We start from the raw sequence: 71,629 nt of genomic DNA, 5'->3' as shown, positions 1-71,629 counted from the left end.
AAAAAATTAAAAAAAAAAAAGAGGAAAACCAAGAAAAGGGTCCAAGGCTTTGAGCATCAATGGTTAGGAGGGACAAAAATTGGCTTAAAAAGCTCAAATGAGTTGCTATCCCTAACTAAATGCTTGTGGTATGAAGGTGTCAAGTAAAAAGCTTGAGATTGAGTAGTTAAAGTCATGATCCAAAGTAATAAAAGAGTACGCTTAAGAACTCTGGGCAGCACTATCTGGGAATTTAAGCAAAGCTAAATTCGAATCCAAAGGGTTCCCCCAGTTAAGTGCCTGTGGCGTTTATTTATCCGGTGGTAATACGGGAAAACAAAACACTTAGAGTCACGGCTAGGCTCAAAGGTGCAAAACACCAAAAAGAAGCTGTGTTCAAGAATCAAGAAAAGCTAAAAGAAGAGAATCAATAATATCATCCGGATTCTAGTTCCGAGGGATGTCAATATTTCTAAGCTTCAAAGGAAAGTGCGATGCCAAAACTGTTCAGAAGTAAAAAGCTAATAGTCCCATTCAATATTTGGACTTGAGCTTCATTGAAAATTCTGAGACCTATTGTGTTTTTCTCTTAAAATTGTCCTATTTGTTTTTGGTTGCTTGAGGACAAGCAACAGCTTAAATTTAGTGTTATGATGAACGGATATTTTATACCCTTTTTAGTATCATTTTCTTAGTGTTTTCAATTACATTTTAGCAAATTTTAGTATGTTTTAGTAGGTTTAGTGCAAATTCACCTTTTGGATGCTACTTTGAGTTTTTGTGTTTTTATTATAATTTTAGGTGATTTTTGGGTGAAATTGGCGAATTCTGGAAAAGGCTAAATCAGAGGCAAAGAAAGGATATCAGATGCTGTCAAATCCTGACCTCCGTGCATTCCAACGAGCATATCTTGAGCTACAAAGATCCAATTGGCGCGCTCTCAACGGCGTTGGAAAGCTAACTTCTAGAGATTTCCAAAAATATATGATAGTCTATACCTGTCTGATAAACCACTATTTTATGGTTTATCTTGTGCTCAATTGAGTGGTTTTTATCAACTCTTTATCCACTTATTCATACTATTTGCATGGTTTTACATTTGCCTTCCTAATTATGTGCTTTGATTGAAAACATGCTTCTTTGGCCTTAAGTTCCCTATGTTTAATCCTCTCTTATTACCATTAGATGCCTTGATATGTGTGTTAAGTGATTTCAGAGATTACAGGGCAGGAATGGCTCAGAGGATGGAAAGGAAGCACGCAAAAGTGGAAGGAATACAAGAAGTTGGAGAAATTGCTAAGCTGTCCAGCCTGACCTCTTCGCACTCAAACGGCTATAACTTTAGCTACAGAGGTTCAAATGATGCGGTTTCAGTTGCGTTGGAAATATAACGTCTGGGGCTTCGATTTGATATATAATTTGCTATAGCTTCCCCGAAGCCAGGCGACGCGAACGCGTCGGTCACGCGGACACGTGACCTGGCAAAAACACAACCCACGCAAACGCGTGGACGACGCCTCCGCGTCACTTTGCCGCGACCTGAACGTAACAAAAATTGCTGGGGGCGATTTTTGGGCTGTTTCTGACCCAATTTTCAGCCCAGAACACACAAATTAGAGGCCATAAAGTGGGAGAATGCATCCATTCATAAATAAGCTCACAATTCATAATTTTTAGTTTTAGATGTAGTTTTTAGAGAGAGAGGTTCTCTCCTCTCTCTTAGGATTTAGGATTAGGATTTTTCTTACTTTCAGGATTGTTTCTTTTTTATCAGGTTCAATTTTTTTTTATTTTCCCAATTTAATTTATGAACTTTTCCATGCTACATTTGATATCTTTATTAGTACAAATTGAGGTATTTCAGTTTATGAATGTTTTATTTATGAATGCTTTTAATTTAATTTAGATATTTTCTTCCTGTTGGCTTTGGTTAAGTAATTGGTAACGCTTGAGCTGTCAAATAAAGCAGTGGTTGAAATTGGGAGTTGCTCCAATAACTCTAGTCATTCCATAGGAATTGACTAGGACCTGAGGATTAAGCTAATTAATCCACTTGATTTACCTTCATAGTTAGAAGTTAACAAAGTGGGATTAAATTCCAATTCTCATCACAATTGATAAGGATAGGACTTCCAGTTCTTATACCTTGCCAAGAGTTTATTTTATTATTACTATTTTATTTTTCTTATCATTTAACATACTGGTTTCTTACTTTCAAAACCCCCAATTTACAAGACTCATAACCAATAATAAGAACATACTTCCCTGCAATTCTTTGAGAAGACGACCCGATGTTTAAATACTTCGGTTATCAATTTTAAAGGGGTTTGTTACTTGTGACAACCAAAACATTTGTAAGAAAGGAATTCTTGTCGGTCTAGAAGCTATACTTACAACGGGAATTTATTCTGAATTCTAGACCACGCAAAAGTTCCAGTCTCTTCAAAATGGCGCCGTTGCTGGGGAATTGCAAACGTGTGCCTTATTATTGGTTATTGTAAATATTTGCTTTTTGCTTGTTTATTTGTTTTTATTTTTGTTTTTATTTTTGCTTTTTCATAAATTAAGAGGTTATTGGTTTTCTATTAAAAAAGTTTTCAAAAATTTGTTCTTCGTGTTCATCTTGATCTTCAAGTTGTTCTTAGTTGTTTTCTTCGTTTTGATCTAAAAATTTTAAGTTTGGTGTCATTTTATTTTTTTTTCTCTTTCCTCATTTAATTCAAAAATATCTTTTCTCTTTATTTTAATTGAATTTTTGAAATTTGCATAAAAAAATTTTATTTTAAAATTTTTATCTTATCTTATCTTATTTCAAAAAAAATTAAATTTCAAAATTTAATTTTCAAATTCAAAATTTAAATAACCTTTTAATTTAAATTTGTTTTTATTTTCATTTTTAATTTTTATTTGCTACTATGAACTCTCACCCCTTTGGCTATGAGTCTGGTTACAATTATGTTGCAGGAAGAGGAAATTACAAGGAGAACAGGCATCAAGGTTGGAACAATCAAAGATGGGAGGAGCCACAAGGATTTGATCAACCCTCATGGCAACAACCACCTCCAATGGACTATCAACAACCGTTCTGTGATGCATATCAAGGTAATGGCTATGGTGAGCGCTCTTTTGATTATCAACAACTACCACCATATGTCTATGAACCCTCTCCTCAAAATAACTCTGGACCACCATACTCACAAGCCCCTTACCACCAAACACCACCATATGACCCTAGCCTATATCCACCATACCAACCACCTTATGAGCCAAATGAACCCTCCTATCCACCCCAAACCTCCATGGAGAAAGCACTTACCGATCTAAACTCTACTATACAAGCTCTCGTCGCCCAAATTGGACCACCAAATACCTTCAACAATCAATCCTCAAGCTCTAGTACACTTCATTTTCAACCACAGAATGATCTCTCCATCCCATCACCACCATCCATGGAAGAGCACCCACATCCATCAATCCAAGAGCAACATTATCCCAATGATGCTATTGACATGGAACAAGAGAGAAGGGATCATCTTCGCAAATCCATACTCCATAAGGAGCTAGAGGAGGCCCTAAAGGTGAAGGAGCCACTACCTCCATATACATCATGTCCATATCCATCAATCCAAGAGCCTTATGGTCCTACTTATGATACCCAAGCGGAACAAGAATCAACGGATCGTCTCAAGGAAACAGTGGATCAATTTCATGCAACCCTTCATCAATTGGAGCAAGCGATACATCAATTAGCTTCCCGATGTTCGGACACTCAAGGAATCCCCATGGCTTCATGTGGACAATCTAATGAAGAACGTAGCATGAAGGAGACATTAGAAACTCCGGTGGACAGTAAGGAGCATGAATTTGTACTGGAACAAGTGGAGGAAGCCGGAATTATTGAAGAAAAAGAAATGGTTGAAGACTTGGGAGATGCTGAACCTCCATGGGAAAGTCAAGACATAGAGCCTCCTTCCAAGACGGTTGCATCTGATGTTGAGGAGGGTGTACAACCTCCAAGGCATACCCTGGTTGAAGACTTGGAAGAGGTTGATCAAGAGATGGAGATTCAAGAAAAAGAGGCACAACCTCCCATGCCCTTGGTGAGAAATGAAGAAGAGATTGAATTGGAAGAAAGCTACCAAGAGGAAGAGGTTGAAATTGAAGAAGCTTACAAGGAGGTGGAAGTTGTCAGAGAAGAGCACAAGGGAGTGGAGCTTGCAAGTTCATTAGCAACACCTGTCCCAAGGCCGTTACCGTCCAACACAACGTTCAAGTGGGTAAAATTCTTTTCCTTAACCTTTACTTTCCCACTTGAATATGGGCTACTAGAGACGGATGGTCAACTTAGAGCTCTTTGTGGCATTAAGAGTAAGAGGAAGATGGTCAGTGGTAAGAATTGTCCTGCAAGGTTCATTATGGTTGAAAGCTCAAAGTTTAAACGCAAAGGTTGGTGTAGAGCTCAACTGAATGGGTCTAGGAAGTTGTTTGGCCGCTTTAGTGAGAATTCAGATTGCTTGCTACCCAGATGGAATCATGATGATCAACACAAAGATGGGTGTAAAAGCAAAGTTTGGGATCCTGGAGTCTGTTCTGACATTCAGCACACTGGAAGCCTGAGAACCTGTTTAAAACTGCTCAAGGGCTTTACGTACCTAGTTTGGGATCCCGGAGGCCATTGGAATCACAAACATTGGTGGAGATTTCTGGATGAATTCAAGCACAAGCCACCATAACAGGAAGTTCATCCAATGTCCAGCTTAAGGACTTTAACTAAAAGTGCTAGGTGGGAGACAACCCACCATGGTATGATCGTTCCTTTTTTCATTTTTATTTAGTTTTATTTGTTTTCAAGTTTTATTTTATTTTATTGTATTGAACCTGGAGTTTTGCATAATATTCATATTAGCATTGCATTCTGCATTTTTCATGCATATATAAAAAAAAAATTCGCACGCGACGCGACAGCGTTGCCGACGCATCCGCGTCACCAGAGCGTTTGGAAGAAAAGGAAAGTGAACAGAGAGTCACGCGAAAGCGTGGCTGGAGGTGTGCCTTTGGCACAAATTAATCCACGCGACCGCGTGGATGACGCATTCGCGTTATTAGCGAAATAGCCTCCCCACGCGTCTGTGTCACCCACGCGAACGCGTGGCTCTGTAAAATCGACGTAAAGGGGTGCATGGCCGAGAGTTATGATGGAGCGGGGCTGGAATGGTTCTAGCAGCACAAGCCCCACCACGCGAACGCGTCACCCACGCGTCCGCGTCATATTGGAAATAAAGCCACCCGCGCGATTGCGTCAACCACGCGACCGCGTCACCCAAAAATTTGGCGAAAAAGAGTTTCGAACAGAGAGTTGTGCGAACGCGAGGCTGCACTCGCGCCAATCGCACAAATCAGGCCACGCGATCGCGTGACCCACGCGTTCGCGTCACCTGACCTTATTGCGCACCACGCGACCGCGTCACCCACGCGTCCGCGACGCCTGCGCTGCACAACTTATCCAGATCAGCGCCAAATATCATTTCTTTTCTTCCCCCAAATCCTAATTTTTCTTTTCCATTCTTATTTCTTTCTTCTTTTCTTCTTCCTTCTTTACTTTCATTCTCTTTTACTTAATTACATACTTTCATTCATTGTATTTTAATTTTGTGCATATTTTTATTTTCTAAATTTATTATTTTTTTCCCATTGGTGTTACAATTTTCTTATTCAACTGTTGCATCTTTTCTTGAATTTATTTTGGTGCTCAGTGACTTGTTTTACACTGTTGGGTAATATTATTTAAGTCAATGCTAATCTTTTATGATATTTGTATTAATTTTGCATTGACATTAATTTATATTGTCTTGCACTCTATTCCCCATTGTTACAAATTTTGTACCACTGGTATGCCATGACTTCTATTGTTTTCTCACGTACATGTTGAAGCTTCCATGTAAATGAGACCCTTTTCATTTGGCATTAACCCACCTATACTTCATTTATTTTCTTATCTCTATTTCTGGGTTACTTTTCTTCCCTTTTTCTTTCAGGATGGCCACCCGGAAGGGAACCGGAAGACGTTTACATGGGGAAACAAGACAAGTCCATCTGCACAATCTTTGGAGAAAAGTGCCAGTTGGAACAACCCGTCCACCCGCACATCTCAGCATGCACCGAGGACGGTGCAATCTTTAAGTGTGGGGAGGTCGATACCGATCTCCATGGGTTAGTTACTCTTCTATCTCAACACCAATGGTTTATTTTCCTTGTTAGTTGTTGCATTTGCATGTTTGATTGCATGATTATTTGATTTTGTGCATATTTTATCACTTGGTTGAAGTAATATTTTCTTTTTCAAGAAACCTTTTAAAGTATTTCACTAATTTGAATAAAATTTAATGTTACACTTATTTGAAGAAATATTATACTGGAACATGGTTTAGAGCTCGAACACACAAAACCAGTGAGATTTTGAGCTTATTTGAATTGGTTGCATTTTATCAACCAATATTCTGTTTTAGTGTGTATTTTTCTCTCTAAAATTGTGATCTTTGTCTTGCTTAATTCTATATTTCTATTGTATGCATACATTTACATGATTGAGGCTTTTGTTTCACTGAGCTTACATACCCATATGGCCTTACCTTTCATTATCCCTTGCAAACCAATGTTGAGCCTATTATACCCCTTTGTTCTTTACTTTAGCACATCATTAACTCTAAGCGGAAAACAATAATGTCCTTAATTTGAATCCTTTGTTAGCTTAGACTAGTAAGACTGCTCATGAATTAAGTATGGGGAAAATTGAATTTGGAAATAATTGGTTTGAGAATTGAGTATGTTAGAATTTTCTGAAAATGTGAAAAAAATGTTTAGGACATGATTCATGCATCCAATAATTTAATCATATGCATTGAAAAAAATAAAAAAAAAGAAAAATATATATATATATATATATATATATATATAAAGTGAGAAAAAGAAAAGAAAAAAAAAGAGCAATTAAGCAAAAAAGGGACAAAATGCCCCAAAGTAAGTGATGAAAGCAATACATATATACTGTACTTGAAAGTAGAATGCATGAATATGTGGAAAACATGGTTAATGGATAGTTAGATGTGGTATTATGATTACATGGATTGTCTAAAGTTAGGTGGAAAGTTTAAGTTAATTAAGGATTCAGATTTTAGTCCACTTGGCCAAATACAATCCTACCTTGACCCTAACCCCATTACAACCCTTAAAAGACCTCTTGATATGTGAATCTGTGCATTAAATTTGTGTTGATTGGTAGAAGAAAAGCAAGCCTTAGAAAGTAAGGTTAGTAGAGAATTGAGAGAATCGAACCTTAAACACTTGAGTGATTAGAGTGTATACACTACTAGTGAGGGTTCGATGCTCAATCCCTTGTTCCCTGCTTTCATGAGCTATTTTCTTCTTGCAAGTCTATTTGTACTTCATTTTCATGATTTGAATTAGTGAAATCCAGTTCATATTTCCTCTTGAAAGATTTGTTTACTTTTAACTAAGTAGGTAGAAATATTTTGCATGTAGTTGCATTCATATAGATAGGTTGCATTTCATATTAATCTATCATTCCTCTTCACTTCTTTATAGCTTCTCTTGAGCTTAGCATGAGGACATGCGAATGTTTAAGTATGGGGAGGTTGATAAACCACTATTTTATGGTTTATCTTGTGCTCAATTGAGTGGTTTTTATCAACTCTTTACCCACTTATTCATACTATTTGCATGGTTTTACATTTGCCTTCCTAATTATGTGCTTTGATTGAAAACATGCTTCTTTGGCCTTAAGTTCCCTATGTTTAATCCTCTCTTATTACCATTAGATGCCTTGATATGTGTGTTAAGTGATTTCAGAGATTACAGGACAGGAATGGCTCAGAGGATGGAAAGGAAGCATGCAAAAGTGGAAGGAAAACAAGAAGTTGGAGAAATTGCTAAGCTGTCCAGCCTAACCTCTTCACACTCAAACGGCTATAACTTTAGCTACAGAAGTCCAAATGATGCGGTTTCAGTTGCGTTGAAAAGCTAATGTCCGGGGCTTCGATTTGATATATAATTTGTCATAGCTGCCTGACAAACCCCAATTTGACGGTTTGTCTTGTATTGATTTTGGGGATTTTATCACCTTTTACCCACATTTATTCAATGAAATAGCATGGTTTTATAACTTCTCCTTTAATTGTGCTTGAATGTGAAAACATGCTTTTTAGGACTCAAAATAGCTAAATTTAATTCACCTTGATTCTATTAGATGCCTTGATATGTTTGTTAAGTGATTTAAGGTTTAGGAGGCAAAGATTGGATCAAGGGAATGAAGAAAGAAAGCATGGAAAGTTGGAGAACTCATGAAGAAATGAAAGAACCGGAAAGCTGTCAAGCCGACCTCTTCGCACTTAATCGGCCATAACTTGAGCTACAGAGGTCCAAATGATGCGGTTCCAGTTGGGTTGGAAAGCTAACATCCGGGGCTTCGAAACAATATAAGATTTGTCATAGTTGCTACACGTATGGTGGCGCGCACGCGCAAAGTACGCGCACGCGCCGTTGCTGCCACCTAGTTCACTTAAAGCAAAACGTGGCCAACGAATTCTAAAGCCTTGTGGGCCCAATCCAACTCATTTTCTGATGCTATTTAACCCAAGGAGTGAAGAGGGAAACATATGTTAGTTTAGTTTTAGCTTAGTTTAGTAGTGAGAGTTAGTTTCTAGAGAGAGAAGCTCTCACTTCTCTCTAGAATTAGGATTAGGATTAGGTTTAGTTCTTAGATCTAGATTTTAATTCATGCTTTCATCTCCTTCTACATCTCAATTCTTTGTTGTTACATTCAATCTTCTTCCATTCTTTTATTACAATTTCCTTTATGTTGTTCTTATGTTTTGTTGTAGATCTACTTTTGCTCATTCCATTTTCTTTCAATTCAATAAGAGGTAATTCATGTAGATCTTGTTTCCTTTAATTGTTGTTAATTCTTTACATTTGATTGTAGTTAGAATTAATTCTTGTGATTGATTTACTATGTTTTCCTTTTGTGCCTTCCAAGTGTTTGATGAAATGCTTGGTTGGATTTTAGAGTAGAGTTTTATGTTCTTGGCTTGGAAAGGTAACTTAAGAACTCTTGAGTTATTAATGTCCAAGTAATTGATGATGGGGATCCATTAACTCTAGTTCTCACTAATTGAATTAGTGGAGAGTTAGGACTTATGGAGTAGGATTGATATAGCTCATTTGACTTTCCTTTACTACTAGTTAGAGGATGATTTAATGAGATTAATCCTTGCCAATTCTCATATTGTGGTTAGTGATTAGGATAGAGATCCTTGACCACCAACCCTTGCCAAGACCTTTTTAGCCATTAGTTTACTCTCTTGCCATTTATCTTTCATGCCTCTTATCAAAACCCCAAAAATAATTCATAACCAATAACAAGACACTTTATTGTAATTCCTAGGGAGAACGACCCGAGGTCCAATACTTCGGTTTATAAATTTTAGGGGTTTGTACTAGTGACAAACAACTTTTTGTATGAAAGGATTAGTGATTGGTTTAGAAACTATACTTGCAACGAGAATTCATTTGTGAAATTCTATACCATCAAAAATCCCATTCGTCAAAATGGCGCCGTTGCCGGGGATTACAATGGTGTTATGTTATTGGTTATTGTACATATGTGAATAGTGTGAATATCTTGCTTTTTGCTTTATTTGCTAGTTGTAGAATTTTGTTTCTTTTGTTTTCTATTAGCTTTTGTTTTTATTTTATCTTTTCACCATGAATTCTCATTTTGGCTATGAGTGTGATTACAACTATGTTGTAGGTGATGGGAGCTACAATGAAGATGTGTATCAAGGATGGGACAACCAAAGGTGGGAGGAGCCATATGCATATGATCAATCCCCATGGCAACAACCTCCACCAATGCACTATGAAGAAGAGCCATTCTATGATGCATACCAATCCAATGGCTATGGTGAATCTCCTTGTGACCTCCAAGAACCACCACTATATGCCTATGAGTCATATCCTCAACATGACCCTCAACCACACTCACAAGCCTATTTTCAACAAACACCTCCATATGACCATGATCCTTACCTACCATACCAACCTCCTTTTGAACCATATGAGCCATACATGGAACCACAATTCCAAGATTACTACTCCCAAGAACCACTTCAATACACACCACCACCTCACCAAGAAGAACCACCTTCCTATAATGAACCCTTTCTCCAAGACAATGAACCTTCTTATCCACTCCAACCTCTAATGGATGGAACCCTTGGTGTTCTTCTTCAAGGACATGAGGAGATGACAAGGGATGTGCAACAATTCATGACCACCTTGGATGCGGTGGTAAACCGGTTAACATCCCAACTTTTGGACACTCAAGGAACTCCCATGGCTCAAGAAGAGCATAGCATGAAGGAAAGATTGGAAACTCCGGTGGAAAAGGAGGAATGCTACTTTGTGTTAGAACAATTGGAGGAACCTATGACCATTGAAGAAGAGGAAGAAGTGGTTGAAGACTTAGGAGATGCGGAACTTCCATGGGAAGCTAAAATCAAAGAAAATCCCTCCAAGAAGAGCAAATTTGATGTTGAGGAGGAATGTGCACAACCTCGGAGGCATATTCCATATGAAGACTTGGAGAGAATGAAGCAAGAATTGAGTTCCCTTGGTGATGAAGATCATGCACCCAATCTTCTTGGTGAAGAATCCTTTGAATTTGAAGAACCTTCTCCCAATGAATTTAAAAGTGATGTGGAGGTAGATTTCTCTCAACCTCCCATTTATGACTTGAGTGATGGAGACGAGCTAGATGAAGTTGATGAACAAAGGATTGAGAATGAAGAAGTTTATGAAGAGGTGGAGATTGACAAGGAAGAACACAAGGGAGTGAAGCTCGCTAGCACATTGGAGATACCTCTCCCCAAGCCACCACCATCCATTCTCTCATTCAAGTGGGTAAATTCCTTATGCTCAAGCTTTATTATTCCCCTTGAATATGGTTTGCTTAAGACGGATGGTCAACTAAGACATATTTGTGGCTTTAAGAGTAAAAAAGAGATGGTTAGTGGTTTGAAATATCATTCTAGGTTCATTATGGTTGCATGCTCAAAGCTTAATTGTAAAAGTTGGTGTAGAACTAGATCGCTTGGGTCTAGAAGGATGTTTGGTCATTTCCTTGAGAATTCACTTTGCTCACCATCCACATGGATTAATGATAATCAACTTGGAGATGGGTGTGAAAACAAAATATGGGATCCGGGAACACATGAGGATCAACATTGGGAGCCCCAAGCTTGTGAAGAACTCCATCAAGACTTGGCTCAATCCATGAAGAATCTTGGGGCACAATGGAGAACCACGCATTGGTGAGAGTTCCAAGATGAATACAAGCACAAGCCACCTTGATGAGGAGCTCCCCATAAGTCCAACTTAAGGACAATAAACAAAAGTGCAAGGTGGGAGACAACCCACCATGGTAAAATCCTTTCATTTTCTCTTTTGTATATATTGGTAGAATTAGCTTAATTTCATGTTTTGTTTAGTTAGTTGAGTATGTTTGGTAGTTTAAGTATGTTAAATAAGGTTTTATGGTGTTTTGGTAGCTGTTTGGAGGTTTGGAATGCTTGGATTGGTGCAAAAACATAGAAAAAAATTTTTGAAAAAAACAGAGTACCATCCACGCGTACGCGTACATGGCGCGTACGCGCACTTACAGCATTTTCGACCATCCACGCGCGCGCGCCATGCGTGCGTACGCGTGGATTGAGAAGTTCCAACCTCCATACATTTTCCAGAGAGTTGTGCCTGCGCCGCGCCAACGTTGTGCCTTTGGCACAAACCTATTTGCGCGCTCGCGCACATGACGCGTACGCGTCACTCTCGAAATAAGACATCCGCGCGCGCGGCATGCGCTCGTACACGCGGATTTCCTTCCTTCACCACATTTCTTTTCTTCTCCTCTTTCTATTTCTTTCCTTCTCCTTTCTCCTACCCCTCATCTAACACTTCCAAACACCATTGACAACCATTTATTTTAGTTAACAAATTAGTTAGTTAGTTAGTTGATTAGTTAGTTTTAGTTTAGTTTTCATTTTATTTTCTCTCTTTTCATCATAAGTGTTGGAGTATTGACTTTGTTTACTATACATTGCTATATCCCTTATTGCCTAAATGCTATTTTAGCATGAATGTTTTTAGATAATCTTTGTTGGATTCTATGATTGAGGTTATATTTTGTTACTTGGTTTTGAGTTCTTCATGCTTACCTTTTGAAAAATACCAAGTGATGAGAATTGTCTTCGAGCTTATAACTCTTTTGAATTGCATGTTGTAGCTAGCCACCATGTGATTTGGATCCTTTTCCCTCGATTAGGCAACCTCTTGATGGATGATGTTGTGCATTTACCTTAATGCATTGTGTTCATGATGATATCCATCCATATGTTTGACTTGAATGCTTTCATGCTTCTCTAATGCTTGTCTTACCTTACAAGCTTACTTAAAGCATCTCAAGCACACTAGGACAAGTGAAGTGCATGCTTCTTTTGTGACATAGCTCTTTATACTAATGTGTATTCTAAACCACGCAATTTAGACTTCACACACCTAATATTTCTTAATGTCACACTAATTCACTCACTCAATTCTAGTGATTTACCTCATTCCAACAATGTATGCTTCCTTGCTTTTATATCTTCTCATCTTATGGTGTTGTATTTTTGTTTTTCATGATAAATGCACCACAAGCAAATATGGAAGCAAGACAAAGAACACATAGCAATCCGGAGAGTCGTCGTACCCCCTTGCTCATCTTTGAGTGCACCGAGGACGGTGCAAACTTTTAAGTGTGGGGAGGTCGTCCGACCGATCGGCAATCTTGGGTGACAAATTTCTAACTCCAATACTTTTGCATTTCATTCTAGGATTTTAGGATTTTTACTTGCATTTTCTTATTTTTGCATATGCATACACAATAAGCTTAGTCAAAATAATGAGAATTTTTCAAGATTTCTATCTATAGGGCATGTCAATTGATTTGAGTGAAAACTTTTCATAGAACTTGCTTGAATTATATATATTATGGATCATGTTTTGAGCTAAGAACACAAGCTTGTGAGATTTGAGCCTAACGGTGTGGTTACATCTTATAACCACTTATTTTTCCTTCTTGTGTGCATTATTCTCTTTCTATGATTGTAATCTTTGATTTGTTTGATTCTTTATGTCCAATTATTTCTTGTGTTCATGCATTTGTATGATTGAGGCCATCATTTCATTTAGCTCACTTACCCAAATAGCCTACCTTTTATCTTCCATTGTTAGCCAAATTTGAGCCTACGATTAACCCACTTGTTCTTAATTTAGCACATTACAAGCCTTAAAGCGAAAAAAACAATGAATGTCCTTTATTTGGATCTTTGATTAGCTTAGGCTAGAGTGTGTGTATCATTCAAGTGTGGGAACCTTGGGATATTGGGTGAATAAAAGGGTAGTTTTGTATTATTATTGTAAATATTGGGAATTGGGTACATGCTCATGTATTGATTAAATGTATAGACCTTATGCATTGGTACTCTTGTATATAGTTTGAAAGAAAGAAAAAATGAGAAAAATAAAAAAAATATATGAAAAGTAAAAAAAAAAAGGAAAAAGAAAGAAAACGAAAAAGAAAGAAATAAAAAGGGGACAAAATGCCCCAAGGTGAAGCTCAATAAGATCAATGCATATGAGTTGTGAAATGAAAAGAAAATGCATGAGTATGTGAAAAAGTGAAAAAATGGGTAGTTAGGTTAGTTTTGAAGTTGTATAAGATGTCATAGGTTAGGTGGGAAGTTTAAGCTTATCAAAGATTCAAATTTCAAGCTCACTTGACCAAATATGCATCCTACCTTGACCCTAGCCCCATTACAACCAATGAAAAGACCTCATGATATATGTATGCATGCATGAAATAAATGTTGATTGTTAGAAGAAAAACAAATCTTGGAAAGCATGAAATAGAGGAGAATTGAGTGAATCAACCCTAAACACTTGAGCGAATAGAGTGCAAACACATCCGGTGAGGGTTTGATGCTCAATTACATGTTTTCACCTATGATCATCATTCTTCATGCAAGTTTGTAAAAATATTTAATAACTCAATTCAATTGTGGATTAGACTTGCTAGTCCTTAGCCCTTGTGCATATATGTTTCTTGGGAATTGATTTATTTTGACCAAGCACTTGCATTCATTTAGATAGTTGCATATAGGTAGATTGCATTTAGTTAGTTTCCATTGAATAAATGCCATACCCTTACTTCATTCTTGGTTTAAGCATGAGGACATGCTTGGTTTAAGTGTGGGGAGGTTGACAAACCCCAATTTGACGGTTTGTCTTGTATTGATTTTGGGGATTTTATCACCTTTTACCCACATTTATTCAATGAAATAGCATAGTTTTATAACTTCTCCTTTGATTGTGCTTGAATGTGAAAACATGCTTTTTAGGACTCAAAATAGCTAAATTTAATTCACCTTGATTCTATTAGATGCCTTGATATGTTTGTTAAGTGATTTAAGGTTTAGGAGGCAAAGATTGGATCAAGGGAATGAAGAAAGAAAGCATGGAAAGTTGGAGAACTCATGAAGAAATGAAAGAACCGGAAAGCTATCAAGCCGACCTCTTCGCACTTAATCGGCCATAACTTGAGCTACAGAGGTCCAAATGATGCGGTTCCAGTTGGGTTGGAAAGCTAACATCCGGGGCTTCGAAACGATATAAGATTTGTCATAGTTGCTACACGTATGGTGGCGCGCATGCGCAAAGTACGTGCACGCGCCGTTGCTGCCACCTAGTTCACTTAAAGCAAAACGTGGCCAACGAATTCTAAAGCCTTGTGGGCCCAATCCAACTCATTTTCTGATGCTATTTAACCCAAGGAGTGAAGAGGGAAACATATGTTAGTTTAGTTTTAGCTTAGTTTAGTAGTGAGAGTTAGTTTCTAGAGAGAGAAGCTCTCACTTCTCTCTAGAATTAGGATTAGGATTAGGTTTAGTTCTTAGATCTAGATTTTAATTCATGCTTTCATCTCCTTCTACATCTCAATTCTTTGTTGTTACATTCAATCTTCTTCCATTCTTTTATTACAATTTCCTTTATGTTGTTCTTATGTTTTGTTGTAGATCTACTTTTGCTCATTCCATTTTCTTTCAATTCAATAAGAGGTAATTCATGTAGATCTTGTTTCCTTTAATTGTTGTTAATTCTTTACATTTGATTGTAGTTAGAATTAATTCTTGTGATTGATTTACTATGTTTTCCTTTTGTGCCTTCCAAGTGTTTGATGAAATGCTTGGTTGGATTTTAGAGTAGAGTTTTATGTTCTTGGCTTGGAAAGGTAACTTAGGAACTCTTGAGTTATTAATGTCCAAGTAATTGATGATTGGGATCCATTAACTCTAGTTCTCACTAATTGAATTAGTGGAGAGTTAGGACTTATGGAGTAGGATTGATATAGCTCATTTGACTTTCCTTTACTACTAGTTAGAGGATGATTTAATGAGATTAATCCTTGCCAATTCTCATATTGTGGTTAGTGATTAGGATAGAGATCCTTGACCACCAACCCTTGCCAAGACCTTTTTAGCCATTAGTTTACTCTCTTGCCATTTATCTTTCATGCCTCTTATCAAAACCCCAAAAATAATTCATAACCAATAACAAGACACTTTATTGTAATTCCTAGGGAGAACGACCCGAGGTCCAATACTTCGGTTTATAAATTTTAGGGGTTTGTACTAGTGACAAACAACTTTTTGTATGAAAGGATTAGTGATTGGTTTAGAAACTATACTTGCAACGAGAATTCATTTGTGAAATTCTATACCATCAAAAATCCCATTCGTCATTGCCCCGAAGCCAGGCGACGCGAACGCGTCGGTCACGTGGATGCGTGACCTGCAAAAACACAACCCACGCAAACGCGTGGACGACGCCTCCGCGTCACTTTGCCGCGACCTGAACGTAACAGAAATTGCTGGAGGCGATTTCTGGGCTGTTTCTGACCCAATTTTCAGCCCAGAACACACAGATTAGAGGCTATAAAGTGGGAGAATGCATCCATTCATAAACAAGCTCGCAATTCATAATTTTTAGTTTTAGATGTAGTTTTTAGAGAGAGAGGTTCTCTCCTCTCTCTTAGGATTTAGGATCAGAATTTTTCTTACTTTCAGGATTGTTTCTTTTTTATCAGGAGTCGATTTTCGCACCTTTTGCTTAGTTTATCTCATTTTTGTAATTTTTAATTATTATATTAGTATATATAGGAGAAGATCACTCATGTTTAGGATCTTCAGCCTCTCAAAACTTATCACACAGTATTTTCTGTAAAGCATGAGCGGTTAAACCTCCTAAGTTAAGGATAGGAGCTCGGCTCATTCCTATGGATTAATATTATTACTTCTTATACTTTAATACATGTTTGATTCCATTCTATGATGTATTTTCGTTCTTCATCTTTATGAGTCTGGGGTTGAACGAGAGTATGACCTCTTATTCTACATGAGCTCGTGCGAAGCCATAGCCGGATAGTATTGAGCTACAGCTTGAGAGTACATTATAGGTTCTAAGAGAGTATCTGGGCTAATTGGGATATTGTGACATTAAATCTCGTTAGTCGTGGGTAATTGAGGTCTCTGTGGCCCTAAGGCTAGAATACAGAGCATCATTCTCCGATCCGAAAGATCTGACCTTATCTGTGGCATTTTGAGTAGGATCACCAGAGACTAAATTGTGTAAGCTTCACCCTCATTTAGATTGGATGACCATTAGCACCGGCGTTTGATCTGGATCAGAGGAGATTAATGACCACTAACACCGGCTTTAAGAACTTACAGTCTTGCCATTGAATGAATCACTCATTGTTAAAGTAATCAGTAAGAAGTATTAAGCAGGAAGAACAAGCATCTCCAAGGCCTTAACTGATTTTTTGTTATTGTTTCTATGTCAATTCGTTATTGCTTTCTTTATTATTTTGTTTTATGCGCCTACAACAACCACTACCTTTTCTATCCGCCTGACTAAGATCTGCAAGATAACCACAGCTTGCTCAATCCAACAATCCTCGTGGGATCAACCCTCACTCACCTGAGGTATTACTTGGACAACCCGGTGCACTTGCCGGTTCAGTTGTGCGAGTTCTAATTTCGCGCACCACTAGTTCTAAAGGATGCCAATATTTCTGAGCTTCAAAGGATAGTGAGATGCCAAGGCTATTCAGAAATAGAGTGTTAATAGCTCCATTCAGTAATTAGACCTGAGTTTGAATGACAATTCTAAACCTGATGTATTTTTCTCTTCCATTTGGTCCTATATTGTTTTTGGTTGCTTGAGGACAAGTAACAGTTTAAGTTTGGTGTTGTGATGTGTGAGCATCTTATACCCTTTTTCTAGTTATTTTTACATTTTTTTTTTCTTAGATTTTATTAAGTTTTATTATGTTTTAGTGCAAAATTCACCTTTGGATGCTACTTTGAGTTTTTCTTGTGTTTTTTATGATTTTAGGTGAAATTCGGAGCAGACCCTTAGGCGATGAACGCCCAACCTGGCGTTCAACGCCAGCAAGGGGGCAGGAACCCAAAAACGCAACTCCCTTACGGGCGTTCAACGCCCAGTCCTAGCGTTGAACGCCAGCTTGCTACCCGTTTCACATACTATTGGGCCTTCAAACTAGATTTAGTACCTCTTAGGCTTATCTTATTTTATCTTTGCAATTTTTAATCTAAAATAATATCTTTTAGGTTTAGTATTTTAGTATTTAAAGAGGAGATCACTTAGGTTTAGGAGATCAGATCTTCTTCCATACTTTTCAAGAACCTATTTTCTTTGTAAAGTTATGAGCAACTAAACCTCTTGGTTAAGTTTAGGAGCTTTGTTTATTTCTATGGATTGAGATTATGATTCTTCGATTTTAATTAATGTTTGATTCAATTCTAAGGTGTTGTTTTCGTTCTTAATCCTATGAATCTAGGGTGGAACGAGAGTATGACCTCTTATTCTACATGAGCTCTTGTGATTCTCGAGAGAGCTATCTCGCTTGAGCTGCAGCTTGAAAACACTCCTCTTAAACTGCAATTTACCTGAGCTAACTAGATATGTGACATAAAATCTGGTTAGCTTAGGGTAATTGAAGTTTTTGTGGCGCTAAACTAGTTTTCTGAACTTCACCCTTTGATCTGAATTAAATGACCACAAGAGTGGCTTTTGATGAAGATTAAAAGAAATTAAATCGCTAAAAGATTAGGTTTTAATCACTTATGGTTTGTCATAGAATGAATCACTCATTGTTAAAATAGTTGGTAAGAAGTGTTATTCCGCAAAGATAAACATCTCCGAGACCTTAACTATTTTCTCATCATTGTTTTACATTAATTCTGTTTATTTGCTTTCTTTACTTGCTAATTTACTGTTTATGCATTTACAACAACAACCACCTTTTACTGTTTGCCTGACTAAGTCCAGCAAGATAACTATTGCTTGCTCAATCCAACAATCCTCGTGGGATCGACCTTCACTCACCTGAGGTATTACTTGGATGACCCGGTGCACTTGCCGGTGAAGTTGTGCGAGTTCTAATTTCGTGCACCAGTTGGTATTAGCCTCGACTGCATCCAAAGTCTATGACTCACGGAATCGTTACTTCTGGTGGTGTAAGCTTCTTTTTAGTTGGGAGGAGTAGGGGAATTGGCTTTGCCTTTGGCTTTGGCGCCATCTTATTCTGAATAGGCTAGCCAAATTTTTGGCTTGGCTATGTCTTAAGGAGGCTCTTCCTACCACAAGTTTTCGCTTCAGAAGAAGGATGTCGTGATCGAATATGTGCCTAAAATGTCTTTCTAGTCAGGAATCGGTTTACATTGTATTCGGGATTATCCGAAAGCTTAGCTTGTATGGCACAGATTGGATATTTCTTGTCATCCTTTGGATTTGAAGAACTGGTTCTTGTATCATAGCAGAGAGCATCCATTTAGGTTCTTTTTGGGACTTTGGTGGATATAGCGAGTAAGGAATAATGACATCTTTAATCCTCATGAGACTTAGACTCTGAAAAAATTGATTTGTCTGGCATTAGCTTCAGAAAAAGAGCTTAGGAGTGTTTTTAAATTATAACGTATATGCCTCCCCTCTGTTCTAAGTAATTCTTGGAATCCTCCATCTATAGGCACTTTTAAGATTAATTGTGTTACTAGTTATCCTGGTTCTGATGATAGTGTTGGTTTTGCTTGCATTATCAGAGATTGTAATGGGTGTTGATAAAGAGAGTGTTTGAGAATAATTGAGAGCAATAGCATTCTTCAAGAAAAATTATTTGTTATTTGAAAATATTATCTCTTAGTCTGAGATGTGGGTCAACGAGATGTTATTTGTGAGACGGATTGTGTGGAGACGTTTAATGTTGCTACTAATCATCAAGATGGTTTTGGGTTTATTGATCCATTGATACTCAAAATAACATATATCATGTATTGGAATTAGGGAATTGACTTTTGTTTAATTATGAGATATGCAAACACGGTGACAGACACCATAGTAAAAATGGCAATAAGGTTACAACCCAATCAAGTGGAATTTCTCTCTCTTTGGGAGGAGTTTGAAAGTTGTCTTAAGTAGGACTGTCCCTCTGTATAAGTAGTTTCTAGCTTTTATTTTATTTCTTATTTTTTGTTTAATTATTTAAATAAAAAAATTAAAATTCTAAAACTTTATTTTTATTTGACTATTAATTTTTGTTAGATTCAAATTAAAAATTCAAATAAAATACAATAATATTAACTTTATTTTTATTAAACCCGAACTGATAAATAATCTTCACTTATTCTTTTTATTCTTTAAACTAATAGTAAAATTATCTTATATAAGTTAAATTACAAAACAATCAATATATTTATATTTTTTTTATATATATGTATTTAGTGGCAGAGTTTCTTTAGGATAGTGGAGCTATGGCCTCCCTAAATATTTTATAAAAGCATGAGTTATATGTAGATAGAAAATAAAATTAGTTTAATTGGTTAGCATTATATTCTTCTAACTACAATAACTTGTCTTCAACTCTTCCCCAAATAATTTTGTTCAAATTCCGCCGCTGTATGTATTAATCCACAAAAATAGATTAACAAAATAAATTTTCTAAAATCTTAGAGTAGTTCATCCTTTTTTAATTGTTGCCTTGCTTGTTGGTTAACTTTTTCATTGTTCCCTTTACACGACTCCAATTCTGGTTAATCAATAGAGTAGTACTCTGATCCAATACTCTAGTTTAGACACTATAGGGTACAGTCATCGAGCTTATCCGATCCCAAACCGCCGCACCATCTTGTGCACTGCAATTTAAGAGTAAGTGCGTGCGGGTTCAGGTGCAGGTGCAGACTCCAACTTAGCTGCACATGACTGAACCACAAAATAATGTAAAAATGTTAGATTTAACCATTTATTTAAAAGAAATGTTTATAAATAAAAATATATTATTAAATGAAAACATATATTCTTTTACATACATTTATCAAAATCAAACTCATGGTGTTACTCATCCATTTATCTAAATATTTTATATGATATTATTTCTATAAATAAATTTTAAAACACATTATGTATTTAACAAACATTGAAATTTCAACTCATTCACACTACTTAAAAACTAATTAAGATTTAGTTTGGTAAAAAAATTTTTAAGAGATATTTATATATTTTAAAAATATAAAATTTTTATTTTATATTTAATAAATTAAAAAATCATATAATTATGTATGCAACTTATTTAAAAATATCTAAATAATTTTTTTAAAAATTAATTTATATTTATCAAAACTAAAAAGACTAATATAATTCACACATTGATTAATTTTTAAATTTAACTCTTATATTTACGTTTATTATACTATTTTTATATTTTAGAAACTACTTTACTAAATATAGTTATTATTACTTGTACTTAATAAAAACTATTTAGACTTTATCAAATCAAATCTAAATATATTTAATTTTTTTATTTAAAAATTAAGAATACGTTCTATCAGTTTTTTTCTTTCAATTGATCTTGTAAGCTAAAATGGGGATGTTTCCATAAAGACACGTAAAACATCTTTTTATAAAGATGTTTACGTGTCGCATTATTATTGGACGTATCAATGAATTAGTTATTTTTAAATTTTTTAATAAATTAAAATAAAACCAATTTTTTTTATAACAATAACAATAAATCCAATTTTTTAGGGATCTATTTGTATTTTTAAATTTTTAGGGATTTAAATGTCTGCAAAATAAAAAGTCAGAGATATATTTATCTTTTTATCAAAGAATTTAAAGATATTCGGTTTAGATTGTGTAATTCGATCGGATCAAACAGGATCTAATAATTATAATGCAGACAATTGTGTTTATTATTGTTGCTATAATAAACCGATTTCTTCTAATTTATTAAAAAATAAATTATTAACCGGTTTAATAAAAATATCCAATAATATATAACATGACACATGTGAACGTCTTTAAAAAAAAGACATTTTTAGTATCTTTATTAAAGTGGTCTCCAAACTAAAACACCATCATTTTATAACATACAAGATTTGATAAATAAAATAAAAAATATGTAAAAGAAAATCCTATATAATACAAAATCACACCATACAAAATCGGTTGAGATAAATAAAAATTCGAAAATTTCCTCTTATGTATGTTTTAGGAGAAATTCTTCATTAATTCAAACAAAAAAAAATGATGTGGATACAGTTATATCCCAGCATACCCTTGAAATACTTGAGGCATCATATGATAATAATATCGCAAAAATTTCAAGTGTACCGAAAATATCGATATTTCAGTTGTTTTAACTATTGATTTTAATTAATATATATTATATATATTTTTTATAATTTAGATCAACTATTAAAACAATTAAAGTACTGGTGTCACTTGAAACTCTTCCAATAATATAAGTGACAAATGGGAATGGGGGATGATAGTGACAAGAAGTACGGCGTAGAAACAATTAATTTGCTCAAGAATGAAAGAAATATGTAAAGGCTAATAACAATTACAATACAAATGAATTACAAAATAGTAAGGAAGAAGTAGATCGGATACAACAAAACCCTTTGGTAGCCGTTACGATTTGGTCACACGGGTCAGGTGAAGTTTGTCTCTCTCATGTAGATGTAGATGTAGATGCAAGAAGGCAGTGGATGAGGCTCTGGAAACGAGGGAGAGTATGGAATGGAAGGCATTGGAAGCAATCCTGGATTTGATGTGGCCTCTCCTGGGAAGTCCCCTCTTCATGTTCTTCTTGGCAGCTACAACACCACCACACCTATTCATTTTGTATGTGTTTACAGCAAGCTTAATAATGTTGCATGTGGCTACCAGGTACTACCTAACAATTTATATACAGGAGTTTCAGCTTGTTGAATTTGTATGAAAAGTCAAACTGCTGATATATACCACTTTGGTAGGATTGATTCAGGGATTAATCATTCATGTCCATGGTTAATGGTTTCAGGGGGCAAGCCAACCAGAAGCGTTAACGTTACCTACCTGCCTTTATTGTATATACCCCTAGAATTATTCTCTCTCCCTCAATAACAACGCTGCATCACATGCTGCTTAAGGGAAAACATACAACATGGACCAACTTGCTCAATCACCTTACAAATTATTTACACACGGTTTATATGCATATTGATTGAGTATACACCCGCTCCGGTCCCTGATTATTATCTTTACGGGACAAAGCGATTTTTAAAAAATTAAAAATTTTAAAATTAGTCTTTGTCTTTGTAAGTTTTGCGATAATACGATTCTTTTAATGTTAAAGGCCAACAGAAAATGTCTAAGTAGATAGTTAAGTGAGTGAGCTGTTCGTTATGTGTTGCACTGCCAACTTTAAATTGAATGAAAACTAACACGAGATATAGTAAAAGGAAAATTAGATAAAGACCTATTTATCTAAAATGGTTAAAAACAATGTACTACCAAATTCACAGATTTTGGCTAGACAAGATAGTCAAGCCATCATGCTAAAGGTTATTTTATTTATTTTTTATTAAATAAAAAAATAATTAATGCTATAAAAGTTAACAATTATATAATTTTTAAATACATATTTTTTATTTATTTTATTTTTTTTAGTTATTACTTTATTTATTTTAGAGTTAAATACTAAATTAATACCCAAAGATTTTTAGCACCGACAAAAACATTCTAAAAGACGCAAAAAAAAATAATTTTTGAAAAATTTAAAAATTTGACAAAAACGTCTAAACATTAATTAATCATGTCTACAAAAAATGTTTATGTGACTAATATATGGATAACTTCACAGTTACATGACATTATTGATTATTTTAAAATAGTAATTACATTAGCCAAATCATTAACTCTATTAGCTATGTAATTATTATTTTAAAATAATCAATAATGTCATGTAACTATGAAATTAGCTCAGTCATCAACTATGTTAGTCACGTAAGTATTTTTTGGTAATGAAGATCGTGATCAATTGATATTTGGATAATTTTTGTCAAATTTTTAAATTTTTCAAAGATTAATTTATCTTTTGTATCTTTCAATAGTGTTTTTGTTAGCGCCAGAAATTTTTAGATACCAATTTGGTAGTTAACTCTAAAATAAATAAAGTTAATAACTAAAAAAAATAAAAAGAACAAAAATAAAAAACATATGTTTAAAAATTATGTAGTGGATGGAGTTTTAAACAAAAATTATTCAGTGAGCTCTCACTCTTCAGTTCTTTCTCTTTGAGTGTTTTATTAAATTTTAAAAGAGTTTTAATTATGTGGTAATTATAATAATGGAGTTTATTATTAGTCTGTGAGAGCTTATCAAAATGTGACATATAAAATATATTGCGGAGGTTTTTAAAAATTTTTTTTAAAAAATATCCACAAATATATATAAATCTTGTAGTGATTGTCAAACCCACACTACCAAGGTTTTGGTTAGACGGGATGGCCGAACCATCAGGTTAAAAGTTATTTTATTTATTTTTTATTAAATAAAAGAGTAATTAGTACTATAAAAATTAACAATTATATAATTTTTAAATACATATTTTTCATTTCTTTTACTTTTTTTAATTATTACTTTATTTATTTTAGAGTTAACTACTAAATTAATACCCAAAGGTTTTTAGCACTAACAAAAACATCTTAAAAGACACAAAAGAAAAATCAATTCCCAAAAAATTTAAAAGTTTGATAAAAACGTCTAAACATTAATTGATCACGTCTACAAAAAACGTTTATGTGACTAATATAGTTTTTTTTTGTGACTGAAATAAACGAAACAAAGAAAAACAAAACAAATAAAACAAGGAACTGCTTAAATAGAGGGACAGTCCTGTTTAAGACTATTCTTAAATTTCTCCCAAGGTGAAAGAAGCTCCACATGTGAAAGTTGTAATTTCATCGCCATCTTTGCCATAGTATCTGCCACCGTGTTTGCATCTCTCATAATCAAACGAAAGTCAACACGCCAATTCTAATGCATGATATCTCTTATTTTGAGCACCAATGGATCAATAAGCCTAAAACCATCTTGAGTAACAAGATTAAATGCTTCCACACAATCTGTCTCACAAATAACATCTCGTTGACCCACATCCCAAGCTAAGAGATATCCTCTCCAAATGACAAACAATTCTCCTTGAAGAATACTATTACTCTCAATCATTCCCAAACACCCCCTTTGCCAACTCCCATTACAATCTCTAATAACACAAGCAAAACTAACACTATCACCCGAATCAAAATAACTAGTATCATAATTAATCTTAAAAGTACCAATGGATGGGGGATTCCAAAAATCATTTAAAGTAGAGGGAAGGGACATACGTTGTAATTCAAAAATATTCCTAAGCTCCTTTTCTGAAGATAATGCCAGACAAATCACTTTTTCCGGAGGCCAAGTTTCATGAGGATTAAAGATGTCATTATTCCTTGCTCGCCATATCCACCAAAGTCCCGAAAAGAACTTGAACAGATGCTCTCTGCTATGATACAAGAACCAGTTCTTCAAATCCAAAGGATGACAAGAAATATCCAACCTATGCCAGACAAGCTGAGCTTTTGGACAATCCCGAATACAATGTAAAACCGATTCCTGGCTAGAAAGACATCTTGGACACCTATCTGATGACGACATCCCTCTTCTAAAGCAAAAACTTGCAGTAGGAAGAGCCTCCTTAAGACACAACCAAGCCAAAAACTTATGCTTTTCCGGAACAAGCTGACGTCAAATCCAAAGCCAATTCTCCCGCTCCTCCCAACCAGATAGCTGCTTACACAACCACAAGTAACCATTGCGTGAGTCATAGACTTTGGCAGCAGACCCACACCAATACCAACCCACTTCCGGACCTGCTTGTTCATCTGGATTGTAAGAGAGAATATTACCTTTTAGATTTTGAGATAAAGGAGAATAAAGAGTATCCAAATGCCACCTACCAACCGACCAAATATCCTGTATCCAAAGATTCGAATCAGAAATGTGAACATAATCCATCTCATTAGATAACCGTCCTTCTCTCCTCCAGCTAGAAAACCAAAAATTCTGGTTCAAATCTCCAATACACCAAGCAAACCCATCCTTCAACACTTCCCAAGCCTTTCAAAGACACCTCCAAATGGGAGAGTCCTTGTTCTTAGGATAACTAAAACAGTCATATAGAGATGATCGGTATTTGGCATCCAACAATTGGACCCATAGCTTGTTTGGCTGCTGGAAAAAAGTCCAAACTAGCTTCCCAAGAAGAGCAATATCCCCCCAAACCTCCATTTTTTTGGAGTAACTAGTACCTTCCAACTAACGAGATTCAATCCTCTTCCATCAACTTGTCCTTTCCAAAGAAAATTCCTCATCATAGATTCCAATTTACTAATGATTCCTTTGGGAAAAATGGAGACCTGCATCTGGTACGTGGGAATAGTAGCTGTAATAGAATTAACCAAGCAGAGTCTACCAGCCCGATTGAGTAAATTCCCTTTCCAGCTTGCTAGCCTACTCCAAATCTTATCCAGGACACCATTGAAAGCTGAACGAGTCACCCTAGAATGGCTAAGGGTAACTCCAAGATACCTGCCCAAGTCCTGGACAAATCTGATAGAGAATACCCCAGTGAAAACCTCTTTCCTTGTTGCAGAGACATTCTTGGAGCAAAGCGCTTTAGACTTCTCCACATTAATCTTCATCCCATATGCTTTGAAAAATGTCTCTAAAACCAACATCACATTTTGCACTTGTCCCTTTGTAGCTTTACAGAATAGAAGCAAGTCATCCGCAAACATTAAGTGGGATATTCTTGGTCCCCCTCTAGAAATAGCAACCGGCTCCCACAAGCCCAAATCAACCTGATGACTAATAAAGCATGCCAATCGCTCCATACACAGCACAAAAAGATAGGGTGACATAGGGTCTCCTTGTCTAAGACCTCGACTAGGAGTAAAGCCATTCAGAATATTCTCATTCCAAAGAATAAACAAGGAAGAAGCAGTGACACAATTCATAATCAAATTAATTATAGGAATAGGAAAACCAAAGCTCTTTAGGGTATGAGCTAAAAACCTCCAATCAACTCTGTCATAAGCTTTCTCCAGATCAATCTTAAAGGCCAGTGTGCCTTTCTTTGATTTAGTCTTCTTCATAAAGTGGAGAACTTCTTGAGCAACAATGATGTTGTCAGGAGTTCCTCGTTCCGGAATAAATCCTCCTTGAAGCAGGCCAACAATCTCCGCAAGATGAGGACAAAGCCTATTAACAATGACCTTCGTGATGATCTTGTAAACTACATTGCAGAGACTAATCGGTCTGAAATCTTTCATAGATACCGGTGATTCAACCTTTGGAATATGAACCAGTAAAGTCTCCAACATTCTCGGATCAAGAGTAATACCGGAGAATGCCTGCTTAACCATCTTCCAAACATCAAGACCAATGATCTCCCAATATTCTTTGAAGAAGAAAGCTTGAAACCCATCAGGACCCGGAGCTTTAAAAGAGTTCATGTGAAAAACAGCTGTTCTGACTTCCTCCATAGTAACTGGTGCCGTAAGATTATTGCAAGCTTCCACATTCAGAGAAGGAAGAGGCACATCACCAAGGCAACCCAAATCAACATCATCCAAATGACAGAATAAGCTTTTATAGAAAGACTCTGCTTCTTGACGCAGAACCTCTGGATCAGTTTCCCACACTCCATCCTTGAGAAAAAGGCATGAATCTTATTATGCTTCCTTCGCGCAAGAGTTTGAATATGAAAGAATCTTGTATTCCTATCCCCAAACCTTACTCACTGCTCTCTGGACTTGAACCAGATGAGCTCTTCTTGCACTAGAGTATTATTATAATCATCAAGTAACTGTTGTTCTTTCTGACGCAAATAAATACTATCCACCATTTCCAACCGCTTTTGTAAATAATGAATCTGCTGTTCTAATTCACATTTCTTAACAAAAATGTTACCAAATACCTTCAAGTTAAACTCTAGTGAATTCTTCTGTACTTCTGAAAGCTTGCCATGAATCCCTCTATTACCAGACCACCATGACTGGTTCACAATATCCCTATACCCAGGATGAGTAGCCCAATCAGCAACAAATTGGAAAGGTAGATTCCCTTTAGGCTGAGGACGACCTTTACAACGCACCAGAATAGGGCAATGATCATATTGAAGCCTATTTAAAACTTCTGCATAAGCCTCTGGAAAGATAGATAACCAACTACTATTTATCAGACTCGATCAAGCTTTTTTGCCACGTCAACATAATTTTTTACCCTTCTGTACCAAGAAAATCGCCTCCCAATAGTCTTTAGATCAAACAAACCACTATCCCCTAATGAAGTAGCAAACATGTCTGCTCTTTGATGAGAAAATTGACAGCCCTTAGATTCATGAGAAAATTTGACTTCATTAAAATCACCAAGAACAATCCAAGGTCCTTGAAAAACCATGGATTGTGCAACAAGATAATCCCAAAGAAGAATCCTTTTATTAAATTGAGGACTGCCATAAATACCATTACACCTCCAAATTAAATTATCAAATTGAACCTCAACAGTAACACACTAATCAAAAGCATCAATGAACTTACAACAAACACCCTTCATAGAGGATAGAAACCAAATACCTCCCTTATGCCCCTCTGCTTCTACTATACCAACAGAGTGATACCCCAACCTTTCCCAAAATAATTTTAAATGCTGAAAAAGGGAGTGAGTTTCAACCACAATAAAAAAAACAGGTCTAAATTTTCTAACAAGTTCCTTACAATGCACCCGGGCTAACTTATTAGAAGCACCCCTAATATTCCAAACAATCATATTTAATATATCCATAAATAATAGGGACAGAATAAATAAGAACATAAACTCTAAACAGAATTACCAACCTCAATAGGTGGTTTGTCCTGCGGTGCTGGCACACTCTGATCCTCAATAATTGCCACCTTCGGACCCCCTAACACTGCACCTGCCATACTTCCATCTACTAAGGTTTTCTCCGTTGTACCACCATTTTTATCAACTGGCGAGTTCTGCAGGGAGGAAGGCCGAGGACGCTTCCGTAGAGAAATTCCACGACGTGCAGGAGTTCTGCGCGATGGAGATGGCGCAATTTCATGTTTTTCTCGCTTCCCCATCCTAATGCCAATTGATTTGCCTCCATCACTATGCAAATTGGGCCTTGGAACCCTTCTCGAACCATACTTGTGCTGCTTTCCATCTTGGTCCTTCAAACCTAATAACTGGCCCATTGTGAATTTTCCCTTACGCAGCACATGTTGCCAGCCCTCTCCATCATCCATGCATGCCTCATTAACATGACCATCAGGAACGTGAGGAGCCAATGATTCCATAACCACATCCTTTCCTTTAACAACTCCTAATTTCTCACCCAAATTACGAGAATTCTCACCCAAATTACGAGCTTCTGATTCAGCCTCTTTATGAAGCTCATGATTGTTGTGTGGCACTAGTATCGGAACTTCATTATTTTTCCATCACCAAAGGAATTTCTGTTTCCTTCCAAGGACTCCTTCTCCATGCACAACGATTTATCATGCCCATACCGTGCACAAGTAGCACAAATCAACTCTAAACTCTCGTACTCCACTTCATGAGTCACACCCTCCACTATAATATGTTTGATTACAGGCAACCCAAGATTAATTTGAACACAAGCTCGGTCATATTTTCCTCTTTCTGCAAGCTTAGTGGCCAAATCTACTTTCACCGGAACCCCTATTGCAGAAGCAATTCGCAGCATTGCTTGTTCCTGGTAGCACCAAATTGGAAGTCTCGATACTCGAATCCATACCAGCGTTGATCCAAAGGATTTTTCGCATGGCCTAAAATCCACATCCCATGGTTTACTGCAACATAGTGTCCGTCTATCAACCACGGGCCACCAAGAATGACTTTCTCATGATCCGCAGCAACATCAAATTTAACCAAAAAATACCCAAACCCCATATCCAACAAATCAAACCCTCCTTTGATGCGCCATACTATCCGAAGCTTATGCATGAGAGCCGTATAGCCATAATGCTTATCCAGCACCTTGATCACGATGGCTTCCTTATAAGGTTCAACTAGACAGCTCTTTGCCTCCTTAGTAAAACTGACACTTGGTGGGCGAGAATCACCCTACTTACCTGTCACCGTCGCGATACCATCCCCAGATAAAGACCCTACTAATGCAAAGGCCTTAGACTTTTCTGCACCAATGACTTTATCTCTAAAAGAGACTTTGGATGGCTTTTCTAACCCTCTCGAGAAGAACCCTCCTTAACACCGGATACACACCCACCCACGCTCTCCCCCTTATCTCTTCCGATGGCATGGCCATCTTCCTCACCGTATTTCACCCTCAACCGCTCGCCCCCCGCTCTCTCCTTCTCTCATTCTCCTTGAGTACGGAGTACGTACTCTTTCTCTGCAACACCAACGGCAAAAGCACTCTGCTGGACCGATACTGACACTGAAAGACGAAAGCTAGGGGAACGAATGGGATTAGATACCCCAGTAGTCCTAACCGTAAACGATGGATACTAGACTAACTTCACAGTTACATGATATTATTATTGATTATTTTAAAATAGTAATTACATGGCTAACAGACCATGTAATTACTATTTTAAAATAATCAATAATGTCATATAACTATAAAGTTAGCTAAATCATCAGCTATGTTAGCTTAGTCACATAAGCATTTTTTGATAACGAAGATCGTGATCAATTGATGTTTGGATATTTTTGTCAAATTTTTAAATTTTTTGAAATTTAATGTCTTTTGCGTCTTTCAAGAGTGTTTCTGTTAGCGTCAAAAATTTTCATGTACCAATTTGGTAGTTAATTCTAAAATAAATAAAGTTAATAACTAAAAAAAATAAAAAAAATGTTTAAAAATTATGTAATTATTTTTATTTTTTTAATACTAATCAGTTTTTATTTAATAAAAAATAAAAGAAAAAACTACCAAAAGTACCCATGAAGTTTACAAACGCTGACAAAAGTACCCATAAACTAAGAAAATTAATGTTGTACCCATGAAAGATGGGTTTCGTACGACAAAAATATCCAAACCCTAATTTTTTGTTAATTTTTTAATAAAATTCTCAAACTACCCTACCCTAACCCCATTCTACCGTCACTCCCTCTCTTCTCTTCTTCTTCTCTCCTCACTTATCCCTCTCTCAAAAACCCTCACAGAATCACAGAACTCTCCTCCTACCTCTTCATTGTCGTCCGCCACCCACTTACTCCATTACCGCCAATCTCTTCCCCTCTCACTACTTCTCCCTCTCACTATTAAGGTGACTATAACACCTTTATCGCACGCCTGTGACCCAACCTGAGGAGAATGTCGCCGTGGCGCACCTGTTGCAGCCGAGGAAAACGTCGTCGTGGCACGTCTGACCCAGCCGAGGAGAATACTGTCGTCGCACACCTGAGAAGAGAGAGGGGTCGTGGTGCTCTTGCATGCAAAAAGCGGGTTTGGTAAAGAGAAATCAGAGAAGAAAGGGAGGCGGCACTGTGGATGGAGGTTCTGCCATTGACGATGTTACAGTCGGCGAAGAAAAAGGTATTTCTTTTTTTAAAACATTTTATTTTATTTTTATTCTTTTCAGAAATTGATTTAGTTACTATTAAAATGATACTGTTCTATTTTTTTAAAATCTGCTTCTATTATTTATGAAGGCTGAGATTGATTTACAGAAGATCCAGTTGATGGCTACTTCTACTTCTGATTTTTGCTGAAATAAATTTTAAATTGGATGAATGAATTTGTTGATTTTTTATGGTTGATGGCTGTTTCTACTTCTAGTTTTGCTAAAGTGAATTGAAATTGGATGAATGGATTTGAAAATTTTTATGTTTTAAGTATTTTTTTGGTGTTTGATTAATTTGGTTTGGGTATGGATTATAAACTTATGAGTAATCGGTTGAGGTCCGATCCTCTACCACCACCACACTACCATTGATTTCGGTCTGGTTTATTGTAGGACTAGTTTTGGACTCCATGGCAAGAGTTGGTGCAAATTGAGTTATGAAAGGTTAAAAAAGTGAGTTGAGGTTGAGTGTAGGGTAGTTTAGGAATTTTATTAAAAAATCAACAAAAAATTATGATTTGGATACTTTTGTCATACGAAACCCATCTTTCATGGGTACAACGTTAATTTTCTTAGTTTATGGGTACTTTTAGCGTTCGTAAACTTTATGGGTACTTTTGGTAGTTTTTCCAAAATAAAATAACATTAACTTTGGTCCGGTGGCCAATCCGTCCCGCGCGGCTAAAACTTGTAAATTTAATGGTGTAGATTTGGTGAGATTTTTTTAGCAATTTTAAACAAATAGATCCTCGTCCAATTTTATTGTATCTCATGTCGGTCCCTATCTAATTTGAAATTGTCAATGCAACTCATAACGAACAGTTCACCACTTAACGATCTATATAGACATTTACTATTAGCCTCTAACATTGACTCGGTAAAAAAATTGTATTGTCCCAAAACTTACAAGAACAGAGACTGATTTGAGATTTTTAATTTTTTAGAAGTCGTTTTGTCCATCGAGATAAAGGCCAAAAATCAAAATAAGTGTTTACTTTATTGAATTAGATCTTTCATCTATGATTTTTGTATTGCATCAAACATATTTCTATTAATAATATCAAATGTACTTTTGTTTTTTAAATTTGTAGTCTATAATATAAAATATAAAATTTTAAATTTTAAATTTTAAATTTTAAAAAATAATCATAATTTTGTATATATTACAACACTCAAATCTTATCATTTTTCTGTATTGGAATGGACTAATGTGTTGCAATAAAAATAATAAATCTTTATTCTATTAAGTAAGATTAACTGCATAAATTAAAGGAATCATTATATCTTATTATATATTATATCTATAATAAAATTATTGATACATAAATCTTTTATGCAGAAATAGATCTTCATATAGATAATAGGGGCCATGACCCCTAAAATATTAAAAATTATATATATATATATATATATATATATATATATATATTAATATGAGTTTCATCGTTAATTTAGTTAATTAACTAAAGTTAAATTTTTTTTCATTGAGTTTGTGAATTCAAATTTTATTTGCAATAATTTTCTAATGATAGTCTTTTATATATTTTTGTTTTTTAGTTTTATAATTTTTTAGAAATTAAGAGTAAATTCTTTTTAAAATAACATTGAAATATGCTATATATTTTTTATTTTTAAAATAAATTTATTACATTAATATTTTTTTTAATTTATTTTATAATTTTTAAATAACTGAATTTGACTAATAAGTATTACGTTTATAAAAATTAGAAACAAAAGGAATATTTTTATGAAAAAATTAAAAATTGAACTTTTAATGAATTTATTTATACATGAAAAAATTTCTTAATCAAACTTTTATTTAATTTTTCTATCATTATATATTGTGTTAAAAGAACTTTTGGCCTTCCCAATATTATTTTTCAAGCCCCGCCATCGCTTTTATGACAACTTGAATTATGATCCAAATCCTTTTAAAAAAATATATAATAAATTAAACCCGATATATGCAGGAAAGTAGGAAACAAAAAACAATGTACCGCAGCAATACCAAATGACTTTATCCTCTGAATAGGGGTGAACAGGGTGCATATGATCCGGTCCGGTTTGAAGGTTTGGTTCGGTTCTGAAAATTTTAAAGACTAATTTGGTATAATTTTATTGGGTTTAAAGTCGGGTAAGGGTCTTAAAAAAAGATCTGATCATTATTTCGGATTGAATCTGAGCCATAGTTCGGGTCACCCGAAGTCGGTCTGGTGGTCCGGTCATCATACACAATTAATATTTTATATTATTAATGATGGATCATGATTATTCTTATGTGGAATTTAAGTATTGTAAATCTTAATATTTTGTGTTATTAGTCATTATAAGACTATAAGTTAATGTTTTATGTTTAGAATGCATAAGACTTTAGACTAATGCATAATATTGTGTTATTTGTATTAATTTAAATATTTAGTATTATTAGACAATATTATTATTGATTGTGGTTATACTTTAGTATTGATTGTGGTTATGCTTTAATTTTGAAGAATGGTTTGGTTCTTGTTATATTTTTCTAAATGAATTTTACCATGTTAAATAATGGTTGGAGTCTTGGAAATTTGGATATTTTTACATGCTAGCTTACAAGAATGTATCAACGTAATGTAATGTTAACGGCCCGGTTTTCACCCGATATAATTGTGGCCCGAAAGTGTATTGGTTTCATCGAGTCTAGGGTCGGGTTTGGGTCTAATAAATAGACCCGGTGTATATTTCGGGTCGGGTCTGGGTCACATCAAACCCGGCTTCACCTGACCCATGTGCACCTCTACCTTTGAAAAACAGGTACCCATGCACAGGGACAAACATCCGGGCCTCCGCCCTTCAACTTTTTAAAAAAAAATTAATAGTAATAAATTATTAAATATAATTTAAAAGATTTTTAAAATTTATTTAATATTTAGTTTAATATAAATAAAAATTTAGCTTAATTTAAATATTAATAATTTTTAATATTTAAAAAAAATAAATAACAATATTAAAAAAATCTAAAAAATATTATTATTAATATTTTTTAATTAAATAAAATTTTTCAAATCTTATAAAAGTAGATTTATTTTCTTCTTGTGAGCATCCTTCTTAATTCATTTGATATTAATTTTTTCTGTTTTAACTATTATAACTAGGAGATCTTTTTCAGCGATAAATATTGTAAAAAATAACTCATAAATAAAATAAAAGGTTAATTTCTTGTTAATTATCTTTTATTTATATTAAAAAAATTGCTAAAAAATTTGACACAGATTCTATTATTAATAAATTTTATGATACGAAGAATCGACCACTTCGCTAATAAAAAGCACATACATATCTTTTGTACTTTAAAATTATTCTCTATCGATATATTTTTGTAATACATTTTACATTATATAATTTTTATATAATCTTTTAATATTATATATATTATTAACCCCTCCAAAATAATATTTCTGGATCCATTCCTGCCCATACATTAAAAGGCTCCTCCAAATATTCTATCTTACTATAAGACTATGTGCAGCTTTGCTCAGCTATGATGAACCAGGTCTACCTGGGCTTTTGAGATCTTCGGTAAAAATTTATCCTAATTTTTATTTATAACTTATTTGTTATAAAAATAATTTTATATTAACTTTTATATTATAAATAATAAATAAAAATTTAAAATATTTTTTTAATTAAAAAAATTATTTTTAATTGTTATAATAATTCTATTTAATTAATTAATTAAAATAATTAAAATTAATATAATTATTTTTTTATAATAATATGATTTAAATTTACAAATTTAAAAATAATTTATTATTAAAAATATTAATATTTAAAAAAATTCATATATAATAATAATATCTAATATATTATTTGAGATTAAACTAATTTATAAAATTATTTAATATAATAAAACATCTAAAAATTATTTTGTAATATGTAATAATTAAAATTATTTTTTATGTACACAAATTTATTAATATAATCTTTTTTATTAATTATGATTTAAATTATTAATATAAATTTTTAATTAAATAAAGATATAATTATTTAAATAATAATTAATTAAATAATAAAATTATAATTAATTTATTAAAAATTATATTAAATAATTATTATAATTATTAATTAATTAATTATAATTTAATATAATTATTTATTTTAAAGATATTATTGGATATTATAAATTTCTCTAAAAAGCTCAAAACAGAGGGACTAGTTTTCTTTTTTCCAACGGTTGGGACTGTATTGTATCAAAAATAAAAAAAGAAATGAAATCTTGGAGAATTCATGCATTGGAGGGGTTTTGATCCCCTCTATATTCAACCCAAAATAAAGATGTACAAGGCTTCAATGCCCTGATTCAGAAGTCAGCACAAAAAATTTTTGGTTAACGACATTTTTTTTTCAGATAAATTAGATAACTTCTAATTTTAAAAAAAATTATACCATTTAAACTATAGTTTATTTATAGCATGTTGTTTGTTTGATACATATTCCTACTAGGAAAGAACTAGAAGGAAGAAACAATGGCCTAGAAGAACTCTGACCCAAAAATAAAATGAAACAATAGCATTAAAAAAAAATTGGGTATGTAACGCAAAGATATGGCAACTCATTTTCTCCTATTTAACCAAAAAAACATACATTATTCAAGACCCAGTCCAATTGAAAACATGGCCCAAAAGAAGTATATTTTTTTGGTTTAATTTTATTAATTTTTGGGCAAAATAAACGATTAAATCAAATGAAAGACCAAATTACACAATTTTACCAGATTGAAAAATGTTATTTAGATATTCTAAAAGCACACTCTTATGTAATTCGAATGAGTCTCATTCGAATTAGACAAATCAACACTAATTCGAATTAGTAGTGATGCTTGTAATTTGAATTTAGCCAATTCGAATTATGCATGCATGTAATCTTAGGGTAGTTCCAACCTGGGTGATTCGAATTATGCATGAAATGACGTCCCTAGTAATTTGAATGAGTCTGTTTCGATTTATATATATATAATTCGAAATTGACTACTTCGAATTATCAAGCTCCCGACGTGTACAAATATGGTGTGAACATGAATTCCTCCCATTAGAGTGAAACACAATGGCTAGTAAGGAGAGTTTTTTAGTGTTGGTGCACTATAGAAGGTCGATTAAGAAAAAAATACGTTATGGTATTAAATTTACTGATAAAGATCCTCTCAGTATTTTTCTAAAACCTACAACTAGTTTCGCTCACTTTCTAAATTCTATAAAACAGAAACTGGGGTTGCAAGGCGTGAAACAGGTTGAGAAGTTATTCTATCGCATTCCGATTTCAGGACACCTGAACTGTTGGCAAAGCTTGTAGATGTGGTCTCTAGTTCATGTGGTTCAAACCGGAATATCCAAACTCCAGCAACGGCAGTCTGTTCTAGTTCAAGACCTGTTGGTGCATCATCCGTGCCTGTGATTGCACCTCAAGAAATGGTGGTTGCCTCCCCGTCCTTCGCAGTTGATCTCAACCGCAGTGGTGACAGAGAAGTTCGTATTATTGATAGGGCGCCGATTTCATTACAGCGTATTGCACCGGATAGTATAGACGATGCATTGCCAGATGAAGATGATGCTGATGATGTGGAGCCAAACATCATTGCCGATGATAGCGGTGATGACATAGCAGCAAGTAATCCAGCTGGGGCTGGCGGAGCGTTCAGCTCAGAGACTCAGTAGTACCCCCCGCACTTTTCATCTTTGGACTTGGATGTCATGAGACAGGAGGGGGTTCCTGGTGAACCTATTGGATTTGGTGCCAGAGATACTCAGGGTGCCGGAGGTCTATCAGAGTTTCAGATTGGTCAGCAGTTTCAGGATAAAGAGGAGGTCGTATTAAGCGTGAAGACATATAGCATCCGATGTGGGGTACAATGCAAAGTGGTGGAGCCTGATTATCGCAAGTACCTTGGGAAGTGTACGGAATTTGGCAACGGGTGCACATGGTTGATTAGGATCAGTCTCCGCCAGCATAGAGGTATTTGGGAGGTAAAATGGTACAATGGACCTCATACTTGTCTGGCCACGTCGATCTCGAGCGATCACATTAGTCTTAATTATCATGTGATCTCGGTCTTCATACTGCCAATGGTTAGAGCTGATGCAGCCGTCTGTATCAAGGTACTGCTGAATGCGACAGAGGCACATTTCGAGTTTAGGCCGACTTATAGGAGGGTTTGGTTGGCCAAGCAGAAGGCCGTGGCACAGATTTACGGAGATTGGGATGAGTCATACAATGAGTTGCCGCGATGGGTCGTAGGTGTGCAGATGACGATGCTTGGTAGTGTTGCAGTGTTGAGGACGAGTCCTGTGTGAGTGGGTGGGCAGATAGACGACTCGCAAGCCTATTTGCACCGGCTTTTTTGGACATTCCCACCGTGTATTGAGGCATTCTGGCATTGCAAGCTGTTGGTCAATATCGACGGGACCCACCTATACGGCAAATACGGGGTTACGTTGCTAGTTGCGATTGCACAAGACGGGAACTCCAACATCCTACCTATTGCATTTGCACTCGTGGAGGGTGACAATGCTGAGTCCTTGTCGTTTTTCCTAACACTTAATAATTGTGACAAATAAAGCATTTGAATATAATAGTACCTCGAAGCCAAAGGTCAGCCGAATGTATCATATCCAGCGGTCTAAATTCAGAAAACCGCCAGAAGATCCATGACTGAAGCAGCTGTAATGGTCCGGCTAACTTCACCACGTGTCTATTCGTCATGCGGCACATGCACCGGTATAACCATGAGAGAGCAGCTGATTCCTAGTTGTACCCACCCATGTCTTCAAGCTTGGCTACGTATGGCAGCCACCTAATGTGAATGCGAGTACCAGACTTATCACCAAATAGCTGAGTCCCAAATAGCATCATGATATAGGCTCGGGCATACTTTCCAACAGTGGGCTCATTGGCACCATCAGGAAGCTCTCCGAATGTCTCCTGGAACTAGCTACACTTCACTGCGAACTTCTGGATGCAATTCGCAGGAGGCAATACACCCAGTAGCTCCTTAAACCACGCCTAAGCTAGACGACCACCCTCGATGTACATCTGAAAATCTGTCAGGCAACCACTAACATAATGTCCATCGATCGGCAGCCCTAACTAGTACGCCACGTCCTGTATTGCAACGCGAAAATTTTTGTGAAAATCTTTACCGACATTTTTCCTCCGTCATGCACCCCCACCATATTTACTACTCAAATTCTTCTACTTATTTGTAATCACTATCCAAATTAAAACTTTCTCTGTCGAATCTCTATAAACTAATAAATCACTAATACAACAACTCTATCTAACTTAACAACTCTAGATAATGACTAGCATTATAATAAAAAAAATGTGCTCACTAACCTTTTCATTGATGACACCAGCTATACGAGCCACTCCATCTAGACAATAAAGCCGGTCCAGATTGTCCCCCATCAACAGAATATTCGAATGTTGAGTACTTTCTTGCAGTTTCAGAATGGTGTTTTCTCTGGAATTTGGTGGGACAGGGGGTTGAATTTGTGGTTCAAATGAGCTGAACTCGAACTATATTTATAGGGCATTCATTGGTAATTCGAATGAGACCAATTCGAATTACCTTGGGCTGTTCCTTGGTAGTAATTCGAATTAGTCCACTTCGAATTAGTATACTATGGGCAAATCGAAGCACATTGTTTCGAATTACCATATGCTCAAAACAGGGTGAAATTCGAATTGGTTCAATTCGAATTAGTGGGGTATTCATGTGCATGCATAGTTCGATTCAGCATCATTCGAATTAGTAGTACATTTCGTCCATACATAATTCGAATTACACTGCTTCGAATTAGTATTGGATTCTATAATTCGAATGGGTCTTATTCGAATTACATACAAAAGTACACTTGGTAGATCCTTGTAACATTTTTTGTTTTGGTAGATATGTATAATATTGGCCTTCAATTGGTTTATATATGCATTTTGTCAATATATTATAGTGTTATTTTTTATTTAAAATAATTTATTTTTGTGTAAATATTATATAATATTTATTAAATTCAATCTCTAAATAAAATATTATTAATTTTATTATATAAAATTTATACACTAATTATGTATAGAATCAATATACTTTAACTCGGTTTTACATCTTTAAAATATTTGAGTTGGATTTAGATTTAATTGGTTTCGACTCTATGCTAATGCCCTTTGACTAAAAAGTAAAAACAGAAAGACAGAATGACCTATCATTGACCAAAAGATTAAAACATTTTGTTGCATTATTTATCATTGTAGTTGTTGTTCCAAGAAAAAAAAAATAATACTAAAAGGCTAGCAAAAATATATTATTGGGTTTGTAAACTAAAAATATTGGGTTGATAGTGTTTTTTGGAAATGAAATTCTATTTCATTTTGAGGTAGCTAACCTCATCGCTTTATTTTGATTTTTCTTAGTGAATTTTAACTCGCAAAGTCAGTTACCTTTCAAGTTTCAACATTATTACTACTTGACCAAAAAACAAAAGGGGTTTAAACGGTTAATTTCTTTTTTCTCGCTTTGAAAAGACGTGCTAATAATCCTTTCTTTAAGGGGCAAATTGCACGGGCTATGCTTCTTTGTTGAGGCGAGAGGTCCAACCATTTTTGTTCCAAGAAATTGAAGAGAGGCTCGTGAAGAGTTAGCCATGGCAACATCAGCATCATGGGGTAGTCTTTGGCTCTTTGCGATTACTTAAATTCACGGGATGGATGTTAATTATTTAATTATTTGATTTGGTGATGTATGTGACTAATAATAGTATGCAGTTATGCACATTGCGACAAGGTTCCGTGACAATTCCGGGCCCTCCTTGCCATGGCTAATTAGTAATATTTTAATAAAATAAAATAATCGTTCTTTTGGATTAAATTAATTAAATAATGGTACTATTTCCCAACCAATACCCATAATTGGGCAAGGCCAAGGGAATCTTAATCTATTACTACTTCAAGCATTAGTAAATAAGACAGGAACATACACTAGTGCATCCACAGCATATTTCCACTCAATTTAGCATAATTATATGAAACTTGTGAAGGTTAATGGTGGGTTGGTGTGCGAGGTATTGGGCACCATTGAAATGGATATAGAGGGAGATAAGTGATGTGTGTCCATTTTTTAATTGGTGGGAAGATAAGGCACGCACCAATTGAAGACACACTAGGACTAGGACTAGGGCATGCCCACTCCACTCTTGTAACAGATCAGAGGCAACACACAAGCTATAGTGAGTGGGGTACAAGGGAACCACAACCACATGTCAAAGAGTACAAAGACTGAAATGGCCTTGTAATAATGCCATTTTTTCTTCTATATCCATTCACACCTAATCCAATGAGCAGATGAAAAATTAGACTTGGATTCTTATAATGTGAATCATAAACAAAATTTTATGACGATGAAATTGTTGTTCACACGAAACATTTCTCGGAATCATAAGAGTCAGACTAGTCAGTTATGAAGCCCAATAATTTTAAAGTCTTCCAAAAAAAAAAAAAAAAGAAAGCTTTCACATGCATTCTATAACTTAGTAATTTCCTACTACGATATGTAACTGTAGATCCAGTAATTCCGTTATGTATTCCTCTCAAACTCTTTTACCCTATCAATCATGTGCCAACATAAAAGAAAACCATATCAACTGATCACATGAGAAATAAGAAATGTGATTTATGGGACCGGGAAGCATAAATGAAAGTGACATAGTTAATGCCCTATAACAATGTCACTAATATATACACCTAGAATGTCTTTCTATGTAAACATACCAACATCTAAAGTCTAAACTCGGCATCTGTTCTCCGAGAAAACCTCAGGTACAATAACAATAACAAATTCGTTTCTCTCTTCTATGTTTCTTTCTTAGCATTAGGAATCAAAGCATGTTGATTCGTTTTGTTGAATGCATATAAACTGTTTGAAATGTGAATTTGTCAGGTCATGGATACATTGTTATTGTTACTACTAGTTCTTATGGTTGCCCCACCATGCCTAAACATGGTAGAGAGTCGCAAGGCTCCAATTTCGGACTACTTTGAGTACAGTGCTGTTAACTGCAGAGCTTACAGTGCATCGCTCACAGATTTTGGTGGTGTTGGGGATGGAACAACTTTGAACACAAAGGCTTTTCAATCAGCCATAGATCATATGAGCCAGTTCTCATCAACTGGAGGCTCTCAACTCTTTGTTCCTCCAGGAAGATGGTTAACCGGTAGCTTCAATCTCACTAGCCACTTCACTCTATTCCTACACCAAGATGCTGTCATCCTTGCCTCTCAGGTATATGATATGCAATATGTTTTTCTTTTTAACTGTTTCAATTTTATGTTTGTACTATTGAAACTTTGGTATTAGGATGAGAGTGACTGGCCACTCATTGATCCCTTGCCGTCTTATGGCCGAGGGAGGGATGCGCAAGGTGGAAGGTATAGCAGTCTAATTTTTGGAACCAACCTTACAGATGTGATCATCACTGGTAATGAACTCAAAAGATATTCTAGGAATTTAAAGTCTAGTCCAACTTAAAGAATTTCCTTCTTCTAATGATTGATTTCAAATTTATTTGCAGGGGACAATGGTACAATAGATGGACAAGGCGATGTTTGGTGGAAAAAATTCCACAAGGGGGATCTCAGTTATACTAGGCCGTACCTTATTGAAATAATGTATTCAGAGAATGTTCAGATATCTCATCTAACTTTGGTCAATTCTCCTTCATGGAATGTTCATCCTGTATATAGCAGGTTCATCATTTCCCCTCTTCTCCTTTTTCTATTTTCAATATTGAATTAATAATCACCATTCACCAACACTGGAAACATCAGGCAGGGCAAGCTCACTATAATTTCTAATATATGAATTTGAATGCAGCAATATTGTTGTTCAAGGCATCACAATACTTGCTCCAGTTAATTCACCAAATACTGATGGAATCAACCCTGGTATGTTCAGCTAACACCTACATAACTTCCTCAATATGGCAATATTAACACACTAAAACTAAGGTTTCAGAATGCTTATGATGCAGACTCATGCACAAACACAAGAATTGAGGACTGCTACATTGTTTCTGGGGATGATTGTGTGGCGGTTAAGAGTGGTTGGGATGAGTATGGTATAGCATATGGAATGCCAACGAAACAACTAGCAATCCGGCGCCTGACATGCATTTCACCAACCAGCGCTGTGATAGCATTGGGGAGTGAAATGTCCGGTGGGATTGAGGATGTGAGGGCTGAGGACATTGTAGCCATCAACTCAGAATCAGGTGTTAGGATCAAAACTGCTGTCGGAAGAGGAGGCTATGTTAAGGACATATATGTGAGAAGGATGACTATGAATACCATGAGATGGGCATTTTGGATGACAGGAAATTATGGTTCTCATGCTGACAACAACTATGATCCCAATGCACTTCCTCTCATTCAAAACATCAATTACCGGGACATGGTTGCTCAGAATGTGACTATGGCAGCAAGATTGGAGGGTATATCCAATGCTCCATTCACTGGCATATGTATATCCAATGTGACTATTCAACTATCAAAGAAACCTTACAAAGTTCAATGGAATTGCACCAATGTGGCTGGGATTTCTAGTGGTGTGACTCCAGAGCCATGTATGCTGTTGCCAGATCAGGGACCGGAGAAGATTGGGGTATGTACCTTCCCAGAAGATGGTTTGCCCATAGATGATGTCAAGTTCCAAACTTGCACTTATGCAAGGCATTTATGACTTATGACAGTGTAAAAGGAATAACCATACTTCATCAGAACAATGCAAATTGACAAACACAACAATGAAAATTTACATGTTTTTATTATCTGCTTCTGAAACTCACTGATTGTATTCACTCACTTCGCAGAATAAAAAAACCGGTAAAAGCTTAAATAACATATGATCCTTTTCATTGTAGTGCTGCATTCAGTATTGTTTATGTAGGCTACTAGGATAGTTTCATTATGCAGAGTTTAGTATTGTTTGCCATGGCATTGGGATAGAATTCAAGCCATGTTCAACAAGACATGCAATATAATTTTTTGCTCATTTTAACATAAATGCCGATATCACATTGAGTTACATTTTCAACAAGACTTTCAAGCACAAAATTTATTTTCATTTAATTCGTCAACTGTGAAAAAAGAAAAATCCTCATCAATGACCCTAAGTGAAAGGCAGGCTTCATAGGAGTGTAAGAAAATGCTGGTAAATCTAAAAATCGAAATTGGGAAAGATAATTGTTAGGTATTAATAAGAAAAAGAGTCCATAAGTTTGCAATGATATTGGGTCCCCAGAGTGTCCTAAAGCAAAGTCGAGCATAATACAACAGATTTAATTATTATTTGTCTAAATGCTTGTAACATCCACGAGAAATTTTGTTTATAGGGTTGGTGACATTTAAGTCTAAGATTACAAAGGAAGAGAAGTTTGTTGTCCCTAGCAAATCATCTGCATAGGATGATGATGGTATTTATGTGGTAACAGAAATCAATTAGTGAGAAGGTGGATCTGGATTGAACTTGACAGATTCCCTCCATATGAGCTCCTTGACATCCTCTTCAGTGCATGTTGGATGCTCAAAGTCAAAACTGAATGGCCTCGGACAAACCGGCTCATCATTGATGTTGTGAAGTGATGCTAGATATGGATGACAAAGTGCCTCATCAACTGCATCATATTCATATTATGTTTGATAACATCATTTAAGTAATTAAGCCATGATGAGTTCAAGAATGGTGCATATATAATATACAAACCTGTGATGCGCTTGTTAGGATCAAACATGAGCATCTTTTCTAGGAGATCAAGTGCCTCAGGCATGACATTGGGGAACCTAGCAGCAAATTTTTGCTTGCGGTACTGCGGAAGCTGCTTGATGTATCTTCTTGCATTATCACTTCGGAGAAACCCAAGGCTGGCATCGTCAGGTGAACCTATCAACTTTTATATATGAAAAGGGAACACAGAATAGAATTGTCAAGTGGTTGATCTAATCATGAAATGAATGAATGAATGTATTAAGTAAGTCTATATACCTCAGTAATGAGCCTAAGTTGATGAACATAGTCCTTGCCAGGGAACAAGGGCTCTCGGGTCATAATCTCACCAAGAATGCAGCCCACAGACCAGACATCAATGGCAGAGGTGTACTCAGAACAGTTAAGGAGCAGCTCGGGGGCACGGTACCATCGGGTGACAACATACTCTGTCATGAAATCCTGCTCAGAAGTAGTCCTTGCCAATCCAAAGTCGCCAATCTTGAGGTCGCAGTTGGCATTCATGAGCAGGTTACTCGGCTTCAGATCGCGGTGCAACACATTCGCTGAATGCACATATTTCAGTCCCCGTAACAGCTGGTACAAGAAGTACTGCACCCCAACCCAACCCAACCCAATCAATCAATTCGAAAATAATGATAACAAGAATTCAAAGATCAGAGGAAGCAGCAGAGTGTACCTGACAGTGGCCATCAGTGAGAGGTTGGTCAGAATGAATGATGTGATGAAGATCAGTGTCCATCAATTCATAAACAATGTATACATCGTTGAACGTCTCCCTTTTCGGTGGTCGTATTATATCCTTTATCGCAATTATCTGTCAAAAGATTATTATATACCAGTTTCAGACTCTCTATCTAACTAAGCACCTTAACACAGATACTCATACATACATTTTCATGATCCATGTGACGAAGGAGCTTGATTTCTCTGAGTGTCCTTCTAGCATCAATAATGTTGTCAAATGCGTTACCAATCTTCTTGATGGCAACTTGTTCGTGCGTCTCTGAGTTCACAGCAGCACTGATACCAAACGCACATCATGAATCAACTTGGTTCATGTAAGAAGAAGAAGAAGAAGAAGAAGAAGAAGAAGAAGAAGAAGAAGAAGAAGAAGATTAGGTTACCAGATGATGCCATAAGCACCTCTGCCAATGGGGCGAATGGGAGGGACATATTTGGAAGTCACCTCGAACAAGTTGCCATACACATTGTACTGTGCATATCTGCCTCCATGGGTCACTACCCTCTTGATTTTAGCGTCCCCTGTTGCCGAACCAGAACCAGAACCAGAACCAGAACCAGCAGAGCTTGACTCTTTCGTTGCCATCTTCAGCTTGCCTTCAAGTTTTCTCTATCTCGTGTCTCTGATTCCGTTTTGTTTCTCTCTACTCAAATCCTATCATCTGTAGAGTCGTCCAATTCAGGTGACCAGTAGGATAACATAACAATAATAAAAAAAATGAAAATAGAAATTAGAAGATAGATACTTATGGTCTTGGAGCAAACATTTGTTGCAAGCTAAGCTAATCTTGACACGTTGTAGCTAGAACCCATGAAAAGCTAAGCAAAAGAGTAGTTGGAGTAATTGAAATGTTTAAATAAAAATCTTTTTCGCGGTACCTGTAAAATAAAAGGCCTGAGAAGTAACGTGATCTCTAGCTGCTAATAAAAGCATTGCATGTAGCTAGTTTGTCACGAGATGTATAATCCCCAACATGGTTAGTTGAGGCTCTAGAACCTGGGTTTGTTTCTCTTTTTAGGGTTGGTGTACAGAACCATGCTCCATTCTGAGTTTCACGAATTGCATATGATGTGGGTTGGTTGCTTTGAGTATTAAAAGTGGGGTGTCCGTGGTTTACAAATTCCCACGTATAGCAGTCGTTATGATATCAAAAGAGAAAAAAAGATGAAATGAACATGACTCGAAAAGGATTTGTTGGAAAGAAAGCAATTATATTGTGCAGGTGTACGTACGTTCGTTCGTATGATCAGTATGTTGGCCAAAGCAATTAATTAGCGTCAACACATCTATATAGCTCTCAATTGTTGTGAGATGCTATGAAATATGAGATACAGAGTTGATCATTTTTGGGGTCGAAGTGGAAGTGGAACCATCACATTCGCATGTCTCATGTCTTGCTCTTCGTTTGAATAATCGTTATCAACAAATAAACGCTTGTGAAAAGTATGCTTCAAAGATTGTCAACAACGTCCTCAATAAGCATTACAGCAGTATGTGCAAAACAAAGTAGTAACCATGTTAGGATAAGACATTAGGTGAATCTCAAACAAGCTCTAAACTAGTAAACTACATGCAAACCACACAAACTAAGTTCCTCTTCAAACTTCAACTGTAAGAAATGAAAATTTTGCCTTTTTCACTTGCATATTGTTATTAACTTATTATACAGTTCTTCTGGGGACATGATGAGAATAACAACCGATTTGGGCGTTTTCTTTTTTGGACTTTATGCTGACAAATAGCTACCACAAAATTTAACTAAACAGTAGCCCAATGCAGCCCACAGTTGGTTTTGTGAAAAATCGTAAGCCCACGGTTGGTTCATAGGAATGGGCCTATTCCAATCGCTAGGTCTTTTGGACTAAGTAAAGCAAAACCAAGACCTAAATGAAACCGAAACAAGTGCGGCTGTTAGATCGAATAAAAAATCCGACCCAAGTATACCAAAAAAATTGACCCAAAAAAGTTCAAATCAGAAACAAAAAGATAGCGTGCGGGTAGTGTGCGAACTGCGAACCAACATTCCACACGTAACATCTATTTGTTAAATGCAACTATTTAAATGAATATGGCAAAAATATTTTTTTATAAAGATATTTTGTTAAAAAATTATGATTTATTTATCTAGTCACATTTTAAATAAAAATAATATTTTTATAATATATTAAAATCTAACATACAATTTATTATCTAAAGATCAAAAAAAATGTTTTTATATAAAGACAATTATAAAATCTTTTTATTAAATGTAAATATAAAAAAATCCAAAACTAACCGCCAAATGTATGCATCCAAGTTTGTGTGTTTAAGTAGGAGCGTGTTCTAGTAGTATATAACAGAGAAATGTATTTGATGAAAAAGGGCAGGTAGCGTGGCAAAATACGGAAGTGAAAGCATAGCGGAGAAAAGTCCAGAAGCTTTGATATTTGTCTATGTTCTTCCCAGATGTAATATGTGATGCCCCCAGAAGCATGTCCTCACCTTATATATATATATATGTTAAAATGTCACCTTACAAATTAGGCATATACATTTGCATCATTCACTGCCGTTGTACACTGCAAATAACAATAACCGAGTTTGAGTATGGCTGAGGTTCAGATGGGGGAGTCTGAGACTTTTGCATTCCAGGCTGAGATCAACCAACTGCTTAGCTTGATCATCAACACCTTCTACAGCAACAAGGAGATCTTCCTTCGTGAGCTCATTAGCAATGCTTCCGACGTATGTGTTATTGTTATTATTATTATATTAGCAATGGTGATTTTGTGAGTTAATTTCTTAATTGTGTGATATATAATGGCATGCAGGCACTGGACAAAATCAGATTCGAGAGCTTGACAGAGAAATCGAAGCTTGATGCTCAGCCTGAGCTCTTCATTAGGATTGTTCCTGATAATACAAATAAGACCCTCTCTGTTATAGACAGTGGCTCTGGCATGACCAAAGCTGGTTAGTTATTAGTAACAGCATCTATAGACATAGTATTATTCTATTCTATACTTTACTATAAGCATAACATTTAATTGTGTGTAGAGTTGGTGAATAATCTGGGGACAATAGCGAGGTCTGGCACGAAGGAGTTCATGGAAGCACTGCAGGCGGGTGCAGATGTTAGCATGATTGGGCAATTCGGTGTTGGCTTCTACTCTGCCTATCTTGTTGCCGATAAGGTCATTGTCACCACCAAGCACAACGACGACGAGCAATATGTCTGGGAGTCTCAGGCCGGTGGATCCTTCACCGTCACTAGAGACCTCCAAGGTGAACCCCTCGGTAGAGGCACCAAGATCACCCTCTTCCTCAAAGATGATCAGGTTCAACTCTCACTTATTACTGCATCCTGTCACTTCATATGTGTTGGTGATCCAATTATTCACATGAATCTTGTGTTTGTTGCAGTTGGAATACTTGGAGGAGAGGAGAATCAAGGATTTGGTGAAGAAGCACTCGGAATTCATCAGCTATCCTATATATCTATGGACGGAGAAGACCACGGAGAGGGAGGTGAGCGACGACGAGGACGAAGAATACTCCAAGAAGGAGAAGGAAGAGGAAGGGGATGTGGAGGAGGTGGATGAGGACAAATCAAAAGAGAAGAAGAAGAAGAAAGTGAAGGAAGTGAGGCATGAGTGGCAGCAGATTAACAAGCAGAGACCGATTTGGCTGAGGAAGGCAGAGGAAGTAACGAGGGAGGAATATGCAGCATTCTACAAGAGCCTCACCAATGACTGGGAGGACCATCTCGCAGTGAAGCACTTCTCCGTGGAAGGCCAGCTGGAGTTCAAGGCCATTCTCTTCGTTCCAAGAAGAGCACCCTTTGATCTCTTTGACACTAGAAAGAAGCTCAACAATATCAAACTCTATGTGAGGAGGGTCTTCATCATGGACAATTGTGAGGAACTCATCCCTGAGTACCTCGGTTTCGTGAAGGGCATCGTGGACTCCGATGATCTCCCACTCAACATCTCCCGCGAGACGCTTCAGCAGAACAAGATTCTCAAAGTCATCAGGAAGAATTTGGTGAAGAAATGCATTGAGATGTTCTTTGAGATTGCGGAGAACAAGGATGACTACAACAAATTCTACGATGCATTCTCCAAGAACATCAAGCTTGGGATTCATGAGGATAGCCAGAACAGAGCCAAACTGGCAGAGCTTCTTAGGTACCATTCAACCAAGAGTGGTGATGAGATGACAAGCCTCAAGGACTACGTCACCAGGATGAAGGAGGGTCAGCAGTCTATATACTACATCACCGGTGAGAGCAAGAAGGCTGTGGAGAATTCACCGTTCCTCGAGAGGCTTAAGAAGAGGGGCTATGAGGTGTTGTTCATGGTGGACGCAATTGATGAGTATGCTGTTACTCAGCTCAAGGAGTATGACGGGAAGAAGCTTGTCTCTGCAACCAAGGAAGGGCTGAAGCTGGAAGACGAGACGGAAGAAGAGAAGCAAAAGAGGGAGGAGAAGAACAAGTCATTCGAGAATCTGTGCAAGACAATGAAGGAGATTCTTGGGGACAGGGTGGAGAAGGTGGTTGTGTCTGATAGGATTGTGGACTCGCCGTGTTGCTTGGTGACGGGGGAATATGGATGGAGTGCAAACATGGAGAGGATCATGAAGGCACAGGCTCTCAGGGACAACACAATGAGCTCGTACATGAGCAGCAAGAAGACTATGGAGATCAACACTGAGAATGGGATCATGGAGGAGCTCAGGAAAAGGGCTGAGACTGACAAGAACGACAAGTCCGTCAAGGATTTGGTACTGCTCCTCTATGAGACGGCCCTGTTAACGTCCGGTTTCAGCCTCGACGATCCCAACTTGTTTGCGGCGAGGATCCACAGGATGCTCAAGTTGGGTTTGAACATCGAGGAGGGTGAGGCTGCTGAAGATGCAAACATGCCACCCCTTGAAGAGGAAGCAAACGAGGAGAGCAAGATGGAAGAGGTTGACTAAACTAGACACCATCATGTAGTAGTTTTCTATACGGTATCATGTAGCTTCGGTGCCTGCTTTGGATTTGTTTCGGGTTAGACTAATACTATTACACTATAGTGAATTAGTGATACCAGCCAAGACTTTTTAATAATAAATCAGAGATATCACCCGTTATGTTCCATAAATTGCACGTTGCTTTGTTTGGAAAACTATATATATACAGACTGGGATCGTTCGTCTGGAGTCATAATACATTCAACTCAAATTTCACCAACAAGTATTGCCAAGTAATAATTTGGACTATATTGTTAATTCACCATTTTAAAGCTTACAAAGTAAATGATTGACAGGAAGATCTTCAATCATTTTCTACCAAATAACCCATAGCCCAGATTAGCTGGACAATAAATTAAAAAAATATTAGTTCTCATTCTTCTCATTTCGACCAAAACAAAATAAGATCTTTTATTCTGTTTTGAAAACGGAATTTTATATATATTCAATAGTTGGCCCGATCAAAATAATTTTACAATCGGTTTGGCTCATGATTTTGTACGATTAGGGGTCGTCACCCTAGCACAAACCTCACATAGCATGGATGCTAAGTATCAATTAGTATCACTTCAACCCAACGGTGGCTAAACGCCAGACTTATACAGTTTTTTATTCTCTCGTATCTGGATCGCCTTAATACTACCAAAAAGCTGGGAGAATAAACCTGAAGCGAATACCATAGTAAACGCCATAACGATAGATTTGGTGGAGGGGGTGTAACCGGGAGGACATGCAAATGGCGGACAAGTTATCAAGAACGTCTCAGAATTCAAAATTTCTTTGCATGAGTAGGGAACCGATCATCAAAAGTGTAGTATAGAGTTCTTCAATTTCTAGGTAAGATAACTAAACAGAGCAAGAAAATTAAGCAAAATCTAAGGTTGACCATTACACTCATGGAAGATTTGAGCTAGATGGTGGTGCCCCACCAAAACTGCCAGAACCTCGGCCAAAGCCTGGTCTTCCACCAGCACCCTGCAATATAGCAAACCAACTTACTCAGTTAGAATCGAAAAGATTACAGAACATATGGAGCACAAACAAGTGCCAATTCAGTTTTGAGCACTAGAATACTGCTATGATAAAGAGCTACGTTACAACAACCGAACTAACTCCAAATAAAAGAGCCTACTGAGATAATCATATAGTAAATGACAATAATAGTGCTTAAGTCATCCAAGCAAATTAGACATCTCAAATGGGAGAGTCAGTATTGACATAGGATGAAAAGTGAGTTGCAGAAAGCCCAAAACTTCAGCTTTTAGGTTGCAAAATTTGATATTGAACCTAAAATTTGTGAGTTCCTAAGAAAAAGAAAGTGGAGTTGCGCTTCTAGCAAATAAATGTTAAACATGAATTACAAATTTAAAATGTTAGGCAGAAATAGACAGAAATTGCACCTCCCCAAACAAGGCATTTATGCACATGCTAATCTTGTTCAATGAAGGATAATGACAAATTGACATTACAACTAACAGCAAATTATAAAATAAATTTTTAAAAAAATGAAAGAAATATGGAAAAATTGCAATTGCAGGAGCATTACCCCAAAAGAAGGCTTGTAATCTGCAGGTGCCCCTCCCTTATCACCTCCAAAATCACCACCAGGACCACGGGGACCTCCACGGTATCCATCACGGTCACCAAACCTACGCTCTCCTTCAAAGCGTGGAGGACCCCTGTTCAACATCCATACACATATAATTTACAATCGATCACAAAATCCAAAAAACAACCAACAGAACAGAATATGACGGTGAGATAGGTTACTAGAAGTATACCTAGGGCGATCACCAGGTGGACCACCAAATGGACGACCTGGAGCCTTTGCTTGTTTCTTTAGAGTAGCAGGTACAATTTCCGAAGGAAGATTGAGGTAGGTTCTGAGGTGTTCAATGCCATCATTGGTGAGAAACCAATAATAGTGCATCCAAGCAAATGTCTCCCTCACATACTCCTTTGACTTGAAACTCTGCATCAGCTTAATCACCTGTAGATTTGGCACCTCAATCTCAGGGTGCTTCGCCAGGTTGAAGTCCTTCTTTGCATAGCAAACTCCCTCTGAACCCACACAATTTTCACATGACAATGTAACTTTAAAACCATCCATTAGCAATAACATATATGATTTATGAGACAAAACAGATACCTTGGAAGAGATATTTGCAGATCTCTTTGCGGTTCTTCTCCGGAATGATCTAAGCAAGCAAAAATTCATTTGAGCAAATGGAAGCAAACATTCAAGTAACTGACATAAGAAGGGGGCACAGGAAACATACCATGATTTCAAGGTTGGGGTTGGCGGAAGAGGACTCTGCAAACAAATCCACACCATTAGCATTTAGACACGTGAACATAACACATCATATGCAACAGATAGTATCTAGGACAATCCAACACAAATAGTTCTAAGTTCTACCATAATTACAGGATTGACAAAAAAAAATAACCTCATCAATCATACTTTAACCGTGCACTTGATCAGCTTAGTCATTGACAGGCTTTAAATAATTAACCAGAACTTCAAAATTTCAATTATAAGCAAATCCAGGGTTTCAAACATGATGACATATAATTACTGACGAAATGCTAAAGGCAATACAGAGCACAGAAAGTTTATTAACGGCAAGCATTCACCTAAGAATATAAGGCTTTAATGAAACAAAAAAAAAAAATGAAGATAAGAAATAATCACGACCTAATTAGTAACACCAGTAAACCCAAACGCAACGGAACCAAACAATCAGGATTTCAATCAACGGAAAGATGAAGGTTCATTGGCTGCAGATAAATTATTAAAAACAGAGAAATTTCACTGAACCTTCCACCGATTTTAGTAAATATATTGCTGAATTCGTGAGAGGCTAAGAGGATAAGAGATTCATAGCTCACCTAAAGATGATGCAAGCTCTTCGGGGATCGGCTGCTAAGATTGAGAAAAAGAAGAAAACCCTAGGGTTTGGGAGTTGAGAATTCATTTTATATTTGGTTTTTAAAGATTACGTGGACGACTCAGATTGGCACTTATACTTCCATACATTCAACGGTTGGATTTGTCTAACGCAGATCCCCCTCTAACGTCTAAGTGGCATCCGGCCATCGGATCATGTTGTTACTTCTAATTTTTTTTTTTTTTTTTTTACTTAAAGTATTAAAAACTTTTTCCTCCTTAAAAGTAAATTACTCTGTTCTCTTTTTTTTGCGTTTTTATGTAACGCAGATCCCTCTTTAGTGCACATTTTTATGCAAAAAAATTATGTTTTCTAACTCAAAAAAATTCATTAAATTCGAATATTATATTTAAATAATTAAATTATAATTATTAAATTTTTTAATCATATTTATTCATATTTAATTTATTATTTAATTAATTACAATTTGACTGAATTTTATATCTGTTACGACTCAGTCCAGCTGGCCGGTATCACCGCACCTTTGGATCCGGGCAACTGCTCTGCGGGACGTCTCGCACCCGGACTTTGACCCGAGCATTTTGTAGGAGTTAGCTCACCTGGCGACAGCTAGCAGAAGGAAACTTTGTGGAAGGTGGGTTTCTGATCATGAGGGGCTCACCTCTGACACAATATATATGGGAGGGTCATACCCCTCCCCAAAGGTACGTCATCATAACTTTTCTCTTTTTCCACTTGCATTTCACACTGACTTGGGCGTCGGAGTATCCTTGCAGGTGGCACCCCCCTCAACTCATTAAGAGCTCGGAAGGCCGTCGGATAGCGCAAATCGTTCCCAAGACTCAGACTAAGGCAAGACCCATCCTCACATCTAAACCGTCCGGTAACCCGACATACCGAACATTGGCGCCGTCTGTGGGGACTCTCCCCAACATGGATTTTGTCTTGGTTTCTGGCGTGGCCGACGGCGGGGCCGGGACCTGCGGGGAGGGGATAGATCCCCGAGGCAGTGGGGTAGCCGCCGGAGCCCCCGTTCGCGAAGGCAGCAAATCTCTCCCGCGACATACAGAGGGACGACCCTTTTGAGGGACAGGCAGCGACAGCACCAGGATAATACAAGAGCTGCGCCACAAGGTGCAGAACTTGGAGCGAGAAGTAGCCAACCGTGAAAGTCGGCAGCCCACTCCTAGCCAGGAGCCTTCCCGGTCCACTCAAAGGGGAAAAAGGAGTCTTCGGAGAAGTCGCTCCAGGCGCACCTCGAGCCCCCAGACAGAATAGAAAGCCAGGAAAGCAGAGAGGTGCCAAGGAGAAGGCGAGACCCACTGGTCTACAACCGATCGCCAACGAGAGACACCGAAGAAGAAGACTGGGAAAGCGACAGAGGACGAAGAAGAAGAAGCCGACCACATCAAGTGCACCGCCAAGAAAGGACGAGGAGAGGTCGGCCTAACAGAGAACACGGCAGGGAAAGGCAACTGGTGGTCATGGGGGCAACCCCTTTCCACCACTCGATCCTCGGAGTACGACTACCAAATCACTTTGACAAGCTGACAAATATGAGGTACGATGGTACCCAAGATCCCCAGGAACATCTAATGGCCTTCGAGGCCAGGATGAACCTGGAAGGGGTAGGCGACGAAGTAAGATACCGGGCTTTCCCGGTAACCTTAGCTGGGCCGGAGATTCGTTGGTTTAATGCCCTCCCCCAGGGCTCCATAACCACATTTGCCGACATCAGTCGCTCTTTCTTGGCCCAGTTCACCACGCGCATCGCCAAAGCAAAACACCCGATTAACCTGCTAGGGGTGACGCAGCGAAACGGCGAGCCGACCAGAAAATACCTGGACAGATTTAATGATGAGTGCCTTGAGATAGACGGCTTAACTGACTCGGTGGCCAGCTTGTGCTTGACCAATGGTTTGCTAAATGAGGATTTCAGAAAACACCTCACCACCAAGCCCATCTGGACAATGCAGGAAATTCAGAACGTAGCCAGAGAATACATTAATGATGAAGAGGTAAGTCAGGTCGTGGTAGCCAATAAACGGCAGCCCGCATACCCTAATGCCCGCCCACCCGGTGGCGGAGAGAGGTCTAAGGAACACTCCAGAGAGGGAGTAACGGCCAAGACTTTCAAACCCTTTCCCCGTGTTGGGAAGTTCACCAACTACACCCCCTAGCGGCTCCAATCATCGAGTTTTATAAACAAATCGCCGACAAGGGCATCTTGTCGAAGCCCCAACAACTCAGGGACAGGACGGGAGGAAACAAGAACCTCTATTGTGATTATCACAAGGGATATGGCCACAAGACCGAAGACTGCTTCGACCTGAAGGACGCCCTGGAGCAGGCCATCCGAGAAGGAAAGCTGGCCGAGTTCGCCCACCTAATAAGGGAACCTAGGAGGAGGGACCGATCAACCGAGGACAAAAACCGCACCGTAAAGTAGAGACAGGAACCCGACGAGGACGCGGAGCGTGCCCTCACTGTGGTAAATGTGGTGATTGGAAGGGATGTCCCTCCCAGGTCGAAGTCTGCTAGTAAGAAGGACGCCAAGGTTCTAGCTATGTCCTCTGGTCCCTTACCGACCTCCCGGAGGTTACCCTCAATCTCTTTCGGCCCCGAGGATCAATGGTTCGATGAGGTTGTGGAGAGTCCGCCGATGGTGATCACGGCCAGGGTGGGCACCGGCCTAGTAAAACGGATCTTGGTGGACACAGGAGCTGATTCCAATATCATGTTTTGCAATGTATTTGACGCCCTGGGCCTACAAGACGCCGACCTCAGAGGTCACCAGCACGGCGTGGTAGGCCTAGGTGATAACTTTATCAAGCCAGACGACGTAATTTCCATCTCGGTCTCCATAGGCGGAGGCAGGGGGAAGAGGTCGCTAATGGCGGAGTTCGTGGTGTTAAGAGACTCGACGGCTTACAACCTCATCCTGGGGAGGAAGACCATCAACGAATTTGGGGTGGTGATCTCCACCAAGCTATTGCTAATGAAGTTTGTTACTGATGATGGATCAGTTGGGACCATCAGGGGAGACCTAGAGACGGCAGTTGCATGCGACAACTTCAGCCTCTCCCTGAGAAAGAAATCTAAAGAAGCATCTGGTGTCTTTCTTCCTGACCTAGACGCCAGGGTTGATGACAAACCCAGGCCGGAACTAGAGGGAGACCTTGAAAAGTTCAGGGTCGGCGATTCAGATGAGAAGTTTACCTTTGTAAACAGGAATCTGCCCCATGACCTGAAAGAACCCCTCATAGAGATGATCAGAGCCAACGGCGACTTGTTTGCCTGGACGCCGGCCGACATGCCGGGTATAGACCCCCAATTCATGTCACACCAGCTGGCCGTGAGATCGGAGGCAAAGCCAGTGGCCCAAAGGAGGAGAAAAATGTCCCAAGAAAGGGCCGGAAGAGGTGGTCAAATAGACGGCCAGCCTACTGGAAGCGGGCTTCATTCGGAAACTCGATTACTCGACTTGGCTTGCAAACGTTGTCCTGGTTAAAAAGCCTAGCGGAAAATGGAGAATGTGCGTGGATTACTCCGACCTTAACAAAGCATGTCCCAAAGATTCCTTCCCCCTACCGAACATCGATGCACTTGTCGACACAGCGGCGGGTTACCGATATCTGAGCTTCATGGATGCCTATTCTGGGTATAATCAGATACCGATGCACCCGCCAGATGAAGAGAAAACGACATTCATAACGCCGAGAGGGACATATTGCTAAAAAGTCATGCCGTTCGGACTGAAGAATACGGGGGCCACATACCAAAGGCTGATGAACAAGGTCTTCAGGGACCTCATCGGCAAGATGGTAGAAGTATACGTAGACGATATCTTGGTTAAGACCGCCAGGCCCGAGGCCCTTTTAAGTGACCTGGAAAGCGTCTTCGCGTCTCTTCGTTAGCACAGAATAAGGCTCAATCCCCTGAAGTGTGCCTTCGCCGTCGAAGTCGGTAAGTTCTTGGGGTTTATGATAACCTAATGAGGGGTGGAGGCCAACCCGGAAAAATGCGATGCAATCCTTCAGATGAAGAGCCCGGGAAGCATGAAAGATGTCCAAAGGTTGGCGGGCAGACTCACAGCACTATCCCGTTTTCTCGGCACGTCGGCGGCCAAAGCTCTACCTTTCTTTAACTTGATGAAGAAGGGTATCGCGTTCGAGTGGACCCCGGCATGTGAAGAAGCTTTCAAGCAATTCAAAGAAATAGTCTTAGCACCACCCGTCCTCGCAAGACCTAAGAAAGGAGAAACGCTATACTTGTACTTGGCAGTAACCGATGAAGCCTTGGCGGCGGTCTTGGTGCGAGAAGAGGGGAAGACTCAATAACCAATATATTTTGTGAGTAAAGTACTACAAGGAGCAGAGCTAAGGTATAGCAAGCTGGAGAAAGTGGCATATGCGCTCCTGACATCGTCATGCAGGCTGCGGCAGTACTTTTAAGGACACCAAGTAATCGTCAGGACGGATCAGGCAATCCGACAAGCACTCCAGAAACCCAACTTGGCAGTTAGAATGATGACTTGGGATGTCGAACTCTCCCAGTATGACTTACAGTATGAACCCAGGCACGCGACCAAGGCTCAAGCCATGACTGATTTTCTGGTAGAAGTAACAGGAGACCCAGACGGGGCACCGAGCACACGGTGGAAGCTCCATGTTGACGGAGCATCTAACCAAACGTTCGGAGGAGCAGGAATCATCCTGGAGAACCCAGCTGGAGTTATATACGAGGAGTCAGTCAAATTTGACTTCCCGGTGTCAAACAACCAAGCGGAATATGAGGCCCTGCTGGGCGGCCTAGCTCTAGCAAGGGAAGTCGGAGCCATAAGACTGGAAGTGTGTAGTGACTTGCAGGTCGTTACTTCTCAGATCAATGGGACCTACCAAACCAGAGACTCATTGTTACAGAAGTACCTGGAGAAAGTCAAAGAATTGAGCAAGCAGTTTGAGGAGGTCACGATCCAACACGTTCCGAGAGAAAGGAACACACGGGCAGACCTCCTGTCCAAACTAGCAAGCACAAAGCCAGGGACTGGCAACCGGTCCCTCATTCAAAGTTTGATGAAAGAACCAGCAGTGGTGCTACAGCTAGCCCAGTCAGAACCTTGTTGGATGGACCCGATCATAGAAATTCCTGGAAAAGGCCAGGCTCCCCAGCGACGAGCAGGTGGCCAAAATAATAATACGAGAGGCGGCCAAGTATGCAATTATACAGGGCCAGTTGTTTAAAAAAGGACTTAGCCGACCACTGATGAAATGCTTGCGCCCCGACCAAACGGAATACGTCCTCCGGAAAGTCCATGAAGGATGCTGCGGTCACCACATCGGAGGGAAGGCCCTAGCTAGGAAGCTCATCAGAGCCGGATACTACTGGCCCTCCCTGATGGCAAACTCTAAGGGGTTCGTGAGAAGGTGCAAGAGATGCCAAGAAAACTCCAACTTCCACAAAGCGCCAGCAACCGAACTTAGCTTTCTCACGACTTCCCGACCTTTCTCACAATGGGGAATTGACCTATTAGGACCCTTCTCGGTCGGACCAGGACAAGTCAAGTACCTGATAATAGCGATTGACTACTATACATAGTGGATAGAGGCAGAGCCGTTGGCCAGCATATCCTCAGCGAATTGTCGAAAGTTTGTATGGAGACAGATAATAGCAAGATTCGGCATCCCAGAAGCTGTCATCTCGGACAGTGGAACGCAGTTCATCGATAAAAAATTTGGAGAATTCCTTGCCAGTTTGGGGATAAAGCAAAAGTTTTCGTCAGTAGAGCACCCCCAGACCAATGGACAAGTGGAGGCTGCAAACAAGATCATCCTGTAGGGCCTTAAGAGGTGACTCGACCAGAAGAAGGGAGTGTGGGCTGATGAACTAGCCTCGGTCCTCTGGTCTTACCGCACAACCCAACAATCGGCCACCAGAGAAACGCCTTTCCGACTCACGTATGGGGTAGAGGCAATAATACCTGTGGAAGTCGGGGAGCCGAGCCCACAACTACTCTTAAGGGGAGTCGAAGAGGCCGTGGAAAAGGACTTGGTGGATGAAGCGAGGGAGATGGCCCATCTATCAGAAATGGCACTAAAGCAAAGAATGGCCCTGCGCTATGATGAGCGGATAATTTATACCCTTTTTGGCATTATTTTTACTTAGTTTTTAGTATGTTTTAATTACTTTTTATTATATTTTTATTAGTTTTTATTCAAAAATCACATTTTTGAACTTTACTATGAGTTTGTGTATTTTTCTGTGATTTCAGGTATTTTCTGGCTGAAATTGAGGGACTTGAGCAAAAATCTGATTCAGAGGCTGAAAAAGGACTGTAGATGCTGTTGGATTCTGACCTCCCTGAACTCGAAGTGGATTTTCTGGAGCTACAGAAGCCCAATTGGCGAACTCTTAATTGCGTTGGAAAGTAGACATTCTGGGCTTTCCAGCAATATATAATAGTCCATACTTTGCCTGATATTTGATGGTCCAAACTGACATTCAAAGACAACCTAAAATATCTTGGCGTAAAACTCCCAAACTGGCACCAGAATTGGAGTTAAACTTCCAAACTGGCACCAAAGATGGCGTTTAACTCCAGAAATAGCCTATGCACGTGAAAGCTTCAATACTCAGCCCAAGCACACCAAGTGGGCCCCGGAAGTGGATTTCTGCACTATCTGCACTTAGTTACTCATTTTCTGTAACCCTAGGTTACTAGTTTAGTATAAAAACTACTTTTAGAGATTTATTTTACATCTTTTTACATCTTTGAAATATCTTTTGATCATTTTGATCTGAGAGACCATTGTAAACGTTAAGAGGCTGGCCTTACGGCCATGCCTAGACCTTTTTCACTTATGTATTTTCAACGGTGGAGTTTCTACACCCCATAGATTAAGGTGTGGAGCTCTGCTGTTCTTCATGAATTAATGCAATTACTACTGTTTTTCCTTCACTTCACGCCTACTTTCTCTCCAAGATATACTCTTGTTCTTATATCAGTTAAGTCAGAATGAAGGGATGACCCGTGACAATCACCCAATCTTCGTTACTCGCTTAGATAAGATCGCGTGCCTGACAACCACAAAGCGGTCTACATGATGTTCAATGTAGTCATTGGACGACAGCTGGAGTATACTCTCTTGGATATCTAATACACGGACCGAGTCCGTGAGATTAGTATCTTCGTGGTATAGGCTAGAACCATTGGCAGCATTCCTGAGATCCGGAAAGTCTAAACCTTGTCTGTGGTATTCCGAGTAGGATCTGAAAAGGGATGAATGTGACGAGCTTCAAACTTGAGAATGTTGGGTGCAGTGACAATGTGCAAAAGGACAATGGTCCTTGGTGCACGAAATTGTGCCAGTTCTGGCGTTAAACGCCAAAATTCTTGAGCTGACTTGGAATGCCTGTTTGGGCCATCAAATCTTGGGCAAAGTATGGACTATTATATATTGCTGGAAAGCCCAGAATGTCTACTTTCCAACGCAATTAAGAGCGCGCCAATTGAGCTTCTGTAGCTCTAGAAAATCCACTTCGAATGCAGGGAGGTCAGAATCCAACAGCATCTGCAGTCCTTTTTCAGCCTCTGAATCAGATTTTTGCTCAGGTCCCTCAATTTCAGCCAGAAAATACCTGAAATCACAGAAAAACACACAAACTCATAGTAAAGTCTAGAAAAGTGATTTTTAAATAAAAACTAATAAAAACATAATAAAACTAACTAAAATATACTAAAAACATACTAAAAACATTGCCAAAAAGCGTATAAATTATCCGCTCATCACAACACCAAACTTAAATTGTTGCTTGTCCCCAAGCAACTGAAAATCAAATAGAATAAAAAGAAGAGAATATACAATGAATTCCAAAAACATCTATGAAGATCAGTATTAATTAGATGAGCGGGGCTTTTAGCTTTTTGCTTCTGAACAGTTTTAGCATCTCACTTTATCCTTTGAAATTCAGAATGATTGACATTTATAGGAACTCAGAATTCAGATAGTGTTATTGATTCTCCGAGTTAAGTATGTTGATTCTTGAACACAGCTACTTTATGAGTCTTGGCCGTGACCCTAAGCATTTTGTTTTCCAGTATTACCACCGGATACATAAATGCCACAGACACATGACTGGGTGAACCTTTTCAGATTGTGACTCAACTTTGCTAAAGTCCCCTGTGAGAGGTGTCCAGGGCTCTTAAGCACACTCTTTTTGCTTTGGACCACGACTTTAACCGCTCAGTCTCAAGTTTTCACTTGACACCTTCACGCCACAAGCACATGGTTAAGGACAGCTTGGTTTAGCCGCTTAGGCCAGGATTTTATTCCTATGAGCCCTCCTATCCACTAATGCTCAAAGCCTTGGATCCTTTTTATTTTATCCTTACCTTTTGGTTTAAAGGGCTATTGGCTTTTTCTGCTTGCTTTTTCTTTTTCTCTATTTTTTTCTCTTTTTTTTCGCATATACTCTTTTTTTCTACAAGCTTTTCACTGCTTTTTCTTGCTTCAAGAATCAATTTTATGATTTTTCAGATTATCAAATAACATTTCTCCTTTTCCATCATTCTTTCAAGAGCCAAAAATTTTAACATTCATGAATCAACAATATAAAAAATATGCACTGTTCAAGCATTCATTCAGAAAGACAAAAGTATTGCCACCACATCAGAATAACTAAACTGTTTTAAAATTTGAAATTCATGCACTTCTTTTTCTTTTTCAATTAAAAACATTTTTCATTTAAGAAAGGTGATGGGTTCATTTTCATAGCTTCAAGGCATAGACACTAAGACACTAATGATCATGTAATAAAGACACAAATATAAATAAACATAAAGCATAATTTTCGAAAAATAGAAAATAAAAAACAAGGAGATTAAAGAACGGGTCCACCTTAGTGATGGCGGCTTGTTCTTCCTCTTGAAGATCTAATGGAGTGCTTGAGCTCCTCAATGTCTCTTCCTTGCCTTTGTTGCTCCTCTCTCATAGTTCTTTGGTCTTCTCTAATTTCATGGAGGAGGATAGAATGCTCTTGGTGCTCCACCCTTAGTTGTCCCATATTGGAACTTAATTCTCCTAGGGAGGTGTTGATTTGCTCCCAATAGTTTTGTGGAGGAAAATGCATCCTTTGAGGCATCTCAGAGATTTCATGGTGAGGAATTTCCTCATGTCCATGAGTGGGATCTCTTGTTTGCTCCATCCTTTTCTTAGTGATGGGCTTGTCCTCTTCAATGAGAAGTCTTGGCCACAACTTCATAGAAGTGGTCTTGATGGACCTTTGAGATGAATCTCTCCATCTCTCATGACTCAGAAGTGGAAGCTTTTGCCTTCCCTTTCCTTTTTCTAGAGGTTTCTCCGGTCTTTGGTGCCATAAATGGTTATGGAAAAATAAAAAGCGATGCTTTTACCACACCAAACTTAGAAGGTTTGCTCGTCCTCGAGCAAAACAAGAAGGAAGAGAGTAGAGGAAGAAGAAATAGAGGAGATGAAGGGGGGTTAGTGTTTCGGCCAAGGGGGAGAAGTAGTGCTTAAGATGTGTGAAAATGAAGGGGTGAAGATAGGTTTATATAGGAGTGGGGAGAGGGTAAGGTTCGGCCATGTATGGGTGGGTTTTGGAGGGAAAGTGGTTTGAATTTGAATGGTGAGGTAGGTGGGGTTTTATGAAGGATGGAGGTAAGTGGTGAAAAGAATGGTGGGATTTGATAGGTGAGGGGTTTTTGGGGAAGAGGTATTGAGGTGATTGGTGAGTAGGTGAAGAAGAGATAGAGAGGTGAGGTAGGTGGGAATCCTGTGGGGTCCACAGATCCTGAGGTGTCAAGGATTTCTCATCCCTACACCAAGTGGCATGCAAAATGCCCCTTTCTGCCAATCCTGGCGTTAAACGCCAGGCTGCTGCCCATTTCTGGCGTTTAACGCCAGCTTCTTGCCCTTTTCTGGCGTTAAACGCCCAGAATGGTGCCAGACTGGGCGTTTAACGCCCACTCTGCTACCCTTACTGGCGTTTAAATGCCAGTAAGTTTCTCCTCTAGGGTGTTCTATTTTTAATTCTGTTTTTCAATCTGCTTTTGCTTTTTCAATTGTTTTTGTGACTTCACATGATCATCAACCTACAGAAAACATAAAATAACAAAAGAAAAGAGAAATTTAACATAGATAATTAAAGATTAGGTTGCCTCCCAACAGGCGCTTCTTTAATGTCAATAGCTTTATAGTGGGCTCTCATGGAGCCTCACAGATGTTTAGAGCAATGTTAGAACCTCCCAACACCAAACTTAGAGTTTGACTGTGGGGGCTCTGTTTGACTCTGTATTGAGAGAAGCTCTTCATGCTTCCTCTCTATGGTTACAGAGGGATATCCTTGAGCTTTAAACACAAGGGAGTCTTCATTCACTTGAATGATCAATTCTCCTCAATGATCCCTAGCTTCTCCATTACAGAGAGAGGCATGAGGTTTATGCTTGACCCTAGGTCACACAGAGCCTTCTCAAAGGTCATGGTGCCTATGGCATAATGTATTGAGAACTTTCCAGGATCTTGTCTCTTCAGAGGTAATCTCTGCCTAGTCAAGTCATCCAGTTCTTTGATGAGCAAGGGGGGTTCATCCTCCCAAGTCTCATTACCAAATAACTTGGCATTTAGCTTCATGATTGCTCCAAGATACTTAGCAACTTACTCTTCAGTAACATCTTCATCCTCTTCAGAGGAAGAATACTCTTCAGAGCTCATGAATGGCAAAATTAAATTCAATGGAATCTCTATGGTCCCAGTGTGAGCCTCAAATTCCCATGGTTCCTCATTAGGGAACTCCTTGGAGGTCAGTGGACGTCCATTGAGGTCTTTCTCAGTGGAAATCACTGCCTCTTCCTCCTCTCCAGGTTTGGTCATGTGAGATGTGTTTATGGCCTTGCATTCTCTCTTTGGATTCTCTTCTGTATTGCTTGGGAGAGTACTAGGAGGGAGTTCAGTAACTTTCTTACTCAGCTGACCCACTTGTGCCTCCAAATTTCTAATAGAGGACCTTGTTTCAGTCATGAAACTTTGAGTGATTTTAATTAGATCAGAGACTATAGTTGCTAAGTCAGAGTGGCTCTGCTTAGAATCCTCTATCTGTTGCTGAGAAGATGATGGAAAAGGCCTGCTATTGCTAAACCTGTTTCTTCCACCATTATTGTTATTGAAGCCTTGTTGAGGCCTCTGTTGGTCCTTCCATGAGAGATTTAGATGATTTCTCTATGAAGGATTATAGGTGTTTCCATAGGGTTCTCCCATGTAATTCACCTCTTCCATTGCTGGGTTCTCAGGATAATAAGCTTCTTCTTTAGATGAAGCTTCTTTGGTACTGCCTGTTGGTGCTTGCATTCCAGACAGACTCTGAGAAATCATATTGACTTGTTGAGTCAATATTTTGTTCTGAGCTAATATGGCATTCAGAGTATCAATTTCAAGAATTTCTTTCTTCTGATTTGTCCCATTATTCACAGGATTCCTTTCAGAAGTGTACATGAATTGGTTATTTGCAACCATTTCAATGAGTTCCTGAGCTTCTGCAGGCGTCTTCTTCAGATGAAGAGATCCTCCAGCAGAGCTATCCAATGACATCTTGGATAGTTCAGACAAACCATCATAGAATATACCTATGATGCTCTATTCTGAAAGCATGTCAGAAGGGCACCTTCTGATCAATTGCTTGTATCTTTCCCAAGCTTCATAGAGGAATTCACCTTCCTTTTGTCTGAAGATTTGGACTTCCACTCTAAGCTTACTCAATTTTTGAGGTGGAAAGAACTTTGCCAAGAAGGCATTAACTAGCTTTTCCCAAGAGTTCAGGCTTTCTTTAGGTTGTGAGTCCAACCATGTCCTAGCTCTGTCTCTTACAGCAAAGGGAAGAAGCATAAGCTTGTAGACCTCGGGATCAACCCCATTAGTCTTGACAGTGTCATAGATTTGCAAGAATTCAGCTAAGAACTGATGAGGATCTTCCAATGGAAGTCCATGAAACTTGCAATTCTGTTGCATTAGAGAAACTAATTGAGGCTTAAGCTCAAAATTATTTTCTTCAATGGCAGGGATAGAGATGCTTCTCCCATAGAAGTCAGGAGTAGGTGCAGTAAAGTCACCAACCACCTTCCTTGCATTGTTGGTGTTTTCGGCTGCCATGGCTTCTTCTTGTTTGAAAAGCTCTGTTAGGTCCTCTACAGAGAGTTGTACTTTAGCTTCTCTCAGCTTTCTCTTCAAGGTCCTTTCAAGTTTATGATCAGCCTCAACCAGAATGTCTTTGTCCTTACTCCTGCTCATATGAAAGAGAGAAGATGAAAGTATGGAATCCTCTATGTCACAGTAAAGAGATTCCTTGAGGTGTCAGAGGAAAAGAAGAATAGAAGGAGGAGGTAGAGAGAGGAGAATTCGAACTTATCAAGAGGGATATAGTTCAAATTGCACCTTGAGGAGGAGTGTTAGTCCCTTAAATAGAAGGATGTGAGAAGAGGGGAAGAATTTTTGAAAATTAAATTAAAAATTTTTGAGATAATAAAAAGAAATTTGAAAATTTGATTGAGAATTTCGAAAAGATTGGAAAAGAAATTAAGTGATTTTGAAAAAGATTTTGAAATTAGAAATTAAAAAGATATGATTGAAAATTAATTTTGAAAGAGATGTGATTGAAAAGATATGATTGAGAAGATATGATTGAAGATCAAATTAAAAAGAGAAAGTTTTAAAATTAAAGTTGATTACTTAACTAACAAGAAATTAGAAGATATGATTCTAGAATTAAAACTTTTGATCCTTTCTTAATAGGCAAGTAACAACTAGAAAATTTTGAATTAAATTATTAATTATAGCAAGGATTTTCGAAAATAGTAATAAATAAAAAAATTGAAAAGAAATTGATTTTGAAAAGATATGATTGAAAAGATATGATTTGAAAAAGATTTGATTTTGAAAAATTATGAAAATTTGAAAAAGATTTGAATTAAAAACAAAATCTTCCCTCTAGTGTCATCCTGGCGTTAAACGCCCAGAATGGCATCCATTCTGGCGTTTAACGCCCAAAATGCTACCTTTTTGGGCGTTAAACGCCCAGCCAGGTACCCTGACTGGCGTTTAAACGCCAGTTTTCCTTCTTCATTGGGCGTTTTAAACGCCCAGCTTTTTCTGTGTAATTCCTCTGCTAAATGTTCTGAATCTTCAATTCTCTATGTTATTGACTTGAAAAGACACAATTTAAAATTTTTTTTTGAATTTTTTTAAATAATGAGAAACAATAATAAAAAGAATGCAACTAAGATCAAATAAATAATGCATGCAAGACACCAAACTTAGAAGTTTGTATACTAAGGACTATAGCAATTTGAAAATGCATATAAGAAACAACAAAAGACACAAAATAAGAGAAATTAAAGATCAGAGCACTGAAATCATCAAGAACAACTCGAAGATCAATGAAGAACATAATGCATGAAATTTTCGAAAATTAGAAGAATAAAGACATGCGATTGACACCAAACTTAAAATTAGACACTAGACTCAAACAAGAAACATAAAATATTTTTTATTTTTATGGTTTTATAATTTTTTTGTGATTTTTCGAAAATTGAGTGGTAAAGAAAATAAAGGGGTTCAAAATTTTTAATAAGAGTTCCAGGAATCATCGCAATGCTAGTCTAAGACTCCAGTCTAGGAATTAGACATGGCCTACTAGCCAGCCAAGCTTTCAATGAAAGCTCTGGTCCAAAACACTAGACATGGCCAATGGCCAGCCAAGCTTTAGCAGATCATTGCTAACAACAGCAAAATTGATAGAAATCAACAAGATCTTGTGATGATAAGTTGAAACCTCGGTCCAATAAGATTAGACATGGCTTCACAGCCAGCCAGACTTCAACAGATCATCATGAAACTCTAGAATTCATTCTTAAAAACTCTGAAGAACAAAATAGAATTTTTTTTTGTATAATTTCGAAAATAAAAAGTAAAATTGCCTAATCTAAGCAACAAGATGAACCGTAAGTTGTCCAAACTCGAACAATCCCCGGCAACGGCACCAAAAATTTGGTGCACGAAATTGTGCCAGTTCTGGCGTTAAACGCTAGAATTCTTGAGCTGACTTGGAACGCCTGTTTGGGCCATCAAATCTTGGGCAAAGTATAGACTATTATATATTGCTGGAAAGCCCAGGATGTCTACTTTCCAACGCAATTAAGAGAGCGCCAATTGGGCTTCTGTAGCTTCAAAAAAATTCACTTCAAATGCAGAGAGGTCAGAATCCAACAGCATCTGCAGTCCTTTTTCAGCCTCTGAATCAGATTTTTGCTCAGGTCCCTCAATTTTAGCCAGAAAATACCTGAAATCACAGAAAAACACACAAACTCATAGTAAAGTCCATAAAAGTGATTTTTAAATAAAAACTAATAAAAACATAATAAAAACTAACTAAAACATACTAAAAACATACTAAAAACAATGCAAAAAAGCGTATAAATTATCCGCTCATCAGTCCTATTCCGACGTTAGCGGGAACCGACAGATGATTAGCCGTGCGGTGACAGCGCATATGGTTTTGTTTTCATCCGAGAGGATCATACAACTTGCCATGGAAGGAGGTAACGCATGGTTGGAAGAAGGCAATAGGAAAGCAGAGGTTCAGAAGCAACAAAGCATCTCCATACACTTATCTGAAATTTCCACTAGTGAATTACATAAGTAACTTTATCTTATTTTATATTTTATTTATATTTTAATTGTCAAAACCTCATAACCATTTGAATCTGCCTGACTGAGATTTACAAGGATGACCATAGCTTGCTTCAAGCCGACAATCTCCGTGGGGTCGACCCTTACTCACGTAAGGTTTATTACTTGGACGACCCAGTGCACTTGCTGGTCAGCTGCACGGAGTTGTGAGAAAAGTGTTGAGATCACGATTCCGCGCACCATGCTACAATGCCAAAGTGCTCAAAAGAGAGTTCAAATGGGACGACCTGGTCTTAAGACGCAACGATATCGGGCCACCGACGACAGGGCAAGGAAAGCTGGCGGCAAACTGGGAGGGCCCTTATAGGGTAAAAGAAGTGCTCGGCAGCGGCGTGTATAAATTAGAACGGCTGGACGGCAAAGAGATACCTAGGACATGGAACACGGCTAACCTAAGGAGATTCTACCCCTAGCAGCCGAGGTACGCTATGTGAGTAAGAGTCCTACCAGCTCAATGAGGAACGAAACTCTCGCGCGATCTAAAATTTTCACAAATAAATTCGCGTTGTAAGTATAGCTTCTAGACCGACAAGAATTCCTTTCTTACAAAAGTTTGGTTGTCACAAGTAACAAAACCCAATAAAAGTAAATAACTGAAGTATTTAAACCTCGGGTCGTCTTCTTAAGGAATTGCAGGGAAGTATGATTTATTATTGGTAATGAAAATTATATATTTTTGGGTTTTTTTTATGTATAAGATAAAAAGCAAGAATAGTAAATGGCAAGAAAGTAAATTGTAAGGAATTAATTTAAATAAATAATAAAACTCTTGGCAAGGTATAAGAACTGGACGTCCTATCCTAGTTATCCTTATCAGGTGTGAAGAGAATTGGATTCTGCTCCCACTTTTAATTAACCCTTGCTAAACAAAGGAAAGTCAAGTGGACAAATTAATTTGATCCTCAGATCCTAGTCAACTCCTATGGAAAGACTAGAGTTATTGGAGTACAAATTAACCAGCAAATAATTCCAATTTCAATCAACAGCTGAGTTTGATAACTCAAGTGTTGCTAATTACTCAACCAAAACCAAAAGGGAAGAAAATCTACTTGAATAAAAATAATTTGGATACATAAATTAAAGAAAGCAATCATAAGTCTGAAATACCTCAAATAATATTAAATAGAATATTCAAATCTTAACATGAAAAGTTTGTAAATCAATAATGAAAAGATAAATGACAATTAAAGTAATGGAATAAATGAAAGTAGAAAATAAATTTAAAGGAATATTGAACCTGTGATTGAAGAGAAATAAACCTAACCTTTAAGAGGAATCCTAATCCTAAATCCTAAGAGAGAGGAGAGAACCTCTCTCTCTAAAACTACATCTAATCCTAAAATTATGTATTTGAATGTTGTTCTATGTGTGTCCTTTGACTCCTCCATTCTCTGGCTTATATTTTGTGTTTCTGGTTTGGATTTGGGCCGAAAAAGGGTCCAGAAATCGCTGGGGGCATTTTCTGCAGATTTTTGTACGTGGCATCTGTCACGCATTCGCGTGGGTCACGCGTTCGCGTCATCTGGGAGTTTTCCTTGTCACACATACGCGTGACCAATTGCGTTCTGCTCAAGGCGCGCGTCCGCGTTGTCTACGCGTTCGCGTCGCTGCATTTTTGCGCTAGGCACGCGTTCGCGTCATCCACGCGTTCGCGTCGCTGCCTTTTCTTCAAAACTCCATTTTTGTGCTTTCCTTCCATTTTTGTATGTTTTCTTTCTGTCCCTTAAGCCATTCCTGTCCTATGAGACCTGAAAATACTTAACACACAAATCACGGCATCGAATGATAGTAAAGGGTAATTAAAATTAATATTTTTAAAGCATAGGAAACATGTTTTTCACATATATCATAAAATAAAGAAGGAAAAGTAAAACCATGCAATTTACATGAATAAGTGGGTGAAGAATTGAATAAATCACTTAAATTGAGCACAAAATACATCATAAAATATGGGTTTATCAACCTCCCCACACTTAAACAATAGCATGTCCTCATGCTAAATCCAAGAGAAAGGGTAAAGTTAGAATGGTGGAATTTCATGCAATGCAATCTATTCTAAATGTAAACTACCTACATGAATCATGCAATTTTAATTATCACCCACCTATATATATAGAGCTTACATGTGGTTAATTTGTTTCATATTTTTAAGGAATCATATGCATAGCCAAACCTAGATCATGTTAAAGTACTTTCACAATTGAGTTGGGTTAAAATATTTCATAAACTTGCAAGACAATTAACAATTAAGCAGAGATATATGGTGATGAGCTATTGAACCCTCATTGGATTTGTGTTTGCTCTCTAGTCACTCAGTGTTTGGGATTAATCACTCTATTCTTTTCTATTCATGCTTTCTAAAACTTTGTTCTTCATCTAACCAATCAACAAATATTGAATACAGACATACAAAAATCATGAGGTCTTTCTCAAGGTTGTAATGGGGCCAAGGTAAAGGTAGGGGTATATATATATAAGGTTAAGTGAGCTATAAGTTGAATCCTTAATTAGTCTAAGGTCTCACCTAACATATACATATTCTATATAATTTATAACTTCCTTGGGGTTCCCAATTTTTCTCTTTCTTAATACATACTCATGTACCAATTTCATCTTGATTCTTACCTCATGTGCACTGATTTCTTCATTAAACTTATTATTAGGGTAATTTTGTCCCCTTATTTACTTATTCAACTAAAAGGAATTTTTTTTAAACATGACATTCTCAATGCACATGGTGTTTTGGTTTAATTTGATTTCACATGAGCATGCTCCCAAAATCCTTATTATCTTATTGAATTAATCCTTTCCTATCAACCCGTGTTCCCATGTTTTCCCACACTTTGTGGATACACAACCTCTATCTTAAGCTAACCAAGAATTCAACTTGGGATTTTTAATTTTTTTTCTGCTTAAGACTAGTAATGTGGTTATAGAACAAGAGGGGATTAAAAGCTCAAGGGGGCTAACAAGGGTGATGTAAAAGGTAAGCTTATTTGGGATAAGTGAGGAAAAATTTAAATGATGGCCTCAATCATCTCTTGATATGTATCTATATTCTATATTGGACATATAGACTGAAACAAAGTAAAGATCACCAGAATAAAAAAGAAGGGCGAACACACAAGAATGAAATAATTATGGTTAAATAATGTAACTATACAAATAAGCTCAAAAACTCACAGGTTGTGTGTTCTTTGGCTCAAAAACCATATATCAGTTATGTATGTCATGCAAGTAGAATTCAAAGGTTCCCATTATTCTCAATGTGAATCTTAGGGTGACTCTTAAAATCTTAGTGTTCTTCCTTGAAAAATGTTGTGTAAATTAACCAATCATTTATTGCTATATATATATACAGTGTGTGGATTGTTGTGATTCTGTTATACTAAAGTCTTTAGTTTACTCTTTTTATTTCTAATTAATCCAAGTTATCGTATGCTAAAAGGGTAAACTAAACTAATTAATCTATATATTCTATATCACAACTTAATAAGCTAAAATTGCAACTAGACTAAACTAAATATCTAAGATAAATATATAACTAAAGTGCAAAATGTAGAAATAAAGTGAAAATACAGCAAAATGTGCAAGTACTGAAAGATAAATAAGATAAGGTAAAATAAAAATAAAAATAAAAATAAAAATAAAAATAAAAATACAGAAAAATAAACAAAATAGGATAAAAAAGAGTCTGAAAAGCGTGGTTCACCAAAATAAAGTACGCCAGAGATGGCGACCTCCCCACACTTAAATAATAACATCGTCCTCGATGTTCAGTCAAGCTGGGTGTGAGAAGTGTCATCTTCGGAAGGATGGGCTGCTGGTGTCTCTGCAGTAGGCTGAGGATCTGCAGTCTGGATAAGTGTCGGAGGGTCTGACTAATGCAGTGGGGGCGCTGACTGTAGAAGAATCTCGGGGTCAGCTGGCTGTATTCCCATGACCCATGGGGCAGTAGGATCAAGGGCTATTCTCTGCTTGACTGCATTCCAGTCAAATCTCATGTATCTCATATCCTCGTAAGCCTTTCGGTAACCGTCAGGCTGATCTGGCATAGGCTGAAGCCGGAGGATATCCTCAATAGCTTCCTCAGTGACTAAAATCTATTTTCCTCTGAGGTGCACTGCATCCAGGGAGGTCTTGAAATAGTTACAGTAAAATTCTCTGACCCAGGATGCGTTGACCTCTGTCAAGTTCCTTTCCATGAAGAACCAGCCTCTTTGTTTTATCTGTTCAGAAGTGTACTAGGTGAGTTCTTCTTGAATTTT

At 37.6% G+C, this 71,629-nt stretch overlaps 5 protein-coding genes and 1 non-coding gene across 9 annotated transcripts; 4 read left to right on the top strand and 2 right to left on the bottom strand.

The window, feature by feature from the left end:
- Positions 1–40,853: 40,853 nt before the first annotated feature.
- LOC107630762 (putative polygalacturonase) lies at positions 40,854–43,089 on the top strand. 2 transcript variants are annotated; one of them, XM_016333987.2, is made up of 6 exons: positions 40,854–40,991; positions 41,113–41,454; positions 41,530–41,650; positions 41,744–41,918; positions 42,046–42,116; positions 42,203–43,089. In XM_016333987.2, exons 2-6 carry the CDS (start codon positions 41,116–41,118, stop codon positions 42,907–42,909), a joined length of 1,413 nt encoding a protein of 470 aa, XP_016189473.1. In that variant the 5' UTR covers positions 40,854–40,991; positions 41,113–41,115; the 3' UTR covers positions 42,910–43,089. The 2 variants fall into 2 exon arrangements, with proteins under 2 accessions (XP_016189473.1, XP_088364820.1); XM_088508694.1 differs by lacking the exon at positions 40,854–40,991 and having other exon boundaries at positions 41,078–41,454.
- Positions 43,090–43,402: 313 nt separating this feature from the next.
- Positions 43,403–46,285, bottom strand: LOC107630763 (mitogen-activated protein kinase homolog MMK2-like). 3 transcript variants are annotated; one of them, XM_016333988.3, is made up of 7 exons: positions 45,444–46,285; positions 45,081–45,359; positions 44,847–44,976; positions 44,633–44,770; positions 44,212–44,544; positions 43,933–44,116; positions 43,403–43,843 (listed from the first exon to the last, which is right to left on the bottom strand). In XM_016333988.3, exons 2-7 carry the CDS (start codon positions 45,281–45,283, stop codon positions 43,668–43,670), a joined length of 1,164 nt encoding a protein of 387 aa, XP_016189474.1. In that variant the 5' UTR covers positions 45,284–45,359; positions 45,444–46,285; the 3' UTR covers positions 43,403–43,667. The 3 variants fall into 3 exon arrangements, with proteins under 3 accessions (XP_016189474.1, XP_016189475.1, XP_088364823.1); XM_016333989.3 differs by having other exon boundaries at positions 45,577–46,145; XM_088508697.1 differs by lacking the exon at positions 45,444–46,285 and having other exon boundaries at positions 45,081–45,418.
- A 750-nt stretch (positions 46,286–47,035) lies between these two features.
- LOC107630761 (heat shock protein 83) lies at positions 47,036–49,824 on the top strand. The gene is made up of 4 exons (XM_016333986.3): positions 47,036–47,422; positions 47,509–47,650; positions 47,735–48,015; positions 48,101–49,824. Exons 1-4 carry the CDS (start codon positions 47,285–47,287, stop codon positions 49,655–49,657), a joined length of 2,118 nt encoding a protein of 705 aa, XP_016189472.1. The 5' UTR covers positions 47,036–47,284; the 3' UTR covers positions 49,658–49,824.
- Positions 49,825–50,441: 617 nt separating this feature from the next.
- LOC107630760 (small ribosomal subunit protein eS10z) lies at positions 50,442–52,671 on the bottom strand. Its single transcript, XM_016333985.3, has 6 exons — positions 52,586–52,671; positions 51,973–52,007; positions 51,843–51,891; positions 51,475–51,754; positions 51,240–51,372; positions 50,442–50,668 (listed from the first exon to the last, which is right to left on the bottom strand). The coding sequence occupies exons 2-6, from the start codon at positions 51,973–51,975 to the stop codon at positions 50,588–50,590; spliced, it is 546 nt and encodes a 181-aa protein (XP_016189471.1). The 5' UTR covers positions 51,976–52,007; positions 52,586–52,671; the 3' UTR covers positions 50,442–50,587.
- A 1,418-nt stretch (positions 52,672–54,089) lies between these two features.
- On the top strand, positions 54,090–54,785 carry LOC107633444 (uncharacterized). Its single transcript, XM_016337071.1, has one exon. The coding sequence runs from the start codon at positions 54,090–54,092 to the stop codon at positions 54,783–54,785; it is 696 nt and encodes a 231-aa protein (XP_016192557.1).
- A 9,477-nt stretch (positions 54,786–64,262) lies between these two features.
- Positions 64,263–64,370, top strand: LOC148572065 (small nucleolar RNA R71). The gene has a single exon (XR_015908319.1). It is a non-coding gene; the product is annotated as a small nucleolar RNA R71 (small nucleolar RNA).
- The last annotated feature ends 7,259 nt before the right edge of the window (positions 64,371–71,629 follow it).

The sequence above is a fragment of the Arachis ipaensis genome, chromosome B3, assembly GCF_059453495.1.
Source record: "Arachis ipaensis isolate K30076 ecotype BB chromosome B3, ASM5945349v1, whole genome shotgun sequence".
Lineage (NCBI taxonomy): Eukaryota > Viridiplantae > Streptophyta > Magnoliopsida > Fabales > Fabaceae > Arachis > Arachis ipaensis.
This window is presented reverse-complemented; position numbering and strand designations above follow the sequence as displayed.

Bases quoted from the DNA above. Each gene is read 5' to 3' on its own strand.
- LOC107630762 (XM_016333987.2), top strand. From the start codon at position 41,116: ATGGATACATTGTTATTGTTACTACTAGTTCTTATGGTTGCCCCACCA. The intron at 41,919-42,045 runs GTTCATCATTTC...ATTTGAATGCAG, and splicing joins GTTCATCCTGTATATAGCAG to CAATATTGTTGTTCAAGGCA. The intron at 42,117-42,202 runs GTATGTTCAGCT...CTTATGATGCAG, and splicing joins TACTGATGGAATCAACCCTG to ACTCATGCACAAACACAAGA.
- LOC107630760 (XM_016333985.3), bottom strand. The intron at 51,755-51,842 runs GTATCTGTTTTG...GTGTGGGTTCAG, and splicing joins CTGCAAATATCTCTTCCAAG to AGGGAGTTTGCTATGCAAAG. The intron at 50,669-51,239 runs GTAATGCTCCTG...GCTATATTGCAG, and splicing joins ATTACAAGCCTTCTTTTGGG to GGTGCTGGTGGAAGACCAGG.
- LOC107630761 (XM_016333986.3), top strand. From the start codon at position 47,285: ATGGCTGAGGTTCAGATGGGGGAGTCTGAGACTTTTGCATTCCAGGCT. The intron at 47,651-47,734 runs GTTAGTTATTAG...AATTGTGTGTAG, and splicing joins CTCTGGCATGACCAAAGCTG to AGTTGGTGAATAATCTGGGG. The intron at 48,016-48,100 runs GTTCAACTCTCA...TGTTTGTTGCAG, and splicing joins TCTTCCTCAAAGATGATCAG to TTGGAATACTTGGAGGAGAG.
- LOC107633444 (XM_016337071.1), top strand. From the start codon at position 54,090: ATGGGGGCAACCCCTTTCCACCACTCGATCCTCGGAGTACGACTACCA.
- LOC107630763 (XM_016333988.3), bottom strand. From the start codon at position 45,283: ATGGCAACGAAAGAGTCAAGCTCTGCTGGTTCTGGTTCTGGTTCTGGT. The intron at 44,545-44,632 runs GTACACTCTGCT...GTTGGGGTGCAG, and splicing joins TCACTGATGGCCACTGTCAG to TACTTCTTGTACCAGCTGTT. The intron at 44,117-44,211 runs GTATATAGACTT...CATATATAAAAG, and splicing joins AACTTAGGCTCATTACTGAG to TTGATAGGTTCACCTGACGA.